Here is a 72,089-nt window from a genome sequence, read left to right as displayed (position 1 = left end):
TACTGGTCATGGAACTTGAAGTTGTGAGTATAAAGCTTAACAGGAATTAAAGTGGTTAAAACTGAAACATGAAGTGTCTGTCAAATATCTAACATTGGATTTTAATGCTTGTGATCTTATTTTTGTTAAAACTATGAATAGAAGAAATAGTTTCAAAAATAGGATTTGGATGTAAGGCAGCTATTTGTAACCAATGACTTAGCTGCCACATAGGGTGAAGGCCTGTGAATTGGAGAGCCTCATACCAGAGTCTAAAAATAGCAACTGTTCTCCTTCAAAGCTGCTTGCCTTGAACCTAAGATCTATTTTTAATGCAAATGTATTTGGGAGTTGACTTTAATTGGCTCACTTTAGCCATAAAGTATGGCACACCTAGAAACCAAAGTGAAAGGGAACTAGAAGTAAAGGCCTTGATGAATGTGGAGCCCTGAAAAAAACAGATCTGAAAAGTCCTTTTCTTGTGATATGCTGATGGCTCCATCCCCTGACCTAGCATAACTCTTGAGTTTGGTATGAATAGTGAAAAAAAAAAAAGTTTAAAGTATTCTCTTTAACTTGTAGAAGTGCAAATTTCAAGCTCTATGGAAATAAACGGTTAGAGAACAGTTAAATACCTTCAGCTAAAGTTAGTCTGTCAAGAGCTCTCAGAAATAGTGGCCTACAGTTTTCAGAACAGTTGTTCTCATGATTTTGCAGTTTTCAAAGTTAAAAAAAAAAAAACCCAGGAAAACTTAAATGTCTATTTTTCTATGTAACCTACACTTTAAAATCATAGATCACTTTAATGAAGCTATGATAAACCTATTGGTGTTATAGTATAATACAAGTGTTACAGTTTCCCAAGATGAAATATCCTGAGATTTGAAAGAAAATTTATTTTGAAATTAATTACTAGCATTTTCTGTTAAAATTAACCTGAAGCCATGAAATTTCAAAATACATGTAAACAAGTTTTTAATATAAAATAACAGAAACTATTTATTTAGCAAGACCCACTCATTAACTGTATTTAATCACAAAAGCCTCCAAGAAATCTTTTTACAGAAGTCAATTAAGTTAACAAAAAACATATTGCTTCAAAAGAAATAGTCTTGTAGACATTTGTAACATAAATTATTATCCATAGTACCATCTAAATAGAAATTTATTTATTCAGTGATATGTCTGCATGAGAAGCTTGACTAAAGAACATTGTATACTAACTGACATACCTATATCTGATCAAATCTCACATATCAAATACACAGCCACATATTAGATTCTACTGGAAGAATATTTTTATTCTTGTATTTACTGGAAGAAATACAATTTGCTATTGTATTTAGGGATTTCTATAAATATCCATGGGGAATTTATACTCAGCCAGGAAAATGCTATCTTCATTGTAATCAACTTTTTAATAGAAATATTTCCTCTGGTCACTAAGTTTTCCCATCGTTTCCATTTTTATTAAAGTTCTCTAGAGCTTAAAATTACAGTGGAGGATGAAATAAAGAAACAATCAATATCCAGTGGCCTAAAAGCAACCTTTGTATTTTAGGCTAATTTTCCTAGGTTAATTATCATGTGCATTCCTGATAGTAGCTCAAGAGAGAATTCCTGCTAAAGTCCACAGCAGGATATGAAAATTAACAAATCCATAAATTCTTCTCTTATTTTTCATTCAATTTTAAAGGTTAAATGTTTAAAGGTTAAACAAGCGTTATTTGTTTAAAATGTCTTATCTGGTGCTCAGAGGTGTTTCTATACAGCAATGCTGATTATATTCCTTTTCAGTATGGAAAGTTAAGTACATAAAACTCAAACATGTAATAGAAATCAAATATAATTGCATATGTCATATGACCATAAACATTACAAAGCCCATTGAATAAATAATTCAATGCATTCCATTTAAAATACATTTATGGACTTTCTAAATTGTGTAAAGCACAATTTCACAATTGAAAACATTAATTCTTGCTAGTAAAACACAAACAGCTCCTACAAAGATGTACCTCAAAATCCCAGAGTCAGACTAATGGTGTTTGTGGTCAAGAGCATAAACACTATCAACTGCCCTGCAAACAGAGGGAGGGTGTATTCTCAAGTGGGCAGGTACCAGCGCAATAGCTCTTCATGCTGCATTGTTAAAGCACTTCCACACTGAGTGCCTCCTGCACTTTGCTGAAGTCACTCCCAAGGGTGTCTTCTGGCCTGCTCTCCTTGGCATAGAAACAGCCATCCCTGTAGCTACATAGTGCTGGCCTATCTCCTTTCAAGTTTTTGAGGCCAGTCTGTTTACCAAGCTGATCTCTTGCATAGACACCCTAAGAATAGGTGGAAGGGGTAGGATATAGACATGAGTTGTCTAAAACCTATACCGTAAATGTGGACTTAAAAAACTCCAGTGCCTACAAGAAGTAAGCCTGTAAGTCGCATAGACAAATAACAAGCAGAAGCTGCTCTTCTTGGTGAAAGTATCATTATTTTCAGAAATATTTGAAATCTGAATTTGTATCTGAAATCTGTTGATTTCTAAGTGGGTAGTTAGTACAAGTAAAAAACAAAACACTGCATGATACAGCTGATGTAAATCTATGAGTTGGGCTTAGCTTGAAATCCATTAGCTTACAATTTGTTACCTAAAATGTTTTTTTTTTTTTTTTTTCCTGGTCAGACATAAATATGTACTTTCTTCTTTTACTGTAGTGTTAGTTGATAATTTGGTGCTCTATGGCCCATGTAATTTCATCAGTGCACAATTACATACAATGGTGAATTTTGTGCCTTGAATGAGATCAGATGGCTGATCCTGAACCTGTTTCACAAATCAAAAATAGGAGGGATTTATTTATTTGTCTAAGCAAAAAAAAAAAAAAAAAAAAAAAAACCCACAAAAAAATACGTTCTAACAGAGTATATGTGATTCCTCTCTCAATCCTGCTTTAAGATTCAGTAAGTATATGCCACTCTATAGGAACATAAATTGGTCACTGTTGGTCTCTGCATTAATAAAAACTTCATATAAACTCTGGTCTAGAATAAAATAAAAATAGCCCAATTCTAGAAAACACATACTATACATATGATTGGCTACAATGAAAATAAAATATATACCCCTGATTTTCAATTTAAGGAAAAGGAAGACTAGGACAGAGCATTCTTTTCTAATCATAAGTTGCTTACACCCTTATTAGTGGAACAGGGATCAGAATTTGAAGAGGCCTCAAGAATCAGCTAGCTCTTCCTATAAGATTATAATACTCCTTAGGAAGAGAATAGTAGTTCCTAGTCACTGCTTAGAAGAACCAAAGACACTATTTATGAGTATAGTAGGAAAATAATATATAGAGTAACTGTAATTCATAATTACTCAACTAACAAACAGTAAAAATAGGGTATAAAACATTAAATAAAGTTCAGGCACCAAGAGGAACGCTACAGTCTAGCTGAGTGCTTTAAGACAAGCTAAGCTATCAGATCTTTCTGAAGTTTTATATTTATATGTTTTTCCAGAAAATGGACAACGTCCCTTAATTGATCTGAGAATCAAGTTAGATTATAAAGGATTAATAAAAAGTTAAGTTTATTTCACTGCCTGTCAGGATCTCATTACTTTTCTTTACCTCTCACTCATCACACAGACACACAGACAGACAGACAGACAGACACACACATACATACCACAAACACAGAAGCTACTTGTAGCTAAAAAAACAGCAAGATGATGCAAACAGATTTGCTAATGAGAAAGCAGAGAAAAGGGTGCCAGATGCTTCCCTGCTTCCCTTGGCATTTAGTACATTATCAGCAATCCTACAGGAACAGAAGATATTTTTAGGAGTGAAAAGGGCTTAATCTTAAAAATTTAGGGCTGGAGAGATGGCTTAGCAGTTAAGCGCTTGCCTGTGAAGCCTAAGGATCCCGGTTCGAGGCTCGGTTCCCCAGGTCCCACGTTAGCCAGATGCACAAGGGGGCGCACGTGTCTGGAGTTCGTTTGCAGAGGCTGGAAGCCCTGGCGTGCCCATTCTCATTCTCTCTCTCTCTCTCTCTCTCTCTCTCTCTCTCTCTCTCTCTCTACCTGTCTTTCTCTCTGTGTCTGTCTCTCTCAAATAAATAAGTAAAAAAAAAAAATTTAACTCTCTCCTCCCCTTCACTTACCCACACCTCAAGACCATTAAGTAGCTGTAAAGAATAATACCTTAAATCTCATCAACTATTAATTGGCCATGATTAATTCTGTAATGGACAGAGTGACAGAAACCATAGAAATGTAGGACACAGCATATCCTTTACATAAAATCCTGAATGAGAAGCCTATAGTGTGGACAGACATGCCAGGCTAGGCTAAGAAGGAACAATTAAAGAGAAATTGGTAAAGTATAAGACTTGAGACCAGTCCCATTTGGTCAAGGTTACCATTTATTAGGAACAACAGCCAATGTTTACTGCTGTGCTTCTGCTCCACACATTGTGTTAAGTGTATTTATAACAATGGTTTCAATCTTTCCTACAGCTCCCTTAAGTAAAATTCTATTATTCACACTTCACAGAGGTCGAATTGGGAGTCATGGGAGGTTAAATATGCTGCATTCTACTGTGAGCCAAAGTGGAAATGTAGGCCAGCTCTGGTCCAATGTCAAAGCTTGTTTACCTATTCTGCTTGCTACCTCCCTCCAAAGGGAGACGATACTCCTCAAATGTGACAGTTAAACTATTCAGGCAGTTTCTTTTATCACTGGGGTTAAAGCTAGTGAAGAATAGAGGATAAGGAACGCGCGCGCGCGCGCGCGCGTGTGTGTGTGTGTGTGTGTGTGTGTGTGTATGTGTTGTTTGTTGTTTGTTGTTGTTGTTGCGGGGTGAGGGTGGGGTGGGGTTAGTACCAGTATATCTGGGCTTGAAGAAACTGCGTAAAAGAAAGAGTAAGAGCAAGAGGTACAGCAGACTGGAAAGGACAAGTAAGAGATGAACAAAGGTTAATAGCAGGAAGGAGGAAGAGACATCAAGAGAGAAAATCTGTGCCTGTTTGGAAAAGAGAGGTGCTGAGGGAGCAAGCTGAGGTGAGCGACAAGTGATAATGGAAGGAGGACAAGAGTGTGGGGCCAAGCGAAGGCCTCAGTCAGGAAGCGAGCTAAGAAGCTCCTGCAACTGACGCCAGCGGCTGCTCAGACAGTTTCAGACGCCTCGGATCCATCCTGCAACCCTGGGAGCTCTCAGTTCCAATTCTTGAAGCATACAGTTTGAGAATTTGGTTCATTTATAGCCTTTTCATTTTATTATTTAGATTAGCATTCTATGGAAAGGTTGGCTCATGGATTAAGGTGTATAGTCTACAAAAATTAGAAATTGTCTCTTTCCAATTATGTTGACTACTAAAAAAAAGAAGGAAAAGACACTTTTGCTAAATATTTACAGATATATGTAAGAGTACAGTATAACATTACTGCTGAATATTATCAATCTGTGACTTCATCTTGATATTTTGCAGTCTTTTTCTGAACTCTCTAAAATTTCATGAATGTGGATATTATTTTTCAGAAACCACTGTAGCTAGCAAGTAAAAATTACACATCAGATTTGCCACAGAGAAAATGACCTAAAAAGGATGAATTCATACTCCATCCAGATGTTGGCTTCAATTTTAATGAAAAGCTTCATAAACGCATATTATCAAAAATATAGGGAAACTCAGAAAATATGTAGTTTCAAGTTCAGAAATGTCAACAATTATTATAAATGATCTGCTCTTTTCCACTAACATGATACTGAATTTGATCATATATGATATTCTTTTTTCCACTAAAACAGAAGTTAATTTTAGAATATTAATTCAGAATATATCTATTTCAAGAAAAAATGGAAATATTTAAGTTACAATTCTGAAAACCATCTCATAATGTAGCAGTTACCTTCTCTCATATAGAAGCAGTTGATGGAATAAAATAACTTATTTCCAGTTTACAGTTTGGAGAAGAAGTTTCATCATTAGTAAGAGCAAATGGCTGGGCATAACATCTCCACAACATCAGACAGGGAGTGGAGAGAATGAGCTAGAATTGTCAAGTGGGACTGGACTATAGAATCTTGTCACCACAAACACCAGTAACACCAGTAATTGCATACCTACACACATGTGCACTACACACAGAAAAATTATTATTCCTTAAACTATTATCACTAATATAATGGTACAATGTATGGGGTAAGTAGGATTAAAGAAAAACAGTAGAATCAAGAGGAAAGACATCAAGGCAACATAGTTGCAAAATTGCTCCATGGTATAAGTGCATCTATAATTAAATTATTAGGGCTTCCTTTCAAATTGTTATATTATGAATATCAAAATTTGCAAACCTGCTTAAATGAAAATCTTGAACAAGAAAAAAATGGCATAGTTGGAAGAAGTTATCTCTGTCTCTCAATAATCATTGTTCTTATATCATTACAGAGCAGTTTGGCAAGCATCAATTGGGAATTCCCTCCTCATAGGTCAGTTATCTGTTGCAAGTAGTCTCATGCTAATGGGGAGTGATAAGAACCACATTAAGTTATGGTACTGTGGGCTTAACAGACTTGCTTTTTACTCCTAACCTACCAGAATACAAAGGTCCACCTTGCACAAAACAAGAGCCATGGTATTCCCTAATTTTCAAAGTCTAGTTATTCACTGAATGGAGATTAAACCTAGAAATTGCCTTAAGAATTTCAATAACATCTTTCTGAAGTAAAATTTTACTTCTCCTGTGACAGTAAAAATACATCTTTTGAAATAAATATTTTTAAATGCACTTTAAAGCTTTAACTTACTAACTAAGTCACTACCTTATTCTGGATATCTGTATATATATGTTAAATACAAATTCTGCATAGAAACCATATACTTCTACTTATCCTTTTTCTAACATCCAGAAAGTCTGCAGCAATGGTAATCTTATCCAGGTTGCTAAATGTATTACTCTGTAACTAAGTTAAAAGTACATTGACCTATTTTATGAACACAAAATTGGAACATTAAGTCTGAAATTTTTTTCTATTTGTTTTAGTAAAAGAGATATTCTGGAATAAATAACACACCAAAAATGTAGGGAAATTATAAGCTGTTTCAATAAGTTTTGATGACCAATATAAAACATTTAGGATTAGGACTGTCTCAGAAACCTCACAATAGAATAGTACAAGCTGTACCTTGAATTTCAGGATCATTCTCTCTAATCATTTGGTACCCAACTTCTGCTGGGTTGTCTAATGAGTCCTATTCATGGAATGTTGAAAGGCCGTGTGTTGCACAAGCATACCTGGTGCTTGAGTAACATGCTTCTCAGTTCTGCTAGGGCAGTGTTCAGGAGAAATACAAACTTAAGCAGGAATCTAGGTGTAGGTTCCTCAGTATCTCTTTACCATATTGGGTTTCCCAAGAACATAAGAGTATATCCTAGCCTTGTGGCAGGGTTAATTAATTTTATTTAATTATCTAAACCTTACAGTTGACCAAAAGTTACAGTTACCTATTGGTGCACCATAAAGAACTCCAACAAATTATCATGACTATTTTATCATGTCACATGATTTTGTGTATAAATTCAAGAAATTCTTAGCTATGTGATTCTTCTGTTGAATGTGATACAGATGGGATTTGAGTTGTATGCAGCCAGTAAATCTATTCTAGAAATCAGACATGGATTCATTCATAATTCTGACCCTTTAGAAAAGAGCTGGAAGGTAGTGTTGGGTTAATGATAACAACCAAAACACCTAAATAGGGCCTCTTCCTGCAGAAAACATGGTGGCCTTTGGATACCCAGACTATTTACATAGCAGCTTGGGATGCCAAGGAAAAATGACATGGACTTTAATGGTCTGGTCTTAGAAGTCACAGGGTATCATATTTGCTCTGCTCTTGGAAAAAGCAGTTGTGAATCTCCCAAACTCAGACTCAACTGTCTCACAGGACAATTTTTGAATACATGAACCATATTTATGTCAGAACTAACAGTCAACTTTTATGGAGCTGTGTGGGAAGACAGTCTTTGGAGATAGGCCAACCTGTGGAAATATGAAGCTAGCTACACATGGTACTAGGTATCCCAGTTCTTCTGATTGACAGTAACAACTAGAGTCTGTTTATTACTAATAGTAGTAAATTTCTATTACCCCTAAAATGAACTACAAAATTTTAAATAATAAAGTAAGTCTGACCAGCTTGGCTAAGTATTTACTCTGATACATTACATACTTCAAAGTTCCCATTCTTTCTGTTACTTCTCTATTTTCAAGTTAATTATCTATACTTATCTGAATTAGTTATTCATCATTGCATTGGTTAAAACCCATGACTGTTTTCCTAGTACACAGAATCTACCTTGATAATGCCTTATCTCTTAAAAAAAAAAAAAAAGGATAAAAGGAACTACTGGTCAAGATAGCAACTGCCTAACTGAGCCACACAGCCCCCCCCCCGACCCGACCCCCCCCCCCGGCGAGGGGAAGGCAAGGTGTTAAGGGTTCACTGGGTCTTTTAGGGGAGAGCAATCTCAAAAAGGGGAATCGCTGATTACCTCGCTCGTGGGTAGTCCACCAGTCCCCCAGTCCCCCCAAGCAGCAACCATACCCATAGTTTAAGCTTCAGGATACCCCTGCACTTATGGTAGGAAAGGGGACACAGGCCAACATAATTCGACTTGCCTCACTGCACAGGAGTGATCACTCTGCTATTCCTGCCCACATGTGACCTTGGGCATGCTCCACCTGCTGGCCCACCGTAGCTCAGGCTCCATTTTTCCACTACACACTAACTGCTTGTGCAAGCTTAGCCTGCTCTGCTCATTTACCCACTTACTGCTCTGGCAGCCACCCATTCACACATGAGCTCAGGCCCATTCCACCTGCCCAAGTGAGCTCCGGCTCACTCTACTTGTCAGACTGAGCCAGCTCAGGTGCAAGCCCCTGCCTGTCTGCCATGCTGGCTGACCACCATTGTCCTATTGCAAGTGAGCTTAGACTGCTTCAGGGTCCCAGTGTTCCGCCATGCCAAATTTTAGGCTGCTTCAGTGCTTTGTGCTTCAGCATCCCTCCAAGCATGAGTGAGGGAACTTTGGTGCATCACCACATGAGAGCTCAGGCACCTTTGGTGCCCCTGCCAGGCAGGAGTTCAGGTGGTTTTGCAAGTGAGAGCCAAAGCTCAGACTGCTTGGCCTCTGCCTCAGGCTGCTTCAGCTACCCACTGTGCTTGAGCTCAGGCTGATAGACCCACTTTCATGTGAGCTCAAGACCACTCAGCCCATGTGCTTGCCTGCTTGCTAATCCAAGCCAGCTCCCCCAAGAGGCACCACTTCCCCCATCCATTTAGACCACAGTCCTACTCTCCCTGCACATACACTGTGATGAGCAGACCACAGAACAAATGAAATAACATGAAAAAAATGCAAGAAAATCAAGTTAGACCACCTACTCCTACAATGAACATCTCTAATCAAAACAAAGAAGAGTAATTAGGATCAGAACACCAAAATGAAGCTATGAGCAATGAAACCCTGATCAAGCTACTGATAGAACTTGCAGAAAAGCAACAAGGAACCAATAATCATGTGGATGCTGCCATCACTAGACTAGCTCTAATAGATAAGAAAATGGAAGGAATTCAATGACAGTTAAGAGATATGGAGGGCACTAAAAAAAAATAGGACCTCAAAAATCAGCTGGCAAGCTAAATGAAGGCATAAAGAAATGCATGGATGAATTCCAAGAATGATGTGAAAATGGAGCTTGAAAGAGGGATGGAAACTATACATAAAAAAGTATTAGAAAATGCAAACTAATTGAACAAATCCAAAATTCTCTAGAAGGTCTCAAGAACAGAGTAAGCCATGTGGAGGATAGAAACTCTGACCTGGAAGACAAGATGGAAGAAACAGTTTGAGAGTTCAAAAATTTCAGTAAGGGGCTGGAGAGATGGCTTAGTGGTTAAGCGCTTGCCTGTGAAGCCTAAGGACCCCGGTTAGAGGCTTGGTTCCCCAGGTCCCACGTTAGCCAGATGCACAAGGGGGTGCACGCATCTGGAGTTCGTTTGCAGAGGCTGGAAGCCCTGGCGCGCCCATTCTCTCTCTCTCCCTCTATCTGTCTTTCTCTCTGTCTCTGTCGCTCTCAAATAAATAAATAAATAATTAAAAAAAAAAATTTCAGTAAGTTAAAAAGTTTCTTTGAACACAATATGAGGGAATTGTGTGATGCTAACTGTCCTAATATCAGTATCACTGGAATACCAGAAAAAGAAGAAATTCAGACCAAAGGCATGGAGAACTTATTTAACAAAATAATTGAAGAAAAATTCCCCAATCTCTTAAAAGAAAGGCCCATCGAAACACAAGAAGCCAACAGAACTCCAAACAGACTGAACCAAGGAGAAACTCTCCAAGATATATTGTCATTAACACTCTAAACATTGACAATAATACATTGAAAAACAATATTCCAAGCAAATGGGAATAAGAAACAAGCAGGCATAGCTGTATTAATATCAGATAAAATGGATTTCAAACCAAAAATAATCAAAATAGACAAAAAAGGCCACTTCCCACTTTTCAAAGGAACAATCCCTCAAGAAGATATTACAATCATAAATCTGTATGCACCAAACACCATGATTCATAAAGCAAAACCTACTTGACAATCAAACAGAAATAACCCCCAACACCATCATAGTTGGAGATTTCAATACACCATTATCAGTTATAGACAGATCAACCAAACAGAAACTCAACAGAGAAGTAAGACAGCTCAACAAAATCATAGATCAGTTAGACCTAATGGACATGTATATAATATTCCATCCAAAATCCACAGACTACAAATTCTCCTCAGCAGCTCATAGAACATTCTCTAAAATAGATCATATACTGGGTCACAAATCCTACCTCCATATATTTAGGAAGATTGACATAATTCACTGCATGATATCATATCATAATGCTATATTGCCTGACATTAATAACAAAAGACCCACCAAGAATCCAATCAGCGTCTGGAAACTGAACAGCACACTTTTAAACAATAAATGGATAGTGGATGAAATTTTTAAAAAAAGAAAGTGCAAAATTGTTGGAAATGAATGATGATGATAACACATTGTACCAAAACTTATGGGACACAATGAAGGTGGTCCTCGGGGGAACATTCATAGCACTGAATGCCTTCATAACAAAGACAGAGAGATCCCAAATCAATAACCTAATCATCCACCTAAAGGCACTGGAAAAGCAAGAAAAATCCAACCTGAAAAGCTACAGAAGGAAGGAAATAATTAAGATCAGGGAAGAAATTAATGAACTGGAAAGTAAGAAAACAATTAAGAAAATTGACAAAACAAAAAGCTGTTTTTTTGAAAAAATAAACAAGATTGAAACAAAACCCTGGCCAATTTGATCAAGCCAAAGAGAGAGAGAGAGAGAGAGAGAGAGAGAGAGAGAGAGAGGAAAAGAGTGAGAGCGCTACTTCAAATTAACAAAATTCAAAATGAAAAAGGAAAGATCACACACAACAGGCATATGTGAAATTGGGAGAATCATTAGCACTTATTTCAAGAACCTCTACTCCACAAAACTGGATAATGTGGAGGAGGTGAATAAATTCCTGGACACATACAATCTAACAAAACTAAACATAGAGAAGATTAATCTCCTAAACAAAACTATCACACTGATTGAGATAGATAAAGTAATAAAAATCCCTCCTTAAAAAGAAGAGTCCAGGACCAGATGGCTTTTCAGCTGAATTCTATCATACCATCATGGACAAACTCAATCAATTGTCCTTAAAATGTGCCACACAATTGGAGAACAAGGAAAGCTCCCCAACTCCTTTTATGAAGACAGTATTACCCTAATTCCAAAACCAGGCATAGATGGCACAAGAAAAGAAAATTACCAGCCTATTTCCCTGATGAACTTAGATGCAAAGATCCTGAACAAAATCCTCACAAACCGAATCCAACAACACATCAAAAACATTATTCACTTTGATCAAGTTGGATTAATGGAGAGATACTGGAGGAATTCCCATTGAGATCAGGAACAAGACAGGGTTGTCCATTCTCTGGATAAAGTAATAAAAGAGATACATTTGGAAAGGAAGAAGTTAAGTTAGCTCTATTCACTGATGACATGTTTGTATACATAAGAGACCTGAGAGACTCCATCCCAATACTCCTGAGGTTATTGACTCCTATAGCAAAGTAGCAGGATACAAAATCAATGCACAAAAATCAGTAGCCTATCTATATGCAAATGACAAAGATATAGAGAAAGAAATAAGGGACATGTTCCCATTTTCAATAGCACCAAAAAAATTAAAATAAAATAAAATAAAATACCTTGGAATGTTGTTAACCAAGGAAGTTAAAGATCTATAAAATGAAAACATAAAAACACTCTAAAAAGAAATTGAGGAGGACTTGAGAAAATAGAAAGTCATCCCATGTTCCTGAATGGGCAGAATTAACATTGTGAAGATGGCAGTCCTGCCAGAGGCAATATACATATTTAATGCAATTACAATTAAAATCCCAACAGGGTTCTTCACAGAGATAGAAAAGCGATCTGAAATTTCATATGGAAAGGCAGAAGGCCTCAGATATCAAAGCATATCCTGAGCAAAAGAAATACATCTGGAGGAACCACCATACCTGATCTAAAGCTATATTATAGAGCCATAGTAATAAAAACAGCATGGTACTGGCATAAAAACAGGAGTATAGATGAATTGAATAGAATTGAGGACCCAGACTTTGGGTCAAGCAATTACAGCTTCTTAATATTTGACAAAGGCCCTAACAATACAGGCTGGAAAAAAAGACAGACAGGATTTTCAACAAATGGTGCTGGACACACTGGATAACCATATGCAGGAAATTGAAACTTGATCCACACATCTTACCATGCATTATACTCAAGTCCAAATGAATCAAAGACCTCAATACAAGACCAGAAACTCAGCTACTGCTGGAAGAAAATATGGGAAGAACTTTTCATGATATAGGAATGGAAAAAGACTTCTTAAACAAAACCCCAGTAGATCATGATCTTAAATTGTCACTAAACCAATGGGATCACATGAAGCTGAAGAATTTCTTTACAAACAAGCATACAATAAGCAAAGCGAATAGATTACCCACAGAATGGGAGAAAATATTTGCTGATTATACAACTGACAGAGGCCTAATCTCTAGAATCTACAAAGAACTCAAAAACCTAAATAAAAAGTCAAACAACCCACTCTCAAAATCGGGCAAAGAGCTGGACAGGCAGCTCACAAGGAAAGAAATACAAATGGCAAACACACACTTAAGAAAATGTTTATAATCCCCAATCACCAGGGAAATGCGAATTAAAACAACTATGAGATTCCACCTTACCCCAGTAAGGATAGCAAACATCAAAAAATCAAAATAAAGTAAATGCTGGTGAGGATGTGGAGATTTAGGAACCCTCATCCACTGCTGCTGGGAATGTAAGGTGGTACAACAACTTTGGAAACCAATATGGAAACTCCTGAAAAAGCTGACTATAGAGTTACCAACAGACCCAGTTATTCCCTTACTAGGCATGTACCATAAAACCTTTAAACCACAGCTGGGTGTGGTGCACACACTTTTAATCCCAGCACTCGGGAGGCAGAGGTAGGATTGCCATGAGTTCAAGGCCACCTTGAGATGACAGAGTTAATTCCAGGTCAGCCTGGACCAGAGTGAGACCCTACCTCAAGAACCCCCCCCCAAAAAAATAAATAAAAACCTTTAAACCACAGTACAAGAATGGATAACTAAGATGTTGTATATCTACACAATGGAATTCAACACAACAGTAAGAAAAAAATGACACAATGACATTTGTAGAAAAAACAGTTGAACCTAGAACAGATCATTCTCAGAGAACTTACCCAATCACAGAAAGATATTCGCCACATAGTCTCACTCAAGTACAGCACCTAACCTGAATCTACCCAAGATGCCTTACATATCCAGCAAGCATCTCCAGGACTAGACAGTAGGGTGGGTGGGGAGGGTGAGGAGGGCATTGAAAGGGTGGGAGACACAAATCTAGACCCAAGCAGCAATGGTACTATAAAATTCTACATCGTAAAATGCCGTCCAAATATTTGAACCTAAACCAGGCCCTTAGAGGGTACACCTGAGCCACAAGACACTGGAGAGGGTATGATGAAAACTCATCTTAATCTTCTATAGCCTCTTTCCCCCCTCTTACTCTCTCTCTCTCTTCTCTCTAACTGTTTTATATTAGTTATCTTTTCCTTCCTTCTCTTAGTGGGAACAGACCTGTAACTCCCAGTAACAGCATGTGGCTATCATCCACAACTAGCTTTTGGTCAGAGACACCTACAAGGTTTCCTGAAAGAAAGACAGATTTCTTTCTGAGTACTTGATGACCCACCAAAGGTTAGTGGTAAGACCCTACTGCTGAAGACACTATATGTGGTTGACATGTAAAATGGATTAACATGGCTGGAAGCTGGAAGAGTCAGTCCCCAGACTGTCAGCACATCTAGTGCCAGAAGGTGCTATATGGGCAACTGGGGGAAAATGATTAATATCTGTCCAAGAAATTCATGGTCTAACCTACCTAGCAGCAAATAACCTGTCATGATGCTCACACAAGTGCAATAGTGGTGCACAACCATGGTGGGAAACCAACTGCTCTTGATTTGGCTAACTAATCCCCTCAGTGGAATGGGACTCATTGCTGGGGCTGGGAAACAAGTCAGAATCATATCCAAACATGAGCATGCTCTCTATTATCAAGCTACCACCAATCGTGGCCTACACCTATTAAATTTTCCATAAAAAATAAGGGTTATCCAATTTGTATGTTGCTAACTTTATTCTCCATTGGAGAATCTGCTTCTCTCTTTCATATAAACACAGATCCTAAGGAGAAAACCACCCCATCATACCTTAAAAGGGCCCTTGCTGAAACTAAGAAAAATTGGCGAAACAAGCAAGGGTGCTATTTTCTTGGTGAACCTGGTACCAGCCCAAGGGTGAAGGAGATTGACACAGAGAACAATCAACTCCTACCAAATCAGATATCCAGAGACCCAGAGGCCCCCAACACCTCATCACTGTAGCAGACCAAAAATGAACCCAACATGGCTCAGGGAAATTTTGCAGAAGAGGGGGTGGAAAGAATGTCAGATCAACACATTGGGTCATGATATGCAGAGACATTTCTCCTACCCATAACTGTGTTATAACTCCAGACTGCAAAACCCATAAACCTCAACAAGGAGAGGGTCGGGGCGGTGGTAGGTCACGGATGAGCCTAACAATAGTACCAACTTGACTGTATTCACTGAATACAACTAATTAATTTTTAAAAATTATATAAAGAAAAAAAACTGCAGTAATGGCAACTTCACCACTTCTACAATTGTATAGGACACCTGCCTCCTTACTTCTCAAAAAAACAGCAAGCTGCTGGACTCATGATCTTTGTCTTTCACTAAACCTACCACATTGACTGTGAAAAGACTACTTATTAATCTTTTTTGTTTATTTTTTTTAATTTTTTTGGTTTTTTTTTTTATTTGAGAGTGACAGACAGAGAGAGAAAGAGGCAGATAGAAAGAGAGATAATGGGCATGCCAGGGCCTCCAGCCACTGCAAACGAACTCCAGATGTGTGCGCCCTCTTGTGCATCTGGCTAACGTGAGTCCTGGGGAATTGAGCCTCGAACCAGGTTCCTTAGTCTTCATAGGCAAGAGCTTAACTGCTAAGCTATCTCTCCAGCCCCTTATTAATCTTTAAAGATTATCTATCCCATTGGATAGATAAAAAGATGATGTTGATATGTTTCTGTGTACTCCAGGGAGTTTTAGGATAAACTATGCAATTACCCACAAATAAAGTTGTGTGACATAATAAAAAGCAATTTCAGGCCAAGTGTGGTGATGCACGCCATTAATCTCAGCACTCTGGAGGCAGAGGTACAACAATTGCTATGAGTTCAAGGCCACCCTGAGACTCCATAGTGAATTCCAGGTCAGCCTGGGTTAAAGTGAGACCCTACCTCGAAAAACCAATAAAAAAAAAAAAAAGAAAGAAAGAAAGAAAGAAAGAAAGAAAGAAAGAAAGAAAGAAAGAATTTCAGCTACATAAAGTTGGAATTAGGTTCTTCATGTCTTATTTTTATTCTACCAAAAGTTAAAGATTAAATGGTAGGTTTTAAACAATTACTGAGTCTTTAGAAAAGAAAATTCTGCAATTGCAATGAGAGTAAGAAATTCAAAATAAAATGCAGTGTTGATAATTTCATTGTCATTATATGCCACATAATATTTTCAAAACAGTCATTCTTTCATCCTCTTCTTTCAATCAAATGGATCTGCACAGATTGAAGAACACATTGTTCATTTGACTCTTTGTTTTTATTTTAAGTGGAATGTGTGCACAGAAGTTTAGACTCCTCTGGCATAAAAATCTCAATTCATGCCTCATGATTTCTAGGACCACACAAGTAACTAAATTTGAATTTCCACAGGTTTAGTCACCAAGAAACTGGGACTAATGACTCTATGCCTCTTGGTATTTCATTATTATCACAGTAAAATTAACAGCATAGTTTAACAGGAGATCCAGAGATGAGCTATGATAAAGAATGTCTTCATTTCATTAAGTAACAGAAACAGAATTTAGAGTGTAAAGGGGGGAAAAACAGAAGTAACCTAATTCAGCTCTTCAGCTATACCTCCCTAAAGAGGATCATTCAACTTTCTATGAACAGAAAACACAAATTCATTCCAAATTGATGTAATTATAATTGTTTCCGATTGCATTTAATTTTACTTCTAGGTTATCTCAACATTTTTGCCCTAACCCTGCTCAGTAGAGTATACAGAAACAATAGTTTGAAAATCTGTTTTTACTTGGTAAATTAGTGATGATTGTGATAATTCAATGATGGAATATCTCATTCTTTTCTTCTCCATCCTGTTGTCTCACTGCCAGACTGACTGTTTCCTTTACTGGAAGCTAAAAGTGATTAAAATAATATAGACATTCAAAATATAGTCAGGTGAGTCAATGAACTTAAATTCTATGTAATACAATCCAAGTATAAATGCAATTGTTATTGCAGTTATGTCATTGTCTAATACACTGTTATTTTCTTCCAAGTTTCATCATACATTATGAAAACATAATAAATTTATGCACAAATTAAACTTGTTTGTACAGTATAGGTCGGAAAATATAATATTGTTCTACTCCATAAATCCATATAACCACTGAAATTTACTCCATAAAAGATAAAGAACAGCAAAAAATACTTAAACTATCAATTTCAGTGATATCTTAAAAGATTTTTCACACAAAATAATCAACTTCAATATTTTAAGAGCTATCTTAGGGAGGATTTTACCTAATTCGTGTTGTTTTAAAGGATAAGTAATTTTAATTTTTTTCTCTATTTTCCATTTTACTGAACAATGAACAAATAAAAAGGTTTTGACTGATATTTTTAATTGATGCATGATAAGTTCACATATGTATGATATGCATTAGGAGAGTTCAATACCTGTGCACCATGAACAATAATGATATTGAGGTACCTGGCACACCCATCACCTTGACACTTGCCATTTCTTTGTGTTGAAAACATTAAAGATCTTCTCTACACCTTAAAATATTCTATTAATTTTTGCTAAAAAATTTTCTATTGAGTATTAGAAGTTATTAATGTTGCTTGTGCTGCTGAACATTAGAAGTTATCAATGGTGGTTGTGCTTATTGAGTGTTAGAAATTATTAATGACTGCTATGTAGTTGCAACTTGTACCCATCAGCCATCCTTTTTCTGTACCTTACCCTTCCAGCCTCTAATAATCATTATTTTAATTTCTACTACTGAGACCATCTGTTTTGTGTCCAAGAAGAATAGAAAACATGAAATGCATGCGCAGTCTTGCACAGAAAGATGAAGCTGATCATTTTAAGTCCCAATGTTAAATGACATAATTTAAACTAAAATTAAGAAGGTGACTACTAAGCTTTATTTTTTTATTTTATTTTTTGTTTGTTTATTTGGTTTTTTTTTTTTTGGTTTTTTGTTTGTTTGTTTTTCAAGGTAGGGTCTCACTCTAGCCCAGGCTGACTTGAAATTCACTATGTGCTCTCAGGGTGGCCTCAAACTCACAGCGATCCTCCTACCTCTGCCTCCCAAGTGTTGGGATTAAAGGTGTGTGCCACCATGCCTGGCCTTTTATTATTATTTTTATTATTATTATTATGTAGAAACTTTGTATGGACAAATCAAGTGTTGGTAACATTCTCTTCCTTCTTACCCCCATTCCAAAGAGGGCCCTCCTCAGGGGTTAACTGGTATTCACCATAGGGTTATGAATTATGAGAACAGAAGTCAGTCACTGGGGGTGGGCAATACCTTTGTATGCTCTTTCCCACCCTGTCGCTCTTACAATCCTTATGGTCCCTCTTCCATCATTCTCTCTGAGCCTTGGTAGGTGTACTGACCTTACAGGAAAATGTTGATGCATCTAGACATCAAAGTTATTTGAACAAGTTGATATACACTGAGGTTTTAAACTGAAGGAAGTCACTAGGCCATCATTATGAAAATAAATATCCTCTTTTCCTCTTTTTTCTTCTTTTGCCATACCCTTCTCGGCTTCTTTAGGGCTACAGGTTTGATAACTGTCTTGTATCAGCAATGTGTTGTGTGGCAGCATAAGGTTGCAGGCTGAATATACTCAGAAAATAGTTTAACCAATAAGAAGTATCTTAAGTATTAAAAATGGGCTGGAGAAATGGCTCAGTGGTTAAGCGCTTGCCTGTAAAACCTGAGGACCTTGGCTGGAGGCTCGATTCCCCAGGACCCAAGTTAGCCAGATGCCCAAGGGGGTGCATGCATCTGGAGTTCGTTTGCAGTGGCTGGAGGCCCTGATGTGCCCATTCTCTCTCTCTTTCTCTCTCTCTGTATCTGCCTCTTTCTCTCTCTCTGTCTGTTGCTCTCTAATAAATAAATAAAAAATAAACAAAGCAAAAAAATTATGTATTAAAAATATAGTAATAAAGAATGAAATAACAAACAGGAAAAAAGAATATTAAACAGAAGGGATAACAAATTCATAGAAAAGGAAATGATATTCCAGTTTTGATCATTTTTCTTAAACCTTATGTCAGCAGTTCTGGAATTAGCAAAGTATACCCTTCTTATTTGTGGCCAGTTTGACCTGTCCTGTTCTAGAATAATCAATCATCTTTTTCAAATTCTAAAACAAACAGTATTTCCTAAATCCATGGTTCCAGGAAAGCCTTATCAGAAATTATGCTTAAATTAACAGTTTTGAACACTGCATGTTACTTCCTACATGTTATCACTATGCATGAAGTTAACACAGACTAAAATTTCAGTTAGTAAATAACATGAGGTAAACTCAAACACCAAAACACAATAATTTTAAAGGTAATTTCATAGTTTTATCTTTTCAGATCAATCTGTTCACTTTTATTGTTGCTATTGGAAAACAGAATCCTGTGCTTGAACATGTATGAATGTTACGTCCACAAGCAATTGCAATGTGGATACAGGCTGGTTGTGTTTAATAGTTATTATGCCTAAAAATGGAGCACTCCCGTATTGTGAAGCTATATAATGTGTGCAATCTTTGTATTGAAATATCTATTCTGTGACTCCCTTAAAAGGAGTCTGAATGACATAGCACCATATTATCAAGCAGGCTTGTGAACAAAATAATGTAGTCCAATTTAAACAACCAAACACAGTGTTGAAAATCATAACTTTTTAATATTGCATCTCATTTTATTTATTATTAACATGATTTCTTCATTAAATTTACTTACCATAATAAATTTAGAATGCTCAAACCTTATGCTTTTCCTCGTAGAAACTAGGATACATGTTATAGAATTTGAAACCTTTATGTGCTTCCTCATCAGCATAGACAATGTGACTTTCAAAACATTCAGAAAGGATCTATCTCCTGTAGAATTAGAGAGAGCAGAGTGGTTCTATTTACTCATGGAGAATGTTGGACTAAATACTTCCTCATCAGCATACTCCTTACTTTTACTTTTAAAGCTAAGACAATGCTATTTAATAATTTTTACTAGAAAAACAAGGGGAAAGGAAAGGGATGAAGCAGATCTGTTAAACATTCTTTGCCAGAACAATAAAGATTTTTGATGTCAGAATCAAGAAAAGGTTCAGTAAACTTTTGTCTTATAATTTTACCAATTGTTCAGATTGATAATTGACTCAACAGATGAGAAAACAAAACCTGTATACCTCATAGTGTTACTGATTTTCTCAAGTAATCTTTGATATTTCTAAAATTTTTTTGATGTTCATTTTTATTTAGTAATTTGAGAGTAACAGACAGAGAGAGAGAAAAAGGCAGATAGAGAGAGAGAAAGAGGGCCAATGGGCTAGCCAGGGCCTCCAGCCACTGCCAATGAACACCAGACACGTGAGCCTCCTTGTGCATGTGGCTAATGTGGGTCCTGGGGAATCAAGCCTTGAACTGGGGTCCTTAGGCTTCACAGGCAAGTGCTTAACGACTAAGCCATCTCTCCAGCCCTAATCTATGATTTTTTAACATCAAGTCTATATATTGCACCTTTAAAATCTTTATTATATTTTGTTTTGATTTCTCTACTGAATGACATACTCAAAATGATGTTTTTGTTCTTTGGGTTTACCTTACAATTTTTTCTATCTTTGACTCTACATATCTTAAAGTTATTCAATTAGATAAAATGTATTCACACTAATGTGCCTTCCCATTCATTTATTGTAAGTGGTTATGTTTTGATATTTATATATGTAACATGATTTTTGTGTGATATGACCACGACAGGCTCATGTCCTTGATAGCTGGTCCTCAGTTGGTAGCAGTTGTGCAAGGCTGTGGAATCTCAGGTGTGGGGCCTTGTTGGCTGACACAGGGCCACAGAGGTGGGGCTGAAGAGCTATGCAGGATGGTTCTACTTCTTAACTGAGCACCATCTGCTTTCTGATCTGCTGAGATGTAACAGGCTATGAACACACTCCCAATGTCTCATACAGAGCACCAACCACTGTGCTTTCCCCTCCATGTTGGATTGTATTCCCTAAAACCATAAGCCAAAGTAAATCCCTCTTTGAAGATTTTGTCAGGCTTTTGGTTACAGAGATGAGAAAAATCACTAATACATATGAAGAGAAGAGAAAGGATAAAAATGAAAGAATTCATGGAAATATTTGACATTTAATAAAAAGTACTCATACTAATTTTTATCAAATTATGTAGATAGTATTATCAAAGAAAATAAATATTTGGTCAATATCCAAAGTTATAGAACTTTTTTCTTTAATTTGTTCTTCCTTTCCCATGTTTTGTTGAATGATTTTCTTCATTATTTTCCCTCTGAAAGCTTTGAAGGTATAAATTGATTTCTATGTTTTGAATGATTCTCCAGGACCCATGTAAGCCAGATTCACAAGGTAGCACATGCATCTGGAATTTGTTTGCAGTGGCTAAAGGCCCTGGCTTGCTCATTTTCTCCCTCTCTCTCTCTCTCTCTCTCTCTCTCTCTCTCTCTTTCTCTCAAATAAATAAATAAAAATAAAATGTAACAGTGGACCTGGGCTAGACACAGGAGCATATTTATTCATACAGACAAGTAAATATGAGTCTTATCATGTTTAGGAATAGATTTTAAAATTTCCCCCAAAGAAAGCCAATATATAATATATAAGTGCATTAAATTTTAAAAGGGATTATTCAATAAAAACAGAAGCGCTTCCATTTCTACTATGTTTTTACCAAATGTGAGGGAGGAATTCAATAAATATTTATATTATTACAATTTGGTTTTGATTATATACCCATGAGGCTGTGAAAGACTATAGCATTGGTACCTGATGCAGCTATCCATTGATGAATCTGAATGTTCCTTGGCTGTTGGCCATGTGCAATAAGTTTCTGAAGCTTTACCTGTAGTGTCTGCAGCACAAGTGCAAATGGATATTAGCATAAGTAATTGTCACATCTAACCTTTGCTTAAGATGAAACCACACATAAATAATAAACTTAAAATGGTACAGTAAGAATTATCAGTTCCACAGTCAGTTGTTGATGGAAAAAAAATCTATGAAAGCCAAATAAGAACAAGTATCTGTGTTTTTTGTGTTCCGGCATGTTAATAGGACCTTCACTTTTTCACATTTTTGTTGAAATAATTAATTATACAAATTGATTCTGAAAAGATAGTCTCATGGGAAGAATTTTCACAGAAGTGACATTCTTCTTTGCATGTGATGAAGTAGAGAGAAAGTAAAGTGTATTTGCACAGGCCAGAATAAAATAAATCCACACAGCACATCCTTTAAGCACAAACATTTCCCTTTTTTGATATAGCATTTCACTCTGTAAACTAGGTTGGTCTGAAACTTGCCATGATCCTCCTGCTGCTACCTCCTGAGTCCTGGGATGAAAAATGCAAGCCACCATCCCAGCTACCATTTGTATATTCTAATCTTTGTTTCTGTATGTTGCCTTATATGCTAAAATGGACTTTAGTTGTGATTAAGAAACTTGGGATTGCAATAGAAGATACTGCTGAGACAAGTGTAAACTGAGATGTGAAAACTTTAGCCAAATTCAAAATTATATACTTAATCTTCAAGACAGGTCTAAGATACTCAGAAGCAAACAACCTAACATTATGCTCACACAAGTTCAATAGTGGCACACAGCCAGAGTGGGTAACCACCTGTTCTTGCATTGGCTAGCAAATTTGCTCAGTGGACAGGAACCCATATCTGGAACTGGGAAACAAGTCAGAATTATATCAAGATAATGAGTTCACTTTCCAATATCAAGCTCCCACCAATCTTGGGCTACAAGATGGCCTATATTCATTAAATTGCCTAAACTAATAATGGTTATATACTATTTAACCTGTGCTGACATCACTTTTCATTGGAGAATATGTGTTGCAGTCCGGTTCGCATTGCTGGTAGAAATCACCCAACCAAGAGCAGCTTCTGGGGAAAAGAGATTTATTTTGGCTTACAAGCTCGAGGGGAAGCTCCATGATGGCAGGGGAAGACGATGGCATGAGCAGAGGGTGGACATCACCCCCTGGCCAACAGAAGGTGGACCACAGCAACAGGAGGGTGTGCCAAACACTGGCATGGGGAAACTGGCTATAAAGCCCATAAGCCCGTCCCCCAACAATACACACCCTCCAGGAGGCATTAATTCCTAAATATCCATCAGCTGGGAACCTAGCATTCAAAACACCTAAGTTTATGGGGGACACCTGAATCAAACCATCACAATATGTTTCTCTTTTTCAGACAGAAATGGGACCTGAGGAGAGAAATGACCCATTGTACTTCACCAGGGACCCAGATGAAATCATAGAGGAACAGAAAATGAACAAGAGTGCTGCTTTCTCAGTGAACCTGGTGTAAGCACAATGATAAAGGAGATAGATACAAAGGACATTAAAAACTTACCAAACCAGAGGCCCAGAGGCTCCTAAGAACCCATCACTGAAGTAGAGTTAAAAGGAACCCAACATGGCTCAGGGAATTTTGTGGAAGAAGGGGTAGAAAGATGGTTAGAACCACAAGTTGTGACATTATGTATAGAGACATTGCCTCTTCCACATAACTGACTGCTGTCCTCACAATGCACAACCCACAATCCCCATGGTGATGACTAGCATTTCCAATGATGATGGACCCTGTTGAGGAGTCCTGGATGACAGAAAGGATAGTACAGACATGTGCTGTTTGCATACTGAGTATATCCTTAGCTAATAAAAAAAAAAAATCAGTTAATACATAGGTAGGATATTTCAATATATGTAAACCATCAAATTAGGATAATTAACTTTTTAATTTCCTTATCATTACTTTGTATTTGGAAATCTCAAACTCCTCTCCTCTAGTTATCATGAATTATGGTTCAACTACAGTCACCCCAATGATAAAGAACCTAAAATTAATTCTTCTATCCTTTGATATCTATTATCCAATCTGCTCTCTTCCCTTCCCTCATCTGTTTCAGAACTCCTAATCAGAGTTCACATTGTTTTTTGTTTCAGCTGCTATTTCTTTATCTTATTTATTTCATAACACAATGTTCTCCAGTTCCATCCATTTTTGCTGAAAATTATGTTACCGTTCATTGGCTGAACAATAAGCCATTTGTCTACCAGTGGCTACAGAGGCTGATCCCACATGGTAGTATGAAGATTTATATATGTGTGAATAGTACAGCAATAAACATGAGTGTGTAGGTGTGCCTTCCACATGCTGATTTTGTAAGAAGGATTTCCTATGCCATTGAAGGAAGAATATGTTTCTGCTAGAGTGGTTAGGTGGCTGTGAGATCTACTGAATCATTTTCCATAATGAACGCACTTATCTCAATTCCCAGCAGTAAAATACAAGTTCACCAAGTCAAGATTTCTGATGTCTAAATAATAGGAATTAAACAAAATAGGATGTTAATTAATAATTAAGATTATTTTATATCACTGGATTCATTTTAGCCTCTGTTAAATTTTATTTATCCTTTATTATCCTTCTTATATTTGTTTTCCCATGGTAAAACCTGTAAAATACTAGCAAGTTTTCTTACTTTTCCTATTTAACCCCAAGGCTACAATCAACAAGTTCTGCAGATAACCTTTTTTTTACAGGTACTTGCATTACATATTTTCCACCATTCAGAAATATTTTGAGCTACATATCCTATGCCTCCTACAAAGCCAACAAATTCATCACTTTCCAGAAGCTCCTAAGGAAATTCCCCATCTCAAAAACTTCAATTTATATCTGTGTTTTCTCCCTTGATGGCAATTTCTGGGAGAATAGTTGTCAATGTTTACAGGACAAATTCTGCACTATTAAATGCCTTTAATTTTCTTCACAAGTAAAGGGATAAATTACTTTGAAAGTAATCAGATAAAATATTTTTTTTAAATACAATTCAAGAGCTGGAGAGATCACCCAATGATTAATGGCAATTGTTTACAAAGTCTGATAGTCTGGATTAGATTCACTAGCACCCACATAAAGCCAGATGCACAAAGTGTCAAATGCATCTGGAGTTTGTTTGCAGTAGCAGAAAGCCCTGAGTATACCCATTCACTCTGTCTCTTTCACAAATTATTTACTTAAGCTTATATCCAGTAATATAAAATCCAGTGATTTTATATATATATATATATATTTAAATCATATATATGTGTATATATATATATTTTTTAAAAATATATAAAATCATATATATATGTGTATATATATATATGATTTTAAAAATCTACTTAGTACTTTCAAAAAATCCTTAATATGAAAAAATACATAAGCAAACTGGCCTCTCTTTATAAGTTTTCAGATCTTGATTGCAACCCTGGCTTTGTAAAGAATCAATAATGCATTTCTGTCTAATTTCAGCTTCTCCATCCTACTGAAGTTATTCTGTCAAGCATGATCACTGGTCTTCTAAATGCCACATCTCACATTCTCTCCACCAACTTTTCTACATTCACCATGTTCACACTGTTTTCCTTTCTTGATCTTGCTCTCTTTCTTTACTTTCTTTCTTGCTTCTCACTTTTATGGATCCCCTGTTCTGTTGTGATTGCCCCCTACTTTAATAGACCATCCTCACTCTGATTAAGTCTTACTTTGATGGATCCCTCCTCTGCCCCCATTCTGATTGCTCCCCACTTTAATGACGGGTCCTCCAGCTCTGATTGCTCCTAATTTTCTGCCAACCCATTTACATAACTGTTTCCCAATGGTCTTTCCTCATACATTAGAGCAAAGTACAAATTCTCTTATTTTAGGTCAAATGCAATTTTAAATCAATAAGTCATATATTGCTGGTAGGAAGAATAAATAAATATAAATAAAACATTAAGCAAGACAAAAGCATGGTAGATCCTGAGTAAATGTGCTTCAATTAGAAAAGCCATTTGGCATTCACTTACTTTTCTAATCTTTTTATGTTATGCAGAGGGGATGCTTTTGGCATAGCCCCTGTAAATGATAAAATGCCTTATCAAATTTTAACAAATTATTGATTTAATCAAACTAGACTATAATTTCAAAAAATTAAATAATGATGGTAGTAATATTTCTGAGTTCATTGTTCTTTATATTTTATCATGTAAAATGGTATCACTTTATACTTATGTTCCTTTGAAATATTTTCAGAGGGATGCCAAAATTTCACCATAATATTTTTTTAAATCTAGAGAGATTAGTTAACATGCTATCCTGTCCCCAATACCATCACCCCTACTAATCGAGCATTATCCAGAGCTGAAGGCCAATAGCAGCCTAGCACCATACTTCATCACTACCTCATTCATTCCTCTCCCTTGTATTACATCACATGGCACTATATCCTCTCATATCACCACAGAAAATGTGAGGATAGTCCATTTACTACTTTCTCCTTGCTGAGAAAAAAATGCCTGACCAGATGCAACTTGAGGAAGAAAATGGTTTAATTAGGATTGCAGTTACAAGGGATCCCATCATTGTGGAAAAGGAATGGCAGCCTGCTCACCACATTGCTGCCATCACCAGGAAACAGAGAGGGACAAAAGGAAGTGGATCCAGGATATGCAACAGGCTATGCCTGTCTCCAGTGATCCACTTTTCCAGCAAAGTTCCATCTTCTAATCATTCCCAAACCATGCCCAACTCACCCACCTGCTGAGGCCCAAGTCTTCAAACTCATGGACCTATAGGGGACATTTATATTCAAGCCCAAGGCAATAAAATACTTTAAGAGAAAGGCCACATTCATATAACTTTTATCATAGTATACTGTTAATGTGGCACACTAAGGAAATAGCAACAACTAATGATAATGAAATAATTATAGCAATGCATAATAAAAGTTATGCTTTAGTTATTGTTGCTAATTCCTCACCATGTATCATTAATATTTTTTCTTAGATATGTGTATATAAGGAAATATATAGTATAAGCAAGAACCTGTATGATCTAGGCTTGTAGGCATCCCCTGAGGATATTAGAACATAGCCACAGATAAGGAGATATTATCTCAGTTTACAGTTTGCCAGTGGGAAAGAAGACATGAAAGAAAGGAAGGTGGAGGGAAGGAAAGAGAGAGGAAGGGAGAAGGAGAAAAAGAAAGGGAGAAAGAATAGAAATAAAACACTTTATTAAATATAAATCTGAAATGACAATTCTTCTAAAATAATGAAAGACTCCATGTGGCTCAAAAAATGTAATGGTGGGAAACATGTTTGACTTCTTAACAAGCCTCTTCTGTCTGAAACATCTCAACCAATCTGAAGTGGTTTTTAGTCTTTGGAAACCTGAAGTAAATTCGAAAGGGCTGGAAAGCAAGAAATTGTCATTCCTTCTACTGTCCAAACACAACTCATTCATTTGTTCTACGAATCCTTTACTACAAAAGGTACACATATATTAAATAAATCCATGCAAATATCAAAGAACAGTATAAAATAAAATTTAAAACCACCTTCATTACCTTGTTTAACTCCCTCAAGTTAAACATTTTATTCAAACTTTATTAGTTCTTAAGATAAAACCATAAGTCAACCGAAGTGCAGCTTTTCTTAATTTATGATTTTATCTATATTTATGAATTACCTGTTGCAAGAAACCTTTTTCCCTGAGTGGACATGGTTTTTTACTCATCCTCAATAGGGTACAAAATACATACTTAAACATGGCTATACCATAATCCAGTTTTAATGAACCAATGAGTTTATTTAGGTTACTTATAGAGCAGGGTGAGGGGCTGCTTATAGGGACATGAGTGACTCAAAGGCAGCTGCATCACTGCCAAGCTCACTTCAGTACAGGTGTCACCCCAAGAAAGGTGCATCTCTGGCACACACTTTAAGATTTTCAGGCTGCTCCCTTGGATGATCATAAAATTTCTCCTTACCCTCAGTAGTCATTTACTGCTCTATAATTTTACATAGAGGGGTTTTTGATCTCCTAAGTTTCAGCTTTTGCAGAGTCATTTTTCCCCTAAGTCTAATGGGAGAATTCAGAGGAATTTGCTATGCAACACTGCCAGGGGAAACAATGAACATTAGTTAATCCTACTTTATCTAACTCTACTTTATGCTAGTGTTTGTTGTATTAATTTTAACATACACCTATTTTTTAAGTTGATGGCACATAAACAGAATTATTAAGTTATTAAACAGAAAACAGTAATTAAACTTTAATTATATTAAACTCCTCTTTATTATAAAGTTTACAGGTGATATTTCCTGTCTGTGCACTATGGGATGAGGAGTTGGAAATGAAGTGCCTTCTGACTCTCCCTTTCTTTTTCTCTTGCTCTCATGCCTTCCATTTGTGCTGGCTGCCTTGCTCTTCTCAAGTCTAGACCTGGCCCAACTTCTCACTATTTGCACTAAAACCTGCATATAAGGAGAGTTTTTAGTGATTGGGCTTCCCAGGAAAGTTGTTGGTTTGCCTGTCGAGTCACTGCTTCTAAATAACAATTGAGAGTTACAGGGGCACAGAAGTGATATGAATTAGACATGTAAAGATAAGGTGGAGGGTCTGCTATGGGGGCTGTGGGAGATGACCAATCAGGGTTGTGATATATGGCAGCCTTACCCTCTAGCTCTGATTCCTCATCTAGGGAAAGAGGGGAATTAGGGGGAGAGGTAACTGCAGATTTGGAGAGAATAGGATAAATGGATTTAAGGGCAGGTGGGTCATCCTCAGGCATAGGAATAATGACAGAGGGGCACTGTGAAGTAGGATCATTTGTCTTGCCTAGAGCCTTTGACTGGGAGCTACAGCTGAGGTGCCTGCTGAAGGGCGGGGCAGCTCAGGGGAGGGAGCTGCTGCAGCAACAGCAGTAGCAGCTAGGGGATCCTGATGGCTGGAAGTTAGTTCATGAATGGGAGGGGTTTGGCTAGGTTTAAGGTTATTTTTAATAAAGAATTCTCCATCCCTAACAACTTTTGAAACATCCGGTTGACACCAGTGAACCTAAAGTACATCATTTATTAAGTTCCAATATGAGAAGATTTGAACCAGGACCTTTTCAGGGCCAAAAGTCCTATAGTAATCTTTTAAACAATCTCCCACTCTCTCCCATCTTTTTTCATCAATGGTACCTTCCAGGAAAACCATGGGCATAAATCTTCTAAGAAGAGGAAAAACCAAACAAGATCTTTTTCTTAACTTTTGCCCCACAAGTCTTGAGGGAGTCTTTAAGTCCCTGGATAAAAAGTTACTGTTTACTTAGGGTCTATTCCATGATAGAAAAGGAAAGAGGAGAAATGGCAAGACCAAAGGGCAATGTTCCCCTTCACAGAACAGGCATGGAGGATTACCCAGTGAGCTTGATGTGAGCCTGACCGCAATTTTAAGAACTGGCAGCCGCTCTAAGAGCATTTACTGGCTGTTGCGTACCCAGTTTTGTTGATAGGAAGAGAGGCTAGATAGGAGGTCTTTGCCAATGCCCAAATGGGCTGTCGGGATTTGCACAGGGAGCTAGGGGCCTTCAGCCAATGCCAGATGGTAGCCATGGCCAAGAGGCTTCAGTTGCCCTGTCAATATGTTTCAATTCCACGCAATGGCACCAACCAAAAGTAAAAAGAGGAAAAGAAGTGCAAAAAGAAACCCTGCAATTCTTGTGTCTTGCAAATTTGACTTAGTTGTCTTTAAATAGTTTGCCTTAGAATTTGTGGCTTGTCTTACCTTAGTGGATCTGTATCACAGGGCGGCTTTATGTGGTGATCACTATGTGGGTCTGTATTACAGGTGCAGACTTCCTGCAGTGACTTCTATGTGGATCTTCCCTCACCCCCCTGGTGGGGTGGCGATCCAATGGCAGGGAAGGCCGTCCACTCAAGCAAAGTTCAGGTTTTTTCTTCATACCTTGGGCCCCATGCATGCATCTGGAGTTCATTTGTAGTGGCTGGAGGCCCTGAAGTGCCCATTCTCTCTTTGTTTCATTTACTCTTTGCCTCTTTCTATCTGTCTCTCAAATAAATAAATAAAATGTATTTAAACCATTTTTCCTCAAATTTCTTTATGTCGTTTTTTCTTACTGCTGTATAGAATTCCATTGTGTAGATATACCACATCTTTGTTATCCATTCTTCTAATGATGGACATCTGGGTTGATTCCAGCTTTTAGCTATTATGAATTGAGCTGCTACAAATATGGTTGAGCAAATCTCTCTGGCTTTTGGTTTGAAGGTTTTAGGGTAAATGCCCAGTAATGGTATAACTGGATCTGTTGGTATTTCTATAGCCAGCTTTTTCAGGATTCTCCATATTGCTTTCCAAAGTGGTTGTACCATCCTGCATTCCCACCAACAGTGAATGAGTGTCCCTGCTTCTCCACATCCTCGGTACAGCCATGGTGAGGAATCAATTGCTCTTGATTTGGCTAACTGATCCACTCAGTGGTACTAGACCCATAGCTGGAGCTGGGAAACAAGTAAGAACCATACCCAAACACAAGCCCACTCTACAATATTAAGCTACCATCAATCACAGGGTATAAGAGGGCCTAAACCTACCATACTGTCTATCAAAAAAGTAAGTCTTATCTCAATTTTACAGGTGCTAACTTACTATCCATTGGAGAATCTGCTTCTCTTTTCCAGATAGATGCAGATCCTAAGAAGAGAGCTGCCCCAACATACCTCAAAAGGGGCCCAACTGAAACTAAGGACAACTGGCAAAATAAGCAAGGGTGATGTTTTCCTGTGAACTGGATACCAGCACAAAGGGGAAGGAGATCAACACAGAGAAAAATCAACTCCTACCAAATCAGAGAGCCAGAGCCTCAGAGGCCCCCAACACCTCAGCACTGAAGCAGACCAAAAATGAACCCAACATGGCTCAGGGAAATTTTGCGGAAGAGGGGGGCGGAAAGAATGTCAGAGTCACATGTTGGGTCATGATTTGCAGAGACATTTATCATACCAATAACTGGGGCCTAACACCACAATGCACGACCCATTTTCATTAACAAGGAGGGTCTAATGGGAAGGGGTAGATCACAGATGAGCCTAAATAATGGTACCAAACTGCCTGTATTTAGTGAAAAGAAAACTAGTAAATTAAATTAAAAAAATGTATTTAAAAAAAAAAATTCTTACCCCACTTAACATCTCTCCTACTCACTTAACACTGTCACAGTTCTACCAACCTAGGCTCTAGTTTCCTTATTCTATTTCTTTCCATTCTGGCTCTTCCCTACAATAATGTAAAAACCAGTTTCATTATTTTTGTCCCACCACCTCTAGCTTTTTTTCCAAAATTTCATCCATACAATTCACATTGAATTACCATAATAAAAGCATGCAATTGCAGGGATAAATGTTCACAAAATGATAAGAGGGAAAAACAAGATTTTTTTTAAACAATTACAAAAATAATGTAATTTAACTTTTAAACAATAAAAGCGTAGTGGAAAATATTTTTAAAAGTGTATATTTCCTAGAATTAAATGACAATAAGAACACAGCATACCAAAACTTATGGGACACAATGAAGGCAGCCTAAGGGAAAATTCATAGCATTAAATGCCTTCTTAGCAAAGACAGAAAGATCCCAAATTAATAATATAATCATTCTCATAAAGGCATTGGAAAAACAATAAGAATCCAACACAAAGTGCTCAAAACATAAATAATCAAAATCAGAACAGAAATTAATGAATTGGAAACTAAGAAAACAATTAAGGAAAATGATGAAATGAGAGCTGGTTCTTAGAAAAAACAAATAAGATTGATAAACCCCTGGCCACTTTGATCAAGCAAAAGAATAAAATCTAAAATTAACAAAATCAGAAATGAAAACGAACATATCATAACTCACATAAATAAAATTGGAAGAATCATTTTAGGTCTTACTTCCAAAATCTGTACTCCACAAAATTAGATAATCTGGAAGAAAAAAAAAAAATGGATTCCAAGACACATATCACCTACCAAAACTAAACTCAGAGCAGACTAATCTCCTAAACAAACCTTTCACATCCATGGAAATTGAAAAGGTAATCAAATACCTTCCCAAAAGGAAAAGTCCAAGACTAGATGGCTTCTCAGCTGAATCCTGTCAAACTTTCACTGAAGAACTGAAACCAATTCTTCTCAAAGTGTTTCAGATAATTAGAAAACAGGAAATGTTCCACAAATTCTTCTATGAAAATAGAATCACCTTAATACCAAAACCTGACAGATATAAGAAAAGAAAACTACAGGCATATATCCCCGATGAACTTATATACAAAGATCTTGAACAAAATTCTCACAAATGATATTTAACAACATATCAAAAGCTTTATTCACCTTGATGAAGAAGGTTTCATCACAGGCATGCAGGGTTGATTCAACATGTGGAAATCAGTGCACATAATATACCACATAAATAAACTTAATCACAGGAACAACATATCATTTCAATACATGCAGAGAAGACCTTTGACAAAATACATCATTTCATGTTCAAAAAGTTGGAAAGAATATGCATGGTCAGTTGATATCTCAACACAATAAAGTCAGTCTGTCTGTTTCTCTCTCTCCATGTATATATATGGAGAGAGACTTTATTGTGTTGAGATATATATATATATAAACTGTGTGTGTGTATATATATATATGTAAAGCCCAAATAATACTTAATGAGGAAAGACTCAAAGAGTTCCAACTGAGATTGGGAACAAGACATGGATGTCCACTCTCACCAATGTTCTTCAACATAGAACTAAAAATGCCAGCCCAAGCAATCAGAAAGGAGAAAGAGATAAAAGGGATATAAATTGGAAAGGAAGAAGTCAATTTGGCCCTGTTTGCAGATGACATGATCCTAAACATAAGTGACCCAAAAGCCTCCATGTCAAAACTTCTAAAGGTGATCGTTCCCTTCAATAAAATGGCAGAATACAAAATCAACACACAAAAACTAATAGCCTTTTTATATGCATAAGGCATAACCCACAAATCCATGGGGGATTTTCCCCAACCCCACTGAGAAGAGTCCAGTGGAATGGGGGCTGGGACAAGGGAAAGGATGGTTCCAACACATGATGTCTGTAATATTTTTAAGTTAAAAAATGTTGTCGCTGGGCATGGTAGTACACATCTTTATTCCAAGCACTTGGGAGTCAGATGTAGGAGGCTCACCACAAGTTCAAGGCCAGCCTGAGAATACAGAGTGAATTCCAGGTAAGCCTGGACTAAAGTAAGACCCTACCTCAAAAACCCAAAAAGAAAAAAAAATGTTGTCATTGGGCTGGAGTGATGGCTTAGCAGTTAAGCGCTTGACTGTGAAGCCTAAGGCCCCCAGTTCAAGGCTCTGTTCCCCAGGACCCATGTTAGCCAGATGCACAAGGGGGTGCATGTGCCTGAAGTTCATTTTCAGTGGCTGGGAGCCCTGGAGTGCCAATTCCTCTCTCTCTCTCTCCCTCTTTCTCTCTCTGTCTGTTACTCTCAAATAAATAAATAAAAATAAACAAAAAAATTTAAAAATTGTTGTCATTTCAACTACATACAAATATATGGAATACATTCATATTCATATGTATATATTTGTATGGAGGGGAAAATGATACCAAACACTTACATATCTTCCCTACCAGTATGACATTGGATGCTTATTTTATAAAGGAATATTTATTGCTGCTGTTATTTAGAATAATATTATATGTACTAAAAGGAGCACATTCAATATTTTTAATTTTATATATGTATATTTAATATATATTATACATATATAACTGGTTATGCATCCCTCACCCCAACTCCCAATGACCTGGGGACCTCTTTAGTGGAGTTGTGGTAATATCTGTGCTGTCATGAAGGCCTAATTCAGTCCCTATTGGGTAGCAGAGGACCAGTACTCAGGGTATTCCTACCTGGTTCTTACAATCTTTCTGCCCCATTTATTTGCAATATTTCCTGAGCCATGATAGGCAATCTGATCTTGTGTTGAGGTATTTGTAGTGTATGGATTTCTGTTTTCATAGGTTTTCTTACTCTATGTATCTGTCATCATCAACCTGGGATTGGTTGTCAGGCTAGCAGTAAGAACAGTATTAATTTCTCCTGGGCCCTGGCAGATGTGGTAGAAGTGGAAAGTCTCATGGTGGATAGGTAGTCATCTCTCTTCTTGTCTTATCTATTAATCTAGGTTCTCCCCCATTTTTTTCTGCTTTCTATAAAATAAAACATATTCTCCAACCAAGTGTGAGAACAGTTTAGTTAAATAGGATATGTAAGGTTGTTTAGGACATTTTTGATGTGCCAGTCCATACCTTCCTGACCATGAGATTCAGACTTGGTTTCTAGTTCCAGATATGAGTTCCCTCCTACTGTGTGGGCCTCGTACCCAGAGAACAATTGGTTATCTATACAGAATCCACCCAGATAACCATGAACTGATGAAGGGATTATTAAGATATGCCACATATACATAATAAAATTTTACATAGTGGTAAGGAAAAATGAAATAATTAAATTTGCAGGAAAATGGATTGAATTGGAAAAAATAATTCTAAGCAAGGTCACACAGGCACAGAAAGACAAATGCTGCATATACACTCTCATATGAGGTTCCTAACCAGGATCAAATGGAGATGAGTGCATATGACAGTTAGCAGCAGGAATATGGGCATAAACCTAGAGTAAGACCAAAAAAGCTATGTAGCATTTGTTGTATGAGAAGAAGTCAAAGAAAGCTATAGAGCTAGAGTGTTGGCCAGGTTTGGCAAGCTCTTGCCTGAAATTGCTGAGCTATCTCTCCAGACTTCCAACTGAGGTCAGGTTCTTAAACTAAGGATAATTGGCAAAACAAGCAAGGGTGATGTTTTCCTAATGAACCAAATACCAGCACAAAGGGGAAGGAGACAAACGCAGAGAAAAATCAACTCCTACCAAATCAGAGAGCCAGAGCCTCAGAGGCCCCCAATACCTCAGCACTGAAGCCGACCAAAAATGAACCTAACATGGCTCAGGGAAATTTTGCGGAAGAGGGGCCAGAAAGAATGTCAGAGTCACATATTGGGTCATGATATGCAGAGACATTTATTGTACCAATAACTGAGGGCTAACTCCACAATGCACGACCCATTTACATCAACAAGGAGGGTCCATTGGGAGGGGGTAGATCATGGATGAGCCTAAACAATAGTACCAAATTGCTTATATTTGCTGAAAAGAAAACTAATAAATTAATTTTTTAAAAAATTTATTTTTATTTATTTATCTGAGAGATAAAAATAGGCAGAGAAAGAGAGAGAGAGAGAGAGAGAGAGAGAGAGAGAGAGAGAGAGAAGGAGCATGTCAAGACCTCCAGCCCCTGCAAACAAACACCAGACACATGCACCACTTTGTGCATCTGGCTTACACAGGTCCTGGGGAATCAAACCTTGGTCCTTTGGCTTTGCGAGCAAGTGTCTTAACAGCTAAGTCATTTATCCAGCTCCTGAAGTCAGGTTTTGAAGGAAGAATGGACCTTTTCCAGACCCGAAAAAAATGCATCATCTCTGAGCCAGTGAGAATCCAAAACAGGAGCCAGAGAATTTATAAGTATGAAAGCAGCTATATATTCAAATAATATTCCAGCAAGATAAAGAACATGGTGTGGTTCTGTGATGTTGTGGCTCCATGTATTCTTTGTTAGTATATAACCCCATGTATACTTCAAGGACTTTTTGAAAACTCTTCTACTTTACTCTTGCTCTTAAAATTCCTGATTGTATAATATCCATTCTCTAAACTTCAACACCTTCTCAGACCACAATCATATATCAGGCCCCAGTGCCTGGCTGGATCCCTGAAGTGTGGTTTCTGTGATGGTTTTCCTGTAACTCATAGTCATGCCTACATGTGGTGGTCTATAGAATTTGATAAGTTCAATTGTAAACAAACAAACAAACAAAAAAACACCACACAAGTAATCTGCTTTTTTTTTTTTTCATTTGACAGAGAAAGAGGGAGGGGGAGAGAAATAGAGAGAATGGGCATGCTAGGGCCTCTAGCCAATGCAAACGAACTCCAGATGCATGCGCCCCCTTGTGCATCTGGCTAAAGTGGGTCCTGGAGAATCGAGCCTCGAACCTGGGTCCTTAGGCTTCACAGGAAAGTGCTTAACCGCTAAGCCATCTCTCCAGACCAGTAATCTGCTTTTTTATTTCATTTAACAGAGAAAGAGGGAAGGCGGGGGGGGGGGGGAGATAGAGAGAGAATGCGCATGCTAGGGCCTCCAGCCAATGCAAATGAACTCTACACATGTGTGCCCCCTTGTGCATCAGGCTAATGTGGGTGCTGGGAAATCGAACCTGGGACCTTTGGCCTTGCAGGCAAATGGCTTAACCACTAAGACATCCCTCCAGCCTGTAATCTGCTTTTCAAAACTTGGCTAGTAACTCTTAACAGCATCTTACATTGTGGTCCTATTTCTGATCTTTTTATCATTAGTTGGTAGATAAACCTTAATTTTTTAACAGGCAATAAACACATATCAATACAAACAAATAATTTTCAAAGGGGCTGGAGAGATGGCTTAGTGGTTAAGCGCTTGCCTGTGAAGCCTAAGGACCCCGGTTCGAGGCTCGGTCCCCCAGGTCCCACGTTAGCCAGATGCACAAGGGGGCACATGCGTCTGGAGTTCGTTTGCAGAGGCTGGAAGCCCAGGCGTGCCCATTCTCTCTCTCTCCCTCGATCTGTCTTTCTCTCTGTGTCTGTCGCTCTCAAATAAATAAATAAAAATTAATAATAATAATAATAATAATAATAATAATAATAATAATAATTTTCAAAGGATCAGAGAGCCCTAACCAGCACAACTGGTAATTTTCTGTTCATTAAAACATTGTTTTAAAATTTTTATTAACATTTTCCATGATTATAAATATATCCCATGGTAATTCCCTCCCTCCCCACCCCCACACTTTCCCATTTGAAATTCCATTCACCATCATATTACCTCCCCATTACAATCATTGTAATTTCCTGTATACAATATCAACCTATTAAGTATCCTCCTCCCTTCCTTTCTCTTCCCTTTATGTCTCCTTTTTAACTTACTGGCCTCTGATACTAAGTATTTTCCTTCTCACGTAAAAGCCCAATCATCTGTAGCTAGGATCCACATATGAGAGAGAACATGTGGCGCTTGGCTTTCTGGGCATGGGTTACCTCACTTAGTATAATCCTTTCCAGGTCCATCCATTTTTCTGCAAATTTCATAACTTCATTTTTCTTTACCGCTGAGTAGAACTCCATTGTATAAATGTGCCACATCTTCATTATCCACTCATCAGTTGAGGGACATCTAGGCGCATTTCCCAGCTATTATAAATTGAGCCGCAATAAATATGGTTGAGCGTGTAATTCTAAGGAAGTAAGATGAGTACTTTGGATATATGCCTACGAGTGCTTTAGCTGGGTCATATGGTAGATCAATCTTTAGCTGTTTTAGGAGCCTCCACACTGTTTCCACAATGGCTGGACCAGATTGCATTCCCACCAGCAGTGTAGAAGGGTTCCTTTTTTTCCACATCCACGCCAACATTTATGATCATTTGTTTTCATGATGGTGGCCAATCTGACAGGAGCGAGATGGAATCTCAATGTAGTTTTAATCTGCATTTCCCTGATGACTAGTGACGTAGAACATTTTTTTAGATGCTTATATGCCATTTATATTTCTTCCTTTGAGAACTTTCTATTTAGCTCCATAGCCCATTTTTTAATTGGCTTGTTTGATTCCTTTTCATTTAACTTTTTGAGTTCTTTGTATATCCTAGATATTAATCCTCTATCAGATATATAGCTGGCGAAGACTTTTTCCCATTCTGTAGGTTCCCTCTTTCCTTTTTCTCACTGTGTCCTTTGCAGTGCAAAATCTTTGTAATTTCATGAGGTCCCAGTAGTTAATCTGTGGTTTTATTGTCTGAGCAATTGGGGTTGAATTCAGAAAGTCTTTGCCAAGACCAATATGTTGAAGGGTTTCCCCTAGTTTTTCCTCTAGCAGTTTCAGAGTTTCAGGTCTGATGTTAAGGTCTTTAATCCATTTGGACTTAATTCTTGTGCATGGAGAGAGAGAAGAATCTATTTTCATCCTTCTGCAGATATATGTCCAGTTTTCAAAACACCATTTGCTGAAGAGGCTGTCTCTTCTCCAATGAGTATTTTTGGCATTTTTATCGAATATCAGGTGGCTATAGCTACTTGGGCTTACATCTGGGTCCTCTATTCTGTTCCACTGATCTACATGTCTGTTTTTGTGCCAGTACCATGCTGTTTATGTTACTATGGCTCTGTAGTATAGGTTAAAATCAGGTATGGTGATACCACCAGCCTTATTTTTCTTGCTCCGTATTATTTTAGATATTCGAGGTTTTTTGTGATTCCAAATGAATTTTTGGATTGTTTTTTCTATTTCCATGAAGAAAGTCTTTGGAATTTTGATAGGGATTGCATTAAATGTGTAGATTACTTTAGGTAAGATTGCCATTTTCGCAATATTGATTCTTCCAATCCAGGAACAAGGGATGTTTCTCCACTTACTAGTGTCTTCTACAATTTCTTGCTTGAGTGTTTTAAAGTTCTCATTGTATAGATTCTTTACTTCCTTGGTTAGGTTTATTCCAAGGTACTTTATTTTATTTTTTTTTTTTTTTGATGCAATTGTGAATGGGAGTGATTCTCTGATTTCATCCTCTGTGTGTTTGTTGTTAGCATATATGAAGGCTACTGATTTCTGTGTATTTATTTTGTATCCTGCTACATTGCTGTAGGTTTTGATCAGCTCTAACAGCTTGCTAGTAGTCTTTAGGGTCCTTTATGTATAAATCATGTCATCTGCAAATAATGATAACTTGATTTCTTCCTTTCCAATTTGTATCCCTTTTATGTGTGTCTCTTGCCTTATTGCTATGGCTAAGACTTCCAAAACTATATTAAATAAAAATGGGGACAGTGGACACCCTTGTCTTGTTCCTGATTTTATTGGAAAAGCTTCCAGTTTTTCCCCATTTAGTAATATGTTGGCTGTAGGCTTGTCATAAAAAGCCTTTATTATATTGAGATATGTTCCTTCTATTCCCAGTCTCTGTAGGACTTTTATCATGAAGGGATGTTGGATTTTGTCAAATGCTTTCTCTGTGTCTAATGAGATGATCATGTGATTTTTGTCCTTCAACCCGTTTATGTAATGTATTACATTTATAGATTTGCATATGTTGAACCATCCCTGCATCTCTGGGATAAAGCCTACTTGGTCAGGGTGAAAGATCTTTTTGATATACTCTTGTATTCTGTTTGCCAATATTTTGTTGAGAATTTTTGCATCTATGTTCATGAGGGAGATTGGTCTGTAATTTTCTTTTTTTGTTCTATCTTTGCCTGGTTTTGGTATCAGGGTGATGCTGGCCTCATAGAAGGAGTTTGGTAGAATTCCTTCTTTTTCTATTTCCTGGAAAAGCTTAAGAAGCAATGGTGTTAGCTCTTCCTTAAAAGTCTGGTAAAATTCAGCAGTGAATCCATCTGGGCCTGGGCTTTTTTTAGTTGGGAGATTATTGATAACTGTTCGGATCTCCATGTTTGTTATAGGTCTATTTAAGTGATTAATCTCATTTTGATTTAATTTAGGTAGGTCATATAGATCAAGGAAATCATCCATTTCTTCCAGATTTTCATACTTTGTGGAGTAAATGCTTTTATAGTATGTCCCTATGATTTTTTGAATTTCTCTGGAATCTGTTGTGATGTTACCTTGTTCATCTCCGATTTTATTAATTTGTGTCACTTCTCTCTTTCTTTTGGTCAGCTTTGCTAAGGGTTTATCAATCTTGTTTATCCTTTCAAGAACCAACTTTTTGTTTCATTAATTCTTTGGATTGTTCTTTTTGTTTCTATTTCAGTAATTTCTGCCCTAATCTTTATTATTTCTTCCCGTCTACTGATTTTTGGTTTACCTTGTTCTTCTTCTTCCAAGGCTTTAAGGCGAAGCATTAGTTCGTTTCCTTGCAACCTTTCTAATTTGTTAATATAGGCACTTAAGGCTATAAATTTACCTCTTCGAACTGCCTTCATTGTGTCCCAGAGATTTTGGTATGTTGTGTTCTCATTATCATTTGACTATAATTTTTTTGATTTCCTTCTTGATTTCTTCATTGACCCATTCATCATTTAGTAGTGTATTGTTTGTTTCCATGATTTTGTGTATGCTCTATAGCCTTTCCTGCTACTGATTCGTAGTTTAATTCCATTGTGGTCAGATAGAATGCAAGGAATTATTTCAATTTTCCTGAATTTGTTAAGATTTGCTTTGTGTCCTAATATATGGTCTATTTTAGAGAATGTTCCATGTGATGCTGAAAAGAATGTATATTCTGCAGCCTTTGGATGAAATGTCCTGTATATATCTGTGAGGACCATTCCTTCTATGACCACATAGTCCAGATGCCTCTCTGTTTATTTTTTCCCTGGATTACCTGTCAATTGATGAGAGTGGGGTGTTACAGTCACCCACCATCATTGTGTTTGGTGTTATCTGTGACCTTAGTTCTAATAGTGTTTTTTTGATGAATTTGTGAACCCCCATGTTAGGTGCATATATGTTTAGGATTGTAATGTCCTCCTGTTGGAGTGTGCCCTTAATCAATATAAAGTGACCTTCCTTATCTTTCTTGACTAACGTTGGACTAAAGTCTATCTTGTCCGATATTAGGATAGCACCCCCTGCTTGTTTTCTAGGCCCATTTGCTTGAAACACCATCTTCCAACCTTTCACCCTAAGATAATGTCTATCCTTTGTAGAAAGGTGAGTTTCTTGGAGACAACAAATTGTAGGATCCTGCTTTTTAACCCAGTCTGCAAACCTATGTCTTTTCGTTGGGGCATTGAGGCCATTGATATTATTTATGTTTGCCTTTTTTTTTTTTTTTTTTTGTGGTTCTGGTTCTACCTGTGCTCTCTTCTGTTAACTAGTATTTGAGTATTGCTTGTTTTTTCTAGGTTCCTTATATGTGTGCTTTGCCTTTTCTTCAGCATGGAGGATTCTATCACGTATTGTCTGTAGAGCTGGTTTTGTCTTCAAATACTCCTTTAACCTGCTTTTCTCATGGAATGTTCTTATTTCTCCATCTATTTGAATGGATAACTTTGGCGGATAAAGTAACCTTGGTTGACAGTTGTTATCTTTCAGAATTTGAATATATCACTCCAAGCCCTTCTGGCTTTAAAAGTTTGTGTTGAATAATCTGCTGTAATCCTGATGGGCTTCCTTTTCTAGGTAACTTGATTTTTCTCTCTAACTGATTTCAATATTTTTTCTTTGGTGTGTGTGTTTGTTAGTTTGGTTATAATATGGCAAGGAAAGGTTCTTTCCAGGTTTTGTCTGGCTGGGGTTCTAAAGGCTTCCTATATCTGCCTTGGCACCTCTTTCCCAATTTGGGGGGAATTTTCTTCTATGATTTTGTTAATGATGCCTACTATGCCTTTGGGGTGGAATTCTTCTCCTTCTACTATGCCCTGAATTCTTATATTTGATCTTTTCATTGTGTCCCGAATATCTTGAAATTCCCACTCATACTTTTATAAGTTTGTCTTTCTCTTTGTTGGCCTGTATTAGATCTGCCACCTGGTCTTCTAGCTTAGATATTCTGTCCTCTCCTTCATCCATTCTACTGGTGAGATTTTCTACAGTGTTTTTTTATTTCATTAACTGTGTTCTTCATTGCTAGTAATTCTGACTGGTTGTTCTTTAATATTTCTATTTCCTTATTTATGTCTTGTATTGCCTTCTTTATTTCATGAAATTGGTGTCCTGCATCATCTTTGATTCCTTTGATTTCCTCTTTAAGTTCCTCTTTGACTCCTTTGATTTGTTCTCTGACTTCTTTGAACATATTTATGATCATTCTTTTAAAATTTTCTCTGGCATTTTCTCTGACTCGTTCTCACTGGAGGTCATTTCTGATGCATTAATACTGTTAGGTGGATTTATATTGTCTTGGTTTTTAGTGTTTCTTGTGTTATAATGTATATATTTTTGCATCTTGGATTAAGTTAATGCGTGGATTTTCTAGTGAGCTGGTTATTCTTAGCTGTATCAATTGATTTGATGTTATATATTTTCAGGGTAGGAGCTTAACGTGTTAGGTGTGGCTCTTAAGACTCTCAGGGTATCTACAAAGGTATTCCTAGGGGCTGAGTTTCCCTGCTATGGGAGTGTTCACGCAGGCTGAATGGAATAAAATACCAGTAGATTCTAAAATTTCACTTAACACGGTACACATTCAATCAAAAAAAGCCCCAAGTATGTATGCAAGAGTAGTTATTATAACAACCAGATCCTCTATCAACAAATAGGTTAAGATTTCTGGTCTGTTGAGGGATCCAAATCAGCTTGCGACCAAGTGAGACCCTTCCCTCGTGCAATCCCAGTTACCTTGGATGATTTTGGTCTCAGTCAAGTTTCTGCCTGTGTCATCGGGCTGCTGTTCTGATTTCTAGATCTGGGCACTGGCTTTTCCTGTGGGGCAAACAGAGCCTGGCAAGTGTGGCCTTACAGATCAGCACCCCTCCTGCTTGAACTGCCACTACTAAAGCTGCCACTGCTGGGTCTGTAGCCGCTGCTGCTGAAGCTGCTTCTGCTGTGTCCTCTGCCACTGCTGCCACTGAAGCTGCTGCTGCTTGGTCTGCCGCTGGTGCCACTCCTGGATCTGCTGCTGCTGGGTCTGCCACTGCTGCCGCGACTGGAGCTGCTACTGCTGGGGCCGCTGTTACTGGTCCAGGAGCCACTGATGTTGCTGCCAAACTCTGCTCCTGCTTGGGTCCCGCTGTTGGCTCAAGTTGGCGTGGCTGGGTCCTGAGCTGGGTTCAGGCGGTGGGGGAGGGGATGGAGCCACAACTTCTCTGGTTCTCTCACTGTTTCATGTGATCTTCTACCTCGCGGTCTGCTCCTCCATTGCTCACTGCCGCTCTCCCTTCGTGTTTCCTGAGTTGCAGAGAGTATGGGTGTGATTGGAAGTTCCCACACCTGGCTTTTCCTGCTGATGGTGCCAGGCCTGGCAGCTTTCTGGTGTTCCGCAGCTGTGGTGGTTGGCCGAGCTGCCGGAGCCGCTTTTGCCCGCCTGTGTGGGCTCTGGATGCTCTGGATCTCTTCTACTTCTCCGCTGCCACTTCAATTTCCTATACACCTCACTTTTTAGTAAAAGTGTATTTTGCTGAGTTTTTTTGGTCTTTTTTCCCTCATAGGCTGCTTTGGCATGGTACCTACGCCGCCATATTAACCGGAAGTCTCATTAAAACCTTTTAAGTGACCTTGATTTTTTAAAATTTATTGATGATTTTTATAAGTATATGTAATATAGTTTGATCATAATCCCTTGTAATTATCTTCTCTGTCCCCACCCCCCCTTATAAGCCCTCTTCAATGGATACCCTGCTACCAACTAGGCCCTCTTCTACTTTGATGTCTCTCTTTTCTTGCTTATATGTAAGTGTGACCCAATGGGGAGAGAGGATTATTTACCACAGCATGTGGGTTCTACCAGAAAATATAACATTACATAAAATATATTCTACTTTCCAGTTATCCTTAACTGGCTGTAACAATGCAGGAGGGGGCCCCATGCTCTCCTCTGTCATCCATAACAGAATGTTGATGGGCCCAAAATTGTGTGGATTATGCAGGCTATGACAGTTAATGTGAGGACATGAATAAAATGGCTATGTCCTGCCTGGACAACAGCATTGCACAACACTCCTCCCCATTCTCTAGCTCTAACACTCTTCCAGCCCCCTCTTAATGCATTGTTTCATGAGGCTGGGAGAGTGTGATACAGATATCTCATTGATTGTTGAGCACTCCATAGTCATTTATGCACAGCATACTCATGAGGTTTTTTTATAAGTATTTTTATTCATTTGCTAGCAGGAGGAAAGAAAACAGAAAATGAGAGAGAGAGAGAGGATGAAGGAAGGTGTTGTGCCAGAGTCTTGTCACTGCAAACTTGAGATGCATGTGTCACTTTGTGCAACTGGCTTTATGTGATTGCTGGGGAATTGAACCCCAGTTGGCAGGCTTTGCTAGCAAGTGTGTTTAACCACTGTGCCATCTCCCTTGCCCTGTTCATGAGTTTTGAGTCTTCTCAGTAGTCACAACAATCTACAAGGAGAAACTCTCATAACCATAGACATACATTTTCCGAGAGCAATTTGATGGACACACAACACATCCATTTAGCCAAACAGTAGTAGCTTCTCTCACAGAACTTAGTCCCAGGGCTAGGCTTTTTACTAGGTTTTCAGTAGGAGGCATGAATTCCCTTCTGTAAAGTGGGTCTAAAATCTAATCAGAAAGTAGTCATTACACTGTTTTTCAGTAGACACATCTTGCCTGTCTGTTTGATTGTGCAATTCACAGGGTACACTGATTCAGACTTTTGATGACTATTCTCCAGAGCAGTTTGCATAGCACTTTCCAGCAGTATGACTGTAAGCTATCAGGGAAGAGGCATCCAATTCAGTTGCAGCTTGATTTCTCAGTGTGCTGCAAATAAAGCATGTGATGGCTTCAGCAACAGGGTCTTACCATCTGGTTCTGAGCAAACATTGACAACAGCTCAGTGACCTCCCTAACCAACACCTTTCTGGAAAATATCTTACCCCTGGCACTTGGATTTTTCTATAACAGAATACTTCTGGGGGCAGAATTATAAACCCATGAAGGTTCTTCTATTCAGTCAATTATATTTTTAATTAGTTAATAAAGAAGTACATTTCCATATAGTTTTTCATACATATTTAATTTTGGTTAACTATCCCCTATCTACTCACCTCAAAATTTATTTTATTAAATAAATTTTTCCATCCTCAGTATTCTGTGACTCTAATTTTTTATTATTATTAATAACATATTTTGTATGAATATATCATGTGTTGGTACCATCATTTACCTCCTCCATGTCTCCATTTTGAAGGGGGCCTTTGTCAGTGGGGTTGCTGGTATTCCCTATGGGGTTGTGGGTTATGGATTGTGGGAGAAGAAGTCAGTTATTATGGGGAGACAGTGCCTCTGGGTACAATGTTCCAACCTGTGACTCTTATAATCTTTCCACCCCTCTTCTGCAAAAGTCCCTGACCTTTGTGGGTGTTTTAAGTCTTCATCAGTGAGGAGCTCTTAGGAAACTGGATTTTCATGTTGGTATGTATTGAATATCCTTAGCATCTGTCTTCTTTACCCTAACACTGTATGTCAGGCTCACCATGGAAGAAGCAGTCTTGCTTGCCTCGCCATGTATGCTATACTGTTGCCTCTCTTTAAGGCCTCTCTTCAACTTTTACCACACCCCTTCATAGCACATCCCTAGCTTCCTGGTCTCTACTGAGTCTCACTCATAATTACATGCATAACTTACAATTTAATGCTAGAATCTGCATGCATGGCATGTGCCTTTGTGAGCCAGGGTCACCTCACTAAATATAATCTTTTTCAGGTCCATCCATTTACCTACAAATTTCCTAATTTTATTTATATTTAGAGCTAAACAAAACTCTGTTGTGTATATGTGGCACATCTTCAATATTCTTTTGTCAATTGATGGTCATTTAGGCTGATTTCATTTCCTGTGTGTTGTGAATAGAGTAGCAATTACACATAGATGAGCAAGTATCACCACAATGAAGTGTAGAGTCCTTAAGGTATATACCCAGTAGTGGTATATCTGGGTCATATGGCAGATTGATTTGCAGCTTTGTGAGACACTTACACAGATTATTGTAGTGTTGTACCAGTTTGCACTCTGTACATCAGGAAAGAAGGGTCCTTCTTTCCCCATATTCTCAAAGCATTTGATGTCATTTGTTTCCTTGATGCTAGCCATGGAATCTCAAAGTATTTTTAATTTGCATTTTCCTGATGGATTTGATGTTGAACACTAATGTGGTCAAGGCAGGGAGGCAGAATGGAAAGAATTCTGGTCTGAAGTGGGAAATTTAGGGATAGCTAGCCAGTTGTTAGATGGTAAAAATATTCTGGAAACTCATGTGCTTTCACCATAACCTTCATTGTACTTAAAATTAAGTCCTTGGGGGTTAAAGAGATGGCTTAGCACTTAAGTGCTTGCCTGTGAAGCCTAAGGACCCCAGTTTGAGGCTTGATTCTCCAGCACACATGTAAGTCAGATGCACAAGGCAGCACATGCATCTAGAGCTCGTTTGCAGTGGCTGGAGGACCTGGTGTGCCCATTCTCTCTCAGTCTCTCATAAATAAATAAAAGTAAACATTTTAAAAATTAAGTCCTTAGATTAAGTCACTTATATAGTAAGTCCTTGTGATTCAAAGAGTCAAGATATATAGAACACTGATGGGTAAGTTGGCCTTAACTCTGTGTCCTATTTAGCCCATTTGTAAATTGGCCTTTAAAATCCCTTCAACACTGATTTTTCTCTTTACACTTGAATGACCATGACAGATGAGATAAATACATGTGCATTCTATTGAGCATGAATATGATGCCAGCTTCCATAAATGATAGACTTACTTCATACTAAACACAATGCTGACAGCCCGAGAAATTCATCAGCTTCTTAATCAATCCTATTGTTAATTTTTCTCCTCTGTAGTGCACAATACAATTATATTTACTATAATCATGACTTAAATCTTAAGACATCTAAAAATATTTGGATTATTACTTGCAATAATACCAACAACTGCTAAGAATAATTATCTAAATGTCTCTATGAGATATAGACTTTATAGCATTAAATACATTACTTTGTTTTAGGAGTTAAAGTGCTAAACATAGGCATATATCTGAACAGTTATTAGACAAAAACACCACATTAAATACCAAACTACACACAAAGTTATGTTCTTCTTCTTCTTCTTTTTATTTATTTATTTTTTTTTTTTTGTTTTTTTTGAGGTAGGGTCTCACTCTATCCCAGGCTGACCTGGAATTCACTATGGAGTCTCAGGGTGGCCTTGAACTTATGATGATCCTCCTACCTCTGCCTCCTGAGTGCTGAGATTAAAGGCATGTGCCACCCTGCCCAGTTTATGTTCTTATATTTTTAAAGAGATTTATCCTTTGTGGAGCCAACCATACTTTATAATTTAAGCATTATAATTTAAACTCACAGCCAAAGCTAAAATACCTAGTTAAAACATTTTTAAGGTCTATCTAGGTGAGAGTTATTTTGCCATGTTTCTCAATAATTTCAACCATTTCAATAAGTTTGGAATAGAACTAGTAAATAGAACTAGTAAAAGCCTATTACCTCACTTGTGTATGAACACTTGTATCATTTTGTCAAACACTTTTGTTCTTTGAAATCATAGTACTTTTTTTTCAAAAGAATCACAAAGCCAATAAAACAATTCCAAAATAATGTTAGAAGTTTAGACTTCTGTTTACCTACTGTTGGGATTCTAAGCTTTTATATTCAAATTATACTTCTTCAAATAATGGACAAAGCATATTGTAATTACGCATGCATAACCATGAAAAATAATGATACATGCCAATCAGAAATTTGTTGATTAACCTAAAGATTAAAAAAAAAATTGACCTCCAACTATTTGCCACTAATATAAACAAAAATAACATTTGTGAACATAAGGAAGCCTATTTGTTAGAGACCTCAATCAAATCAGATAATTAAAATTTGGAGTTTGAAAAGAAACTATTTTTTCAGCATTTTTTAAATCAATACAAGTCATAGTGTACATTTGACTTTCAGTTCACAGAACAAAGTTACAGTTCATGAGCAGCAGAGCAGAGGTGAGGAATCACAAACTGCAAAAGACTTGTGTCTTTAGCGGTGTTCAGACTCAAACTGAGCTCCAAGCCAACATTAAGTTTGCAGTAAATTATTACCAAAATGTCCACAAGAACCATATCATCACACTCAGGCAACAGTGACATAATGGTGACACAGAGAAAAACTGCCACATAAATCATTGCAGAATAGCTCTTTTGCTCAGTCCCATCCGCAGCTGAATTTTGTCTCCCACTATTTCATCTCTATGATAAAATGGTCATTGTCTAAATCACTAAAAATAATTTTAAATAAATCATTGGCAATGTTGCCACCAATCTTAAAGAAGATGTTTCATGATTACAAAAGAAACAACAAATATGTGAGAAAAATCATTTTGAAAAACGTTCTCTCTTAAATCTTACTTGATAAAATAATTCACAGTATTTAAGCTAAATATATAATTTTTGTTCTTTTTATTTGTTAAGCTTCTCAAATGTACTTTAATAAAGCATAGAACTATAAAGAAATTGTTTAAGCATGTAAAATAGCTTGAAATTTTCAATGCACTTCTATGGAGATAAATACATAAAAACTCATAAAAGTGAGCTCATGATTTTTATGTACATTTGTAAAGGACACTTTTTTTTTTTTTTTTTTTTTTTGTTAGAGGTAGGGTTTCCCTCAAGCTCAGGCTGACCTGGAATTCATTATGTGGTCTCAAGGTGACCTTGAGCTCACAGGGATCCTCCTACCTCAGCCTCCTGAATACTGGGATTAAAGGCATGTGCCACCATGCCCAGTTTATAGAGGCCACTTTTAACATTAGTTTTAAACAACCATTCAGCAGGAATATGTATGCACCAAAATTATGTCTTTAAATATGAATTGGGCTGCAATTAATGGCCATCAATGCCATTCTAAGAAAAAATAAATAAAATTAACATTTATATAATGGGCTCTAGTGTTTTAAATACCCTATATATTTGTGACAATAGTGTATATTTTAACATAAATAAAATAGCATAACCTACTTGTTTTTCATGTTCATGTAAATAAATCTTATTATTGGTTTTGCTTTATTCCTTAAAATTTCTAGCAAGTCTCATTTAGTTTACAGGTGAATCACCTGAAAATATTTTATCTTCAACTTTATTTGGTTCCTCTTTAATTGTACCTTGAAAAGGACTAGAGAATATCTCTAGATATTCATGATGCTTTTATGAATCCTAAAAATCATATTACATAATAACACCAATAGGATTCAACTCTCCTAGTCAATTTTGAAACACAAGTATTGTTGAATTTCACATGCTTTGAGCTGAAAGAGGGGGTATGTATTTGCAATTTATACAGTTACCAAATTGCCAAAACTAGCACAGCGATTCCTAATGAACAAAACCATTAACAATTTTCTGACGGGAGCCCCCTGTTCAAATACCTTGGACACCTTGTTAGCACAGAATGAGGTGTTCAATCAGGAGGCTGGGAATTGGAACTATCAGGGCACAGTTTTGAGTGGTGATTACAAGGGCAAGAGGGCGAGTGCCAAAGTAACAGTCTTCTTCCCTGCAGGAAGCTGAGAAACCTTCAAGACTACATTTGTAAATCAGGACAGATGATTACAGCAGTCACGAGCAAAGAACATATGAAACAATTATTTGCACTATTCTTTCACAGTTTTAATTTGCTCTTTAAATTAACAAGATGAGCCCCGGAGTCCCTGACATTTTGTCTTTAGAAATTTAGATCTGCTGTAGGATTTTCTGGCACTGAGTGCCAAAGAAAGACTAAGTGGATAATTTCAAAAATATTATTTTCTTTCTCAAAAAGTATTTTATTATAACAGGTTTTCCATAACATAAAATGTATAAAATTCTGCAGGAGTTAATTTTATATATTTTAGGTACTGAGTTTTTAAAACATAAAACATATTTTTAAATTTTTAATATCTTATGTTATTGCTTGTCATTTAAAATGTTTTAAGTATAAAGTACTATATTAACTTGAAGAATAAGCATGTTCCTGTTTTCCAGCTGTCTTAACTCACATCTTGATCACTGTCAGTTTATAAATGGCTTAGTAAAATATTTCTATGAAGGTAACAGTAAAATAACATAAAATTTATGTTTAAAAGAACACATTTCAGCAAGACAATATTATTTTTAAAATATGCATAATTTATCATAAAAGAAAAATTTCACTGAAAACTAAACCTTTCAAATACCAGTGCTTATAATTGATTTAATTATTATTGAGCATGCATTTTAACTAAATGAATTATTCAAATTAATTAAAGTTGAGATGGTATAATGTGTTTTTAGTTAGGAAATAGATACAAATATGTATGCAAAATTTTATTAAATGCTACAAAAATTGCTATAATTTATAAAATGTGCATATGTTTTGCTTCCTAATTATTTAAGGAGTAAAGTACAAATCATTGAGGGGTTTGAATGCTAATTAATAGGAGGCATGATGGTCTACATGTAAGATGATTAAGTTTTCATGTCTTTATAGTTTCATAAAAATATCATTTAACCTGAAAAGAGATTTTAAACAGCTTCAACATAGGTAATATATTTTTATGTAAACATATCATTGCTAGATAAGTCTGTAGTTTTTTCAATAGTTAGATGCCAAAACAAGGAAGCATCTATCTACTTAAATAGACTTTGATCCATTTCTGAATTTGAAAATATCATATGGTACTGTATATATAATCAAAAAGGAAAATAATACAAATATAACTGATAAAACTGATTTCTGAAAATGTGTTAAATTAATATGATTAAATTTATTTTAAGCAGATTCATATTTCTTTCTAAAGCCTTGTGTTATTCTCTTGATTCTCTGTCAATTTATTTACAAAATATTGTTGAGTTCCTAATTTTTTATATCCCACACTAAATCAGTGGCTTATGGTACTGTAACCCCCCCCCCCAGAGAGGTCACCATGCAGTTTTGTAATGTATTACAACTACATTCCTCCTCCCTAAACCCACAGTGATTTCTATAAAATTCTTTTCTCAACCTTTGAAAGCTTTTCATCATAAACTATCCAAATGTAGAGGGCGCTGCTGTTCATGGATTTTTAAAGTGTTTCAAAAACTCAAATCCTATTAAGGTTTTAGTTTAGAATTTGTTTTTTAAAATGTGTCCATAAATTTGAGTGGAAGTGTTAGTATGTAAAGTCCCAATTTAATTTTTCAGTAACATAAAAAAGATTTATATCTCACATCATTATAGTTATGAGTGCCATTGTGGAAATAAATATTTTTATTCATGCTTCAGTTCTAATTAATCTAGAATACATTTAAGCCTTCCAATGGCTAGATTTTTATTAAAATATTTAAATTTTCTGTCACTGTAGCTATGCAAGAAATAGTCTTGTTTATAAAGTATGTATGCTAAAACTTTTAAGTCTGTCACTATTTTCAAAAGGTATAAAAAATTATTAAGTAAAATAGCAATATATCTATATGTTTATTGATTCCGGATAAATACATTTAAATGTTTTGGGGCTCTAATTCAACTTTTGGATATTTGAAATTTCATAGAGTAAAATTTTGGGGAAAACATTCTAATGTTTATCTCATGTTTCTAAGGATGTCCTTTTAGCTTCTTTTTGAAGTAAATATACATTTTAAAGAAATATTTCACATTTTACTTTGCATGGCTTTTAATGCAGACATAAAATGTGTCTCTTGATTATGTGACAAAATACCATTCATTTTATTTGAACAGTAAAAAATAAATTTCATAATGTATTTGCTTTTACATTTACAAACTATTACAAATGATTTCTCTGTTTTTTATATATTTCCTTCAATATTAAAATTATCTGAATTCATTTTTACAAGATTTGATTGCTATAAATAATTTTCAAACAATCAAAACCGACATGGTCAATATTGTCAATGCAAAATTTAGATAATATATTGTTTTGCCTCACAAAATCAGATTTTGAGATGCTAAGTTTGAGTCAGTGTTGTATTTAAATCAGAAAAGCTGCACCTACACAGTAATGCCAGAAGCTGTTCAAGGGCTCCACTTCCAGAATTAAAATAGATTAGCTCAGAAAATTCAGACCAGCACTAAAAGCTATATGCTCTATTGCCCAAATTGTCATTTTTAGTACCCTTAAATTTATATTTACATTTTTTGTTTCATGTTACATGTATATTTGTGGTGTCTAAAATATATGTTATTTGGCAATATATGCTTAGAGTTAATAAGAATACTCACTGTAGTTAAATAAAACCACATTTAGAACAATCTACATTTTGGGGTGAATGTCTCTATTTTTAGTTACATTCTTAATGCTATCAGAGCAGCTGTGGAGGCTGCTCTCTCCTTAGCCAGAAGGCATTCGGCTTAGTGACTAGGACATGTAAATACATCTTCTGTGCAGACCTGTGAAACTAACTCACTAGAAAAACATAAATATAGCTTTAGAAAAAGTTTGGACGTATCTTAGGCATAAATTTTCACCTCTTCAAGTTACTTTAAAATCAAAATATGCATGGCAAAATGCAGGAGAGGAAAAAGCAGGGGACTGAAATGGCTCCTGACTTTTGTTTTGAATAGGGTATCTAAAAGGGTCTGGAGTAACTGTATCTAATCTAGTACAAGTAGGCATTGTCTGACTTTTATAGTATCCATGCACATTCAAGAAGTTTTCCACATTAAAAACAAGGAAGGAGAGTTGCAAGGGAAACAGCCAATCCATAACTGAGTAACAGTTGCCTTTTGTGATTGGCAAGTTCTTTGGGACCAAGACACACCCCAGACTGACCAACAGGATGTTGAAATGCAGTTTGGCCCTGTCTGTATATCAGATCACTGCAATAAAAACAAAGGCCCATGTTACATGAAAATCTTGTGCAAATGAACCATAATGGAGTGAATGACAGTCAACTAAGAGCATTAAGCAGGGTCCTTCTTTGATCTGAGACAGAGGTAATCTTTCTTACACATAGCATTCAGTGTACTTGGAAAATCCTGGATAAGAATGTGCCAGAGACACAGGCAGAGCAGGAAGCCTTTGGTTGAAAAGACAAGATAAGTCTCCATGTTGGTCATAAATTCATTTACTTGACACATTTCTTGCTTTGTTTTTAGTGATTGCTGGTTTTCATGGAAAATTTATACCTCCCACTTTCTTGCTTTATTTGGTTATGAATTTTAAATAGATGATGTTAAAAATTATTTTTAAAAATACTTCCAAATGTTATAATACATAGGTTTTGTCATTAATCACAGTAGTCTCTGGTTGGTTGACAGCTTCATATAACACTTTACCAAGACATAGCAGAAAAAGAGGAGAAGAAGGGAGAGTAACTTTCACAGGCTGTTTTCTACTGTTAAGAAAGGAAAGAATTAGGCATTTCTCTTTCTAAGGTGTTTTAAACCATCAAAATAACAAACAGGGAGTTATAGATCAGCTTGCAGACCACAAAATGTCTTTTCTTTTGCTCTGTAATATTAAAAATAAACTGTGTTTTGGGGAGCCAAATATGTAAGGCTCATATGCTTTAACGCAAGTTGAGTCCATCATGACAATCCATAGCTGATAGGAAGCGTACCTCCTCAGTTGTGCTTTTCTATTGAAGTGTTGCCTAAAGATTAAGATTGGGCTTGAAAGGGAGGGTGATTATAGCCTTTATCCAGCAATTAATATGGCTGGACCTAAGCATCAGCATCCAACACAGTCCTGCTAGACAGTGCAAGAACAGGGATTCCTTCTCTTTCCAGACTTGGAGTAAATCATAACATTTACTAAATAAGCAAGAATATATTATTAATGCTTGGTAGGAAGAAGAGGTGAGGAAATCTAACATTCACATCTAATAACCCACCTGTTTTAGGCATGCAGACAAGCTCTCTTCAAAAGTGACCACAGACGTCTAAACAGAATTCTTCATCTGTATTATTTTAATTTCTATCAATTGTTAATAAAGAAATGCTACTAGAGAGAAATCTACTCATTCCACTTCCATAGCACTCCTTAATTTAACCTTACTCAGAAACACTGACAATCTCATAAGTAGGTCTTCAGCCATTTGGGTAAGGGTCTTCATAATCAGTTGAGAGAACCCTTATTGAATAATTCTCCCCTAGTGTACATGTATGTGTATGTATATGTATGTATGTATGTATGTGTGTGTGTGTGTGTGTGTGTGTATCTTTATTTTTGCTACTTCGTGTATATAGTTCAATGGCATCAGGCACTCTCATATTGTCATGAAGCTGCTGCTACCATTAATCTCCAGAGCTCTTTCATCTGAAAAAATTTCTGGATCCATTAAATGACTATTCTCATTCCTTCCCCCCTCAATCCTTGGAAACTATGAATCCACCTCTGTCTTTACAAACTTGAGTAATCTGTGAAGTTTATATAAGTGGAATTCTTTAGTATTTATCCTTTTGTGACGATTTTATTTCATTTAGGAAAATGTCTTAAAGGTTTAAAGGTTAGCTATGTTGTATAATGTGTTAGAGTTTCCTTTCTTTTTGATTGAGCCCTCCCTACTCCATTGTATGCTCTATGGGGGAAAAAAGCAAGTATTGGAAAAAATTTAGACACATATAACCTTGTTCATAGCAGTGAGGGAAATAACCAAAAATTAGAAGTGTCCATTGACAAGTGGATACAAAAATAAAACATGTTTAAACTTATTTATGTGGTGTATTGCATTGACACATTTCCATATGTTGAACCACCCCTGAGTTCCTGGGACGAAGCCTACTTACTTGATCAAGATGATTAATACTTTTTTTTTTTTTTTTTGAAATAGGGTTTTACTTTAGTCCAGGCTGGTTTGGAATTAACTATGTAGTCTTAGGGTGGCCTTGAACTCAAAGCGATTCTCCTTCCTTTGCCTCCCCAGTGATGAAATTAAAGGTGTGCACCACCATGCCCAGCTGATTAATGCTTTTGATGTGTTGTTGGATTCGGTTTGCAAAGATTTTGTTCAGGATCTTTGCAGCTAAGTTCATCAGGGAAATAGGTCTGTAGCTTTCTTTTCTTGTGGCATCTCTGCCGGGTTTTTGCATTAGGGTGATACTAACTTCATAAAAGGAGTTGGGGAGCTTTCCCAGTTCTCCAATTGGATAGCACACTTTGAAAAATAATTGGTTTCAGTTCTTCCATGAAGGTTTGATAGAATTCAGCTGAAAAGCAATCTAGTACTGGACTCTTCTTTTTGGAGAAGTTTTGATTACCTTTTAAATCTCTCTGGTGTGATAGGTTTGTTTAGAAGAGTAATCTACTCTGAGTTTAGCTTTGGTAGGTGGCATGTTTCCAGGAATTCATCCATTTCCTCCATATTATCCAGTTTTGTGGAATTGAGGTTTTTAAAGGAAGTCTTGAATAGTCTCCCAATTTCACTTATGTTTGTTGTGAACTCTCCTTTTTCATTTATAATTTTGTTAATGTGAATCATCTCTTTTTTTCAGCTGATCAAATTAGCCAGGGTTTGTCAACCTTATTTATTTATTTTTTCAAAGAACCAGGTCTTTTGTTCATCAATTTTCTTGTTTTCTTAGTTTCCATTCATTAATTTCTGCTGTGATCTTAATTATTTCTTTCCATCTGGAGCTTTTTTGTGGGATTCTTCTTACTTTTCCAGTTCCTTTAGGTGGATGGTTAAGTTATTGATTTTGGATTTCTCTGTGTTTTTCATGAAGGCATTTAGTGCTGTGAATTTTTCCCTGAGGAATGTCTTCAGAAGTTGTGTTATGATGTAGTCTCATTGTCATTCATTTCTGGAAATTTCACAATTTTATTTTTTATTTTGCCAACTACCCATTCATAGTTTAAAAGTGTGCTGTTCAGTTTCCAGAAGCCAATGGGATTCTTGGTGCATCTTTTGTTGTTAATTTCTGGCAATACAGTGTTGTGATCTGCTATCATGCAAGAAATTATGTCAATATTCCTAAATACATGGACATGGGCTTTGTGACCCAGCATATGATTGATTTTAGAGAAGGTTCCATGGGCTGCTGAGAAGAATGTGTATTCTGTGGATTTGGGGTGGAATGTTCTGTAGATTTCTGTTATGTCTAATTGTTCTGCGTTTTGTTTTTTTGAGCTCTTTCACTACACTGTTGATTTTCTGTTTGGATAATCTATTGCTGATAATGGAGTATTGAAGTCCCAACTATGATGCTGTTACATCTGTTTTATTGTCAAGTGGGTTTTGACTTATAAACTGTGGTACCCATGTTTAGTGCATAAAGATTGATAATTGTGATATCCTCTTGTTGGATCATTCCCTTGATAAGCAGGAAGCGGTCTGCTTTGTATTTTTTGATTACTTTTGGTTTGAAGTCTATTTTATCCACTATAAGTATAGCTACACCTGCATGATTCTTTTCCCCTTTTGCTTGGAATAACGCTTTCCACCCTTTCACCCTGAGGAGGTGTCTATCTTTAGTGGTGACATGGGTTTCTTGAACAGAACAGATTGAAGGGTCTAATTGTCTGATCCACCCTGTTAGCTTGCTTATGTCACTTGATGGGTGAATTAAGGCCATTATTCTTTAGGGTAATGGCTGTGTGGTTTGAATTAATCCCTGCCATACCATGTTGGTTTATGTTTTTTTGTTTGTTTGCTTGTTTACTTTGTAGTTTTTGGTGCCTTTTCTGAATTTGGTTACTATGATCTGATTCTTGTGGGTACTTGAGGTTAACTATTTTATTCTGCTGTGTGAAGAATTTTCTGAAGTACCCTCTGCAGGTTTGGCTTTGTGTTCATATAGTTGTAAAGCTGAGCTTTATTGTGGAAAGTTTTTCTTTCACCATCCATTATGAGGTATACTTTTGCCATGTATAGTAGTTTGGATTGGATGTCATAGGTTTTTAAGTTTGCAGTGTTCCATTCTTGGCCCTTTTAAGGTTTCCATTGAGAAGTCCAAAATAATTCTGATGGAGTTACCTTTGAATTTAATGTGTTGTTTTTCCCTGGATGCTTTTAGAATTTTCTCTTTGGTATCAATGATTAGATTCTTAATGACAATATGTCTTGGAGAGTGTCTCCTTTCGCCCAGTCTGTTTGGAGTTCTGTTAGCTTCTTGTAACTTGATGGGCCTTTCTTTTAAATAACTTTGTTGAATAAATTCTCCATGTCTTTGTTCTGAATTTCTTCCCCTTCTGGTATTCCCATGATCCAAATGTTAGGATTTTTAAGGATATCCCACAGTTCACACATTTTCTGTTCACAAAAAATTTTAAATTATTGAAACTTTTGGTCTCTCAAACTGTTTCTTCTGTTTTGTCATCCTGATCTGAGTTTCTATATGCCACATGGCTAACTGTATTCTTGAGAGTTTCTATAGAGTTTGGGGCTTGTACAATTTGGTTTGCGTTTTCTACTACTTATCAATGTATAGTTTCCATCCATCTGTCAAGTTCCCTTTCATTTCATTTTCTTGATGCTTCTTGGAATTCTTGCTTGTAGATACCACCAGATTTGCTTTTGTTGCTAAAAATTGTTTTGGCTTCTAGAGGTTTTTTGTGCTTACAAATGAATTTTAGGAATTTTTTCTCTATTTATGTGAAGAATGCCATTGGAATTATAATGGTTATTTCATTAAATGTTTAGATTACTTTTGGTAAGATTGACATATTCACAATATTGATTCTTCCAATCCTAGAACATGGGATGTCTTTCCATTTCCTTGTGTCTTTGGCAATTTCTTGCTTGAGTGTTTACAGTTCTTATTGTAGAGTCCCTTCATGTCCTGAATTAAGTTTATTTATTTATTTTTTTTGAGGTAATTGTGAATGGGAGAGATACCCTGATTTCATCCTCCGCATGTTTTTTTTTTTCTTAGTATGTAGGAAAGCTACTGATTTCTGTGTGTTTATTTTGTATTCTGCTAATTTGCTAAAAGTGTTTATCAGACCTAACCATTTGCTGGAATAATCTTTAGGGTACTTTATGTACAGAATCATATCATCTGCAAATAATGATAAGTTGATCTTGTCTTTTCAAATTTGTATCCCTTTTATGAGTGTCTCTTGCCTTATTGCTATAGCTAAGACTCCCAGTACTTTATTAAATGAAAGTGGGGATAGTGGACACCCTTGTTGCATTCCTGAATTTACTGAAAAAGCTTCAAGTTCTTCCCCATTTAGTATTATGTTGGATGTAGGTTTGTCATAAATATCTTTTATTATGTTGGGATACGTTCCTTCTATTCTCAGTTTATGTATTACTTTTACCATGAAGGGATGTTGGATTTTTCCAAATGTCTGTTCTGCATATGTTGAAATAATCATGTGTTTTTTATCCTTCAATTTGTGTATGTTGAACCATCCCTGCTTCCCTGGGATAAAGCCTACTTGGTCGACTTGAATAATCTTTCTGTCATATTCTTGTATTCTGTTTGCCAATACTTGAATTTTTGCATCAATGTTCATGAGGGAGATTGGTCTGTAATTTTCCTTTTTTGTTATGTCTTTGCTTTGGTATCAGGGTGATGCTGCCTTCATAGAAGGAGTTCAGAAGAATTCCTTCCTTACCTAATTTATGGAAAATTTGAGAGCCAGTGATTTTATTTCTTCCATGAAGGTCTGACAAAATTCACCAGTGAATCCATCTGGGTATGGAATTTTTTAGTTGGAAGAATTTTTATAACTGCTTGGGTCTCCATAGTTGTTATAGGTCTATTTAAATGATTTAATCTTATCTTGATTTAATTTTGGTAGGTCATATGAATCAAGTAAATCATCCATTTATTTCATATTTTCAAACTTAGAGCCATATTTATTCTTAAAATATATCAGTATGATTTTCTGAATTTCTTTAGTATCTGTTGTAATGGTGCATTTTTCATCTCTAATTTTATAAGCTCTTGTCTCTTTTCTCTCTTTCTTCTGGTCAGATTTAAGGGTCTATCAGTCTTGTTTATCTTTGTTTCATTGATTCTTTGAATTTTTTGTATCAACTTAATTACTTTCTGCCCTAATCTTTATTATTTTTCCCCATCTACTGAGTTTGTTTGCCTTGTTCTTTGTTTTCCAAGACTGTTTAGTAAAGCATCAAATTATTTACTTGTGAAATCTCTAATTTCTTAATATAGACATGTAGAAATTTAAATTTCCCTCTTAGGACTGCCTTCATTGTGGCCCAAAGACTTTGGAATGTTGTATTCTCATCATTGTTTGATTCTATGAATTTGTTGATTTCCTTTTTATTTCTTTAATGAACCATTCATCATTCAATAGTATACTGTTTATGAATGTCCATATGCTCTGTAGTCTTTCTTGTTGCTGATTTGCAGTTTAATCCCCATTTTGGTCAGATAGAGTACAAGGGATTATGTCAATTTCACTATATTTGTTGAGATTTTCTTTGTGTCCTAATATATGGTCTATTTTAGAGAATGTTTCATGTGATGCTGAGAAAAATGTATATTCTGAAGCATTTTGATGGCATTTTCTGTAGATATCTGTTAGGTACATTTGTTCCATGATATCATTTAATTCAGATATCTCTTTGTTTATTTTTGTCTGGAATGACCTGTCAATTGATGAGAGTGTGGTACTGATGTTACCCACTACAATTGTGTTTGGTATTATGTGTTACCTCATATTTAATAGTGTTTGTTTGATGAAATTGGGAGGCCCTATGTTAGGTGCATATATATTTAGGATTGTAATGTCCTCCTGTTGGAGTGTTCCTTGGGTCAGCATAAAATGATCTTTGTTATCCTGTTATATATTAGGATAGCAACCCCTATTTTTTTCCTAGGCACATTTGCTTTAAATACCATTTTCCACCCTTTCATCTTAAAACAGGGTCTATCTTTTATTGAGAGATGAGTTTCCTGGAGGCAACAAAGAGCAGAATCCTGCCTTTTAATCCAGTGTGCAAGCCTTTGTCTTTTGGTTGGGACATTGAGATCATTGATATTAAGAGTTATTATTGAAAGGTATGTATTTATTTTTGCCATTCTTCTTACTTTGTAATGCTTCCTGTTTTCCCTTTACTTGCATTTTTTGCTGTTATTTGAATATGGTTTATTTTTCCTATTTTTCTCATGTGTGTGTTTTGCTTTCTTTTCAGCATGAAGGATTCCTTCAAGTATTTTCTGTAGAGCTGGTTTAGTTGTCATAAATTCCTTTAGCCTGTTTTCGTTGTGGAATGTCCTTATTTATGCATCAATTTGGAAAGATAGCTTTGCAAGATAAAGTAATCTTAGTTGATGGTTGGTTGTTATCTTTCAGAACTTGGAATATGTCATTTCAAGCCCTTTTGGCATTGAAAGTTTATGTTGAGTAATCTGCTATTATTCTGATGGGATTGCCTTTGTAGGTAACTTGCTTCATCTCTCTAACTGCTTTCAATATATTTTCTTTGGTTTGTGTGTTTTATAGTTTAATTATAACATGGCGAGGAGGGTTTCTTCCCAGGTTTTGTCTGTTTGGTGTTCTAAAAGCTTCTTGTATCTGCATTGGCATTTCTTTCCCAATTTGGGGAAATTTTTCTTCTATGATTTGTTGAGAATGCCTGCTAAGCATCTGGATTGAAATTCTTCTACTATACCTGTTTGATCTTTTCATAGTGTCCCAGATATCTTGAAATTCCTATTCATACCTTCCTAGTTGTTTGTCTTTTTCTTTGTTAGACTGTATTAAGTCTGCCACCTGGTCTTCTAGTTTAGATATTCTGTTCTTTCCTTTATCCACTATACTGTTGAGATTTTCCAGAGTTTTTTTAATTTGACTGACTGTCCATCAGAACTAGAATTTCAGCCTGGCTTGTTTCTTTTTCAGTATTTCTGTATCTTTATTCATGTCTTATCATGACCTCCTAATTTATGAAGTTTGTTTCCTGTGTTCTTTTTCAGGAGTTTGCTTTCATCTTTATTTCCTATGTTTTCTTCTTTATTTTTTTTTAATTTCTTCTTTGATTTATTTGAATATAGACACAATCATTTATTAAAAAAATATTTGTCAGTTATTTAATCTAAAAGAGTCTCATTGGTGATCATTTATGATGAATTTATAGTTTTTGTTGGGATCATATTGTCTTGATTCTTTGTGTTTCTTGTATTATTATATAGTGAGTTTTTGTATCATTTATTGATTTTATGCTTGGGTTTTCTAATTATCTGCAGCATTCTTAGATGTAGCAATGCACCTTTACATACTTTCAAGATATGAGTTTAAGGTATCAAGTGCCATTCTTGTATCCCAAATCCAACCGAAGAAGTAATACTATATATTGAGAATGACTGATAAGCAAGTATTCTAGTGGACTGGGTGGAATAGTTTACTGCCAAATTCTAAACTTCAACTGAGCAATATGCACATTCAATAAAATCTAACACAGAGTATGCAATTGTGGGGGTTAAAACAAACAGTCTTATAAGCTAAAATCCCTAAGAGTATGTGTTGGTCTACACCCTTAATAATGTCAGCTGGAAGGTAGAGATTTCTGTTCTGAATTGGGTTTCAGGTCAGCCTGGATATGAATCAGACCCTGCCCCCAATAATGACAGAAGCAAAATACAAAGGCTCTGTAAATCTGAAATCTTCAAAGACAACAATATTCATCCCCCCCAATACAGCTTATTTGAAAAATAAGTAAAATAAGTAAAGACAACCAATAATATGTAACCCATAACCTGCCCTGATAAGGAAAAGAGAATAGCTCTTCCAATGCAGGCCTGTGTACCTGTCTCTTTTTTTTTTTTGGCATTTGTCCTTATTACCATTTAGAGTGGTTTCCAATTTAACCAATGCCGAGTGCCCACCTCGATCCCTCCATGTTGTGCTCTGGAGCTGTAGGTTTTGATCAGCTGTGCTGGATGCACTTCCGTGGGGGGCTGAATGCTGGAGGTTCATGCTTCTGATGGTTGGGGAATGGAAGAGTGCAGAAAGGCTGGATTTGCTCACACAGTCCTGCCTCTATCCCATTCAGTAGCTCCTTAGGTCATCTCAGCTGTTTTATCTTCATATTTTTTTACTTTGCCAGGAGGCTGATGAGTCTGGAAAATCTTCTTGTTTGGTCACTGCTGCTGCTGTCACTTGGTGTGCTTATCAAAGTGGTGCCAGCCAGATGCATGGATCATGCAGATTGGTAGGCCATAAGTACCTCAATGTGATTCTGGCTCTTTTCCTCCTTTCTGATGGATCTTGGCCTCTCCTGCTTCTCTTCTGTGTTTAAGAATAACCTATACTCCTTCACTTTTCAGAAGAGTGTATTTTGCTGTGGTTTTCTAAAACCCCTCCCTAGGCTGGGTTGGCATGGCTCCTATGCTGCCATCTTACCCAGAAGTCCAGTGTTTTTTTCTTATTTTTGATACTGTGTTTTATCTAGCCCAAGTTGGCTTTCAACTTGCTAGTTAGCTGAGCTGGGCCTTGATCATTTTGTCCCAGACTCCCAAATACTGGAATTACAGTGATGCAACATCATGTCCAATAGAGTTCGGACATTTGGCCTGAAGGCAAAGTGTGTCTTGTCCAGGAGTTAACAAAAGAGAATTTTTTTTTTTTAATATTATGAAGAAGGTTCTCCATTGGTGCTCTTTACTTCCTTACAATGTTTTCTCCTGGAAGACAGCAACTGCCATGTGCCAACAAGCAATGTTTATTGCACAGTATAAATTTGTGTGGAAGATACTTGAAGAACGATCCTAAGAAAGTCTAAATATTAAGACAAACTTTTAATATGTAATGATGATAACATATCTGTCCCTAGATTATTTTTTTTAATTTAATTTATTACTTTTCTTTTCAGTGAATACAGGCAGTTTGGTACCATTATTTAGGCTCATCTGTGATCTACCCCCTCCCATTAGACCCTCCATGTTAATGAAAATGGGTCGTGCATTGTGGAGTTAGCCCCCAGTTATTGGTATGATAAATGTCTCTGCAAATCATGACCCAACATGTAACTCTGACATTCTTTCCGCCCCCTCTTCCGCAAGATTTCTCTGAGCCATGTTGGGTTCATTTTTGGTCTGCTTCAGTGCTGAGGGGTTGGGGGCCTCTGAGGCTTTGGCTCTCTGATTTGGTAGGAGTTGATTTTTCTCTGCGTTGATCTCCTTCCCCTTTGTGCTGGTATCCGGTTCACAGGAAAACATCACCCTTGCTTATTTTGCCAGTTGTCCTTAGTTTCAGTTGGGCCCCTTTTGAGGTATGTTGGGGCAGCTCTCTTCTTAGGATCTGCATCTATCTGGAAAAGAGAAGCAGATTCTCCAACGGAGAGTAAGTTAGCACCCGGAAAATTGAGATAACACTTACTTTTTTGATAGACAGTTTGATAGGTGTAGGCCCTCTTAAACCCCGTGATTGATGGTAGCTTGATATTGTAGAGTGGGCTTCTGTTTGAGTATGGTTCTGACTTGTTTCCCAGCTCCAGCTAAGGGTCTAGTACCACTGAGTGGATCAGTTAGCCAAATCAAGAGCAATTGATTCCTCACCATGGCTGTGTACCACTATTGCACTTGTGTGGGCATCACATCTGGTTATTTGTTGCTAATTAGGTTAAACAATGTGTTGCTTGGACAGATCTTGGTCATTTCCCCCAGTCGCCTATGTAGCGCCTTCTGGCACTAGACAAGCTGACTGTCTGGGGACTGACTCTCTCCTGGCTTCCAGCAATGTCATTCCATTTTCGCGTCAGCTGTGTATGGAGTATTCAGCAATAGGGTCTTGCCACTGGCCTTTGGTGGGTCATCAAGTACTCTGTCGGAAGTCTGTCATTGTTTTGGGAAACCTTGTAGGTTTCTCTGATCAAAAGCTCATTGTGGATGGTAGGCCCAAGCTGGAAGTGGGGGTTACAGGTCAGTGTCCACTAAGAAACGGAGGAAAAAGATAACTAATATACAAGAGTTAGAGAGGAGAGAGATAGAGGGGAGAGGGGGAGAAGGAGGGAGGGAAGATGTAGGAGATTTAGGTCAGTCTTGATCCTACCCTCTCCAGTTTCTTGTGGTTCAGGTGTTTCCTGTAAGGGTCTAGTGAAGGTTCAGCCATTTGGTCTGTCTTTTAGGAAGTAGAATTTTATGGTACCATTGCCGTTTGGGTCCGGATAACTGTTTTCCACCCTTTGATTCCCTACCCACCCTACTATTCATCTTATTGTCTAGTCCATGAGGTACTTGCTGGGTATGTAAGGCATCTTGGACAGATTCACGTTAGGTGTTACAGATGAGTGAGACTATGTGTCGATTTTTTTTCTGTGATTGGGTAAGTTCTCTGAGAATGATCTGTTCCAGGTTCAACTATTTTTCCTCAAATTTCTTTATGTCGTTTTTTCTTACTGCTGTATAGAATTCCATTGTGTAGATATACCACATCTTTGTTATCCATTCTTCTAATGATGGACATCTGGGTTGATTCCAGCTTTTAGCTATTACGAATTGAGCTGCTACAAACATGGTTGAGCAAATCTCTCTGGCTTTTGGTTTGAAGGTTTTAGGGTAGATGCCCAGTAATGGTATAACTGGGTCTGTTTGTATTTCTATAGTCAGCTTTTTCAGGAGTCTCCATATTGCTTTCCAAAGTGGTTGTACCATCCTGCATTCCCACCAACAGTGAATGAGTGTCCCTGCTTCTCCACATCCTCACCAGCATTTATTTTCATTTGACCTTTTGATGTTGGCTATCCTTATTGGGGTAAGGTGGAATCTCATAGTTGTTTTAATTTGCATTTCTCTGATGATTAGGGATGATGAAAATTTTCTTAGGTGTGTGTTTGCCATTTGTATCTCTTCCTGTGTGAATTGCCTGTTTAACTCTGTGCCCCATTTTGTGAGTGGGGTATTTGTCTTCTTATTGTTTAGACTTTTGAGTTCTTTGTAAATTCTAGAGATAAGGCCTCTATCAGTTGGATAACCTGCAAATATTTTCTCCCAATCTGTGGGTATTCTATTGGCTTTGCTTATTATATGCTTGTCTGTAAAGAAACTCTTCAGCTTCATATGATCCCAATGGTTGAGTGACTGTTTTAGAACTTGAGCCACTGGGGTTTTTTTCAGGAAGTCTTTTTCCATTCCTATATCATGGAAAGCACTTCCTAAATTTTCTTCCAGTAGTTTTCGAGTTTCTGGTTTTATGTTGAGGTCTTTGATCCATTTGGATTTGAGTGTTGTGCATGGTGAAATGTGTGGATCAAGTTTTAGTTTCCTGCATGTGGTTATCCAGTTTGTCCAGCACCATTTGTTGAAGATGCTATCTTTTTTCCAGTCTGTATTGTTTGGGCCTTTGTCGAATATCAATTAGCTATAGTTGCTTGGCCCAAAATCCGGGTCCTCAAGTCTATTCCATTGGTCTATACTCCTGTTTTTATGCCAGTACCATGCTGTTTTTATTACTATGGCTTTGCAGTATAACTTTATATCGTGTATGGTGATGCCACCAGAGGTATTTCTTTTGCAGAGGATATGTTTGGATATTCGAGGCCTTCTGCCTTTCCATATGAAATTTGAGATAATTTTTTCTATGTCTGTGAAGAACACTGTAGGGATTTTAATTGGAATTGCGTTAAATCTATATATTGCCTTTGGTAGGATTGTCATCTTCACAATGTTAATTCTGCCTATCCAGGAGCATGGGAGGTCTTTCCATCGTTTCAAGTCCTCCTCAATTTCTTTTTTGAGAGTTTTTATATTTTCGTTGTATAGATCTTTTACTTCCTTTATTAACGTTATTCCAAGGTATTTTTTTTTTTTTGTTGCTATCTAAAATGGGACTATGTCCTTTATTTCTTTTTCTGTGTCTTTGTCATTTGCATACAGAAATGCTTCCAACTTTTGTGCATTGATTTTGTATCCTGTTACTTTGCCATAGGAGTAAATCACCTTCAGGATTTTTGGGATGGAGTCTCTCGGGTCTCTTACATATACAATCATGTCATCAGCGAATAGAGCTAACTTAAGTTCTTCCTTTCCAAATTATATCCCTTTTATTTCCTTCTCCTGCCTTATTGCTTGGGCTAGGACTTCCAGAACTATATTGAAAAGCAGAGGTGAGAGAGGACATCCCTGTCTTGTTCCTGATCTCAATGGGAATTCCTCCAGTCTCTCTCCATTAAGTATTATTTGGGCCTTTGGAGCTTTGTATATTGCATTTATTATATTAAGATGTGAACCGGCCATGCTGATTCTCTCCAATGTTTTGATCATGAAGTGATGTTCTATCTTGTCAAAGGCCTTTTCTGCATCTATCAAAATGATCATGTGATTTTTATGTTTAAGCTTGTTTATGTGGTGTATTACATTGACAGATTTTCGTATGTTGAACCACTCTTGTGTTCCTGGGATAAATCCCACTTGGTCAAGGTGGATAATGCTTTTGATGTGTTGTTGGATTCGGTTTGCGAGAATTTTGTTGAGGATCTTTGCGTCTATGTTCATTAGGGAAATAGGTCGATAGTTTTCTTTTCTTGTGGCATCTCTGTCTGGTTTTGGGATTAGGGTGATACTAGCTTCATAGAAGGAGTTGGGTAGTTTTCCTTGTTCTTCAATTGTGTGGCACAGTTTTAAGAAGATTGGTTTGAGTTCCTCCATGAAGGTTTGATAAAATTCGGCTGGGAATCCATCTGGTCCTGGACTCTTCTTTTTTGGGAGGTTTTTTATTACTTTTTCAATCTCCATGAGCGTGATGGGTTCATTGAGGTGGTTGATCTGCTCTGAGTTTAGCTTTGGTAGATGATATGCATCCAGGAATTTATTCATGTCCTCCACATCTTGCAGTTTTGTGTAGTAGAGGATTTTGAAATAAGTCCTGATGATTCTGACGATTTCACTGATGTATGTTGTGATCTCTCCTTTTTCATTTTGAATTTTGTTAATTTGGAGTCTCTCCTTTTTTTGCTTGATCAAATTGGCCAGAGGTTTGTCAATCTTGTTTATTTTTTCAAAGAACCAGCTTTTTGTTTTGTCAATTGCCTTAATTGTTTCCTTGGTTTCCAATTCATTAATTTCTGCTCTGATTTTAATTATTTCTTTCCTTCTGGAGCTCTTTGGGTTGGATTTTTCTTGTTTTTCCAATGCCTTTAGGTGGATGGTTAGGCTATTGATCTTTCTGTCTTTTTTATGAAGACATTGAGTGCTATGAATTTTCCCCTGAGGACTGCCTTCATTGTGTCCCACAAGTTTTGGTATGATGTGTTCTCATTGTCATTCAATTCCAGGAATTTTGCAATTTCATTTTTTATTTCATCCATTATTCATTTAATGTTTAAGAGTGTGCTATTCAGTTTCCAGTTGCCGTTCGGGCTCTTGTTGGTTTTTTTTGTTGTTGATTTCTAGGAATATAGCATTATGATCTGTTATCATGCAGGGAATTATGTCGATTTTCCTAAATATGTGGAGGCTCAGTATATGATCTATTTTAGAGAATGTTCCATGGGCTGCTGAGAAGAATGTGTAGCCTGTGGATTTGGGATGGAAAGTTCTGTAGATGTCTGTTAGGTCTAAGTGCTCTATGGTTTGGTTGAGCTCTCTTACTTCCCTTTTGAGCTTCTGTTTGGATGATCTGTCTATTACTGATAAAGGTGTGTTAAAGTCCCCAGCTATGATGGTGTTGGTGGTTATTTTTGTTTTATTGTCATGTAGGTTTTGTTTTATGAACTACGGTGCCCCTGTGTTTGGTGCATACAGATTTATGATTGTAGTATCCTCTTTATGGATTGTTCCCTTTACAAGTAGGAAGTAGCCTTCTTTGTCTTTTTTGATTGTTTTTGGTTTGACGTCAACTTTATCTGATATTAATATAGCTACACCTGCTTGTTTCTTATTCCCATTTGCTTGGAATATTGTTTTCCACCCTTTCACCCTGAGGAGGTTTCTGTCTTTAGTGGTAAGGTGGGTTTCTTGAAGGCAGCAGATTGAGGGGTCTAATTTTTTGATCCACGCTGTTAGCCTGTGTCTCTTGATGGGTGAATTAAGGCCATTAATGTTTAGGGTGATGACTGTGAGATTTGATTTGATCCCTGTCATGTTGTGGTGGTAGAGGTGTATTGGCATTTCCATGGAATTTAATTTTTTTTTTTTTCTATCTACTCTGGGTTTAGTCGTTGTGATCTGGTTCTTGTAGGTATTTGTGTTTGGTTATTTGTTTCTTCTCAGTGGATAATTTCCTGGAGTACTTTCTGTAGGATTGGTTTTATGTTCATATAATTGTAAAGCTGAGTTTTGTCATGGAAAGTTTTCCTTTCACCATCTATTATAAGGGAGACTTTTGCCAGGTAGAGTACTTTGGGTTGAAAGCCATAGTTTCTTAGAGTGTGGAGAGTTTCATTCCAGGCCCTTCTAGCTTTCAGGGTTTCCATTGAGAAGTCTGAAGTAATTCTGATGGGGTTTCCTTTGAAAGTGGTGTGCTGTTTTTCCCTAGCTGCTTTTAGGATTTTTTCCTTGGTGTCAATGTTTAGAGTCTTAATGATAATATGCCTTGGGGAGTTTCTCCTTTGGTCTAGTCGGTTAAGAGTTCTGTTTGCTTCTTGAATCTTGATGGGCCTTTCTTTTAAGAGACGGGGGAAGTTTTCTTCAATTATTGTGTTAAATAAGTTCTCCATGCCTTTGGTCTGAAATTCTTCTCCTTCTGGTATTCCAATGATTCTGATATTAGGACGTTTAAGTGTATCCCACAATTCTCTCATGTTCTGTTCACAGGAACTTTTGAACTTACTGAAATTTTTGGACTCTCGAACTGTTTCTTCCATCCTGTCTTCCAGATCAGAATTTCTATCTTCCACTTCACTGACTCTATTCTTGAGAGCCTCTAGTGAGTTTTGGACTTGTTCAATTAAGTTTGCATTTTCTACTACTTTCCTATGTATCACTTCCATCACTTTGTCCAGTTCCCTTTTTGTCTCATTTTCTGATTTTCTTGATGATTCTTGGAAATCATCCTTGCATTTCTTTATGTTTTCATTTAGCGTGGCCAGCTGATTTTTAAGGTCCTCTTTTTTTTCACTCTCCCTCAACTCTCTTAGCTCTCTTTGAATTCCTTCCAGTGTCTTATCATATTGCTCTAGCTTAGTGATGGTAGCCTCCACACGATTATCTATCCTTTGTAGCTTTCCTGCTAGTTCTAGCAGTAGTTTGGTCCGGTTTGTATTGATCATTGCTTCCACTTGATATTCTGATCCTAAACACTCTTCTATGTTTTGGTTAGTTGTGATCCTTGTTGGACTGGGTGATCTGTCTTGATTTTCTTCCATTTTATTTTTCGTGTTATTTCTTTTGCGCTGTGGTCTACCCATTTCAGTGTATGGGCAGGTAAATGGGTGGAGCAGCCTGGGATCTAGCTTAATGCGAATCCAAGGCAGCCTGGGGCAGTTGTAAGCAGCCTGGGTTTTTGCTCACTCTTGCCACAGCCGCCTACCTATAGCCTGACAAGGGCACCAAAGTTGCCTGAATTCTCACCCAGTAATGCACCTAAGCTGCCTGCCTTTGAGCTTGAAAGGGGTCTGAGTTAGCAAGCCCTGAAGGTGCCTAGATTCTGGCTAGGTACACTGGGGTCTGTAAACAGTCTTTGCTTTTTCGCCTCAGGGGAGTGGGGGATGGGTGTCAATGTACAGGTAGGGGATGGCACCTGCACTGGCGCTAGTGACTCAGTGTGGACTTATGTGGCTCTTGCTGTGGGGCTGGGCCCGCTGCACGTGCAATTGTAGTGCAGAGGCAGATGATATGGGTATGGAATCAGGACACAGCAGAAGCTGACCGGCGGCAAGTGGTGTGAGCACAGCAGCAGGGGATCTGGCAGCCACCTATTCACGGCAGGGGTGGCCCCCACAGGCCTGCAAACCGAGCACCACGTGGCTGGTCTACTCGCAGGATCAGAGAACAAGGGCGAGGTAGGACATCTCAGCTTCAGTGCAGCAGGCTGGCAGGCGTGACTGGTGGGTGCCCGATCAGAGCACAGCCATGCGGGATGTGCGGAGGGTGCATGGGTGGGTGGGCAGAAGGGGGCACGGGGTGCAATGGTGTGTATGGAGCGAGTGGGGCACGCAGCGGGGGTGGGGCATGGGGGTCTGGGGCGGGCGGGGGGTGCGGGTGTGTGGGGCAGGCCTGGACGCCCGGGGTGCGGGAATCTTCGGTTTGCTTGGCCGTGCCTCCGTGTGTGGATAGGGAGCGTGGTGCGCGCGGGGGGAGAGGGGCCCACTGGGGGGGAGGGGCGTGGGTGCACAGGCGTGGGGCGCGGGGTTTGTGTGGTGCACGGGGCCACCGGGGCGCATGGGGCTTGGTGCGCACGGGGCGCCGGGCAGCGCCAGATGGGGTGATTCGCGGTGGGCGGTGTGGCGTGGTGTGGGTCGCGGGGGTGTGTGCTTCCCTCTTTTACCCTGATCTGTGCCCTCCCTCTTCAAAAAGTTCCTAATTTCCCTTGAATACTTACCTTTTATTTCCCTTGTTGTTTGTAGTGCAGCTAGGCGGTCGCCATCTTGACCGGAAGTCTGTCCCTAGATTTTACATAAAAACACAGAATTGAGATCACAAAGGCATTTCATTTTCTGTATTGTCCTTGCTTTGTTCATTTATTTTTACATATCCTTGTCTTTGGAACTCTTAGAGAAGATCCTGATGGTGTATTTTAGTTCTAAATAAAGGCTGGGGGATGGGGTGAACAGAGTGCATTGTTGAAAAATAAGAGATTCTGATAACTGAGTGCATTGCAAATGGCAGACAGTGTATGGATGCTTAAAGGAAACTTTTTGTCCCCTTTCATTTTTTGCTATCTTGCTGTTGAAGCATGCTGATTTCCAGGTCCTTAGTGATAAAAGAGTTCATATAGGGAAGAATATTAAGGAAACAGGAAAAAAATAATACATGGGAAAAAAACCTACTTTTAAGATTTCATCATTTTATTTGTTTGTTTGTTTTTTGAAGTACCATTTCACACTACCCCAGGCTGACCTGAAATTCACTATGTAATCTCAGGCTAGCCTACAACTCAGAGATCCTCCTACCTCTGCCTCACACCTCTCAGAGAGTGCTCAGATAGCAGGCATGTACTACCATGCCCAGCTTTGATTTCTTTTATATAAAATTTTCTGATAGTAACCATTGCTACCCACTAAGTGTAGGGTTTGTTACTGTCTACACACATGTCCAACATGGTCCACCCTTTAGTGTACACAGTTGTCAGTAGACATATTTGTTAAGTAAAATTTATTCAAATTATGTTTCAAAAGATCCATAACCTCACTAGAGTTTAATGTTACTTAGACCCATCTGCATTAGTACCCTATTCCCATCCTACTTATATAAATCCATCCATTTGTACTCAGGAGGTAATTAAAGGTCATTAAATGAATGTGTTATTTATAGTACAGTGCAGGTTCATTAAATAGAATCTAGCTAACTGCACTATTTTTCTGTGTCTTGTCCTATACATTTTTTCTTGAGGTTTTCCCTAACAAAGAATATTTTTAAAGCAAGAATAACAAAGAGCAGCAGAAACCTAGTCCCTATTTCTAATGAAGTTGAAATTTCTGCAGTGTCCATGAACCACCACACATTCTCACATGTTAAATTTATTTCTGTCTTTTCATCTGTTTTTTTTTTAAATTTTGAATTAATAATGCATTAACATGACCTTACAAAAATTAAGAATAAAAATATTAATAAATAGAAAATCCTTATTCTGTTTTTTTCTCTGCATATCCAGTGTCCTCAACTCTCCAGTTGTTAGTCTTTTTCATGTTGGTATAATATTCCATGCTTTTTATGTATTCAAAAATGTAAGCTTGGCATTGTGGCACACACATTTAATCCCAGTACTTTAATCCCAGAGGTAGGATTGTCATGAATTTGAGACTACCTTAAGACTATATAGTGAATTCCAGGCCAGCCTGAGCTAGAGAGACCCACTTCAAAAAAAGAAAAAAAAAAAAAGTATATGGGTGTGTGTGTGTGAGTGTGTGTTTGTGTGTGTGTGTGTGTGTGTGTTTACAGAGTCCCAATAATTGCTGATTCTTCCCATTGCTCTTGCCATGGGTCCTGAAGCTTGCGTTCATTCTTCAAATCCAACCCTTGGTAGGGACAAGGGTTTATGGATTGGGTTTTTTTGTGTGTGGGGGGGGGCGGTGGTCAAGGAGTGGTCTTCAGTAGTGATGCAGTCTGGCTAGGTGGGAGATTGAGCAGAGGGCTCTCCAGGGACTGAATACCTGAAGGCAAGCCAGCACCGGGGAACACTGAGAGTGGGTCAGGCCTGGTCAATGGTTCTTGACCTTCTAGACACTTACAAACTTTGCTCTGCACTGCACTGCCCTACAGCCATTTTGTGTCAAGTTGCTGTTTTTGTTTTGTTAGGGCATCTC

Source organism: Jaculus jaculus, chromosome 17 (genome assembly GCF_020740685.1).
Source record: "Jaculus jaculus isolate mJacJac1 chromosome 17, mJacJac1.mat.Y.cur, whole genome shotgun sequence".
NCBI lineage: Eukaryota > Metazoa > Chordata > Mammalia > Rodentia > Dipodidae > Jaculus > Jaculus jaculus.
The sequence above is the reverse complement of the archived record's forward strand: the minus strand, read 5'-3'. Positions refer to the sequence as shown.